The 72,089-nt window shown below is 37.9% G+C and overlaps 1 protein-coding gene across 3 annotated transcripts; it reads right to left on the bottom strand.

Moving 5' to 3' along the window:
- Nucleotides 1-816: 816 nt before the first annotated feature.
- Nucleotides 817-41,606, bottom strand: PCMTD1 (protein-L-isoaspartate (D-aspartate) O-methyltransferase domain containing 1). Of its 3 annotated transcripts, none has more exons than XM_015855560.1 (7): nucleotides 41,395-41,606; nucleotides 22,731-23,160; nucleotides 19,855-19,957; nucleotides 8,092-8,263; nucleotides 7,542-7,562; nucleotides 6,385-6,508; nucleotides 817-3,475 (listed from the first exon to the last, which is right to left on the bottom strand). In XM_015855560.1, exons 2-7 carry the CDS (start codon nucleotides 23,035-23,037, stop codon nucleotides 3,105-3,107), a joined length of 1,098 nt encoding a protein of 365 aa, XP_015711046.1. In that variant the 5' UTR covers nucleotides 23,038-23,160; nucleotides 41,395-41,606; the 3' UTR covers nucleotides 817-3,104. The 3 variants fall into 3 exon arrangements, with proteins under 3 accessions (XP_015711046.1, XP_015711047.1, XP_015711048.1); XM_015855561.2 differs by lacking the exon at nucleotides 41,395-41,606 and adding an exon at nucleotides 40,649-41,037; XM_015855562.1 differs by lacking the exon at nucleotides 7,542-7,562.
- Between the last annotated feature and the right edge of the window lie 30,483 nt (nucleotides 41,607-72,089).

Here is a 72,089-nt window from a genome sequence, read left to right on the forward strand (position 1 = left end):
AGGAGACATTTAGCAAGTTAAAACTACTTTAAATGTGAACTGAGCACATATGTTTAAAATTCCCCATTTGTTTTGAAACTGACCAGTAGATATCCACTAATAATTTAGATGTAAGGTAGATGTGTATGTTAAACAAACAAAATACATGCACACACACAAAAACAGATTAAGTTACCAGCACCTAAACAAACAAAAGAGACAGTACCTAGTAGAACAAATTTTTGATATGGTTTTGTTCAGTTTTACCTACACAAGGGATTACTAACTTCAGGTATTCAAAAACGCTGTGTTGATCTCAATACCTCCTTCAGACCAAGGAGTTTAAACCCTCAAGTTCCAATTTGTTACAGCCTTAATTATAGTGATTACAACTACAGCACTGCTAGTCAGGTTAGCATACCTACATTTATTCCCTACGCTAATAACTTAAGGCCACATCAAGATAGAGCTTCAGTAATAAGAACCCGTAGCTTGTTCACCACCCTCGTTATTCTTATCTCAAAGTTTGTCCTAATTTATTTTGACCTAAGTATTAGCTCTGTTCAGGGTTAAACCAATCCCAATATTTAGAAATCAGAGTAAAACAAACTCTTTTTATAAGTGCTCTGGAAGTACTGCTGGGCCCTGAATAGTTTTTCTGTGTCAAGAATATCTCATCTTTTAACCTCTACAACAATTCAAAATGTAGCCAAGCACTATTCTTCCAATATTTCTGAGACTCAATGATCATCTTTATTATGAAATCAGTGTCCAAATTATGAATAAGCTGATATGTGAAATTCCAAATAACTTAAAACTTCCACAGAAACACAGGAATTCAAGCAAGCAGAAACCACCAGAAAAACCTTTTTATTGCAACAACGTCCCCATCAAGTGAGATGGCAAAAATTAAGTTTTATTACATTTTGCTTTTCTACCTTTTTATGTAAATATAAATTCAAGAGTGTAAAATAAATCCACATATAAAAACACAGAAGAAACATTCTCTTTCAGTGAATGCAAAAAGACTTACATACTGAATAATCATGACAAATCATCCGTTGTCCATTTCTCCAAGTACACAGGAGTGAAAGAATGCAGTTTATTCTCCAAAAGCATCCTGTATAGAGTCCTTAAAGTATATAAGCGATATTCAATAATCTCAAATTCTTGAGTTTATTGATGTATATTCCAAGAAAAGGAGAGAATAAAACATCTCAAACTTCAGATGATTTAAACTCCATCTAAAATAACCTACTTAAAACAAGATTATGCTCAATTCTTATAGCTGAAGCATCACAACTACTTTATTAGAATCATTATTTTGGAAAATTATTCCTTAGTAGTTCTTCCTGCCTTTAGGATGAAGTCAGAGCATTTATTTCAAATAGTATTGTTTACTTATACTGTAAATATATTGCGGAAAATAACTCCACATGCTGGTACAGCAGGCCTTCATGAAGTTCCATTTAAACATTACTATCATGTACCTTAACAAAAAAAACAACCAGGGACTGCAGCATGAAATGCACAATAAAGGGTCATTGTCATAGGGTTATGCATCTTCTGTCTCAGCTTATATATCTGGAAGTCAATACTTGACTGTTAGTTTGAATTAATATTGGCTGGTTATAAATACTTGGACTAGGAACTTTACTGTTTTAGAAAAGTTGGTTAGATTGTCTGTTATTTCACACACAGAAAAATTATCAGTATTAAAAATGTATTGTGCAGGATATTTCTTCATAAGGAATGTTTTTCACTGGGTCCAGGCAGATTGTTCCAATGACTGTGGCTTTTAATGCACATCATGTCAAGTTCTTAATAAACAGTGTTTTGCCTCATGGTTACATTACAACAAAGAATTATGAAATTAAGATGTTAAGAACATACAAAGAAAAAAAAATCAGAACTGCAAATAACTTCACAACTAGAAGAGGAAAAATTGTAAAACAATTTAAATCAGCACTATTGTGGATCCCCACAGCTGCACTGCTACTCATAGGTTTCCAAAAGATGCATACGATTTTATGAATAGTTCTGTGCTAAGAGCCATGCTCAGAAACAAAATATAGGCTAGCACAAGTCTACCTTCTTGGAGATGCATGTTAAGTATAAAACCTATTTACTAAAGTGCACTTGCCAAACAAATTCTAACTTTTACTATAATAACTATTTCAATAAGCAATACAAACTAAATTTTGTTGAAGTTCTACTTCTACTTAAAAGCAGTAAATACAGATGACAAATCTAAAGTACAGTCTTGTACTACAAAACATTATGTCTCAATGCCATGAGCTGCAGAAATAAACAAAAAAAGTACTGTCCTAAACATCTCACAAATGAGGAAGCGCCTCTAGTTAGAAATACTGAAAGCATACAATGGAGTTAAGTATAAGCAGAGCTGAAGTAAGCATTGCTTTCCTTTTCATTCAATATGATGTTTCTTTAAGGCTCTGAGATAAGCTGTTACTTCTCTCAAGATCTTTTGGCAAAAGGTAAATGCAGAAGTAGTAGGGTCACCTGACATTTCAGAACTTGCACTTTCATATTTCATTAAAGCCAGCTAATTCAGTGTCTGTATACATTTATTGCACTTGTGTTGTTGGAATACATTTATACCAACATAATAATAATGATTGCAACAAAGCCATAGTAAAATTAACTTTTTAAAGGGTCTGGTACTGACATTAGAGGATAAGTATCTGCGTGTTTAAAATGTTCCCCTAATAATAAATACAGACAAACTGCTCAAGTCAGATGCATGTGTTTAACAATTAGTTAGCAGATATAAAATTTCACTCATCCTTTTATCAATACAGATCTGTTAGGGATCAAAAAGACATACCATGCAAAATACTGGTAGTGCTGCATAATGGAATATATCTTTCTTTCAGAGTTAAAACAGCATTTTCAAAATTTAAAGAAAAATAGATTTTTAAAAAGGGATTTTACTGTTGAATGCAAGTCTTCCTTGTAGCAAAGATAAAGATAAGTTATGATTTATCGCTGTACTTCAGTCTTGATGAAAGACTAATAATAATTCGTCCACCTATTTCTTAATAAATGCTACATTTTCAAGAATAAGGGAACTATCAGTAGGCATTACTTCTACTTAAAACAAGTTACTTCTCTCTGTAATAGGTCAAGTACGCTTTTAAAGATTCAGGTAATGGTAGACTCATAATTTTCTCTCTCAATAGATTTCGAGGAGGCTCTTCTGGCTTCAAGGCCTCACTGTGATCTTTCTCCTCCTCCTCTTTGTTATCATCTTCCATTTTTTCATCTTCTTCACTATCTAGAGGCTGAGGAATGAGCTGATTACCAACAAACACGTAGGTGTTAATTCTGCGTCTACGACATCGCCTGCGTTTCCGTTTAGGAGGAGCCTTCTGAGCAATGCCTTTAGCTTTCATCTCCTCATTTATGAAGTTTCTAAGGGTGCGTCTGATATATATTCGAGCTAGGTCCTGAAGATTCCTCACAGCACATGGAGCTAAAAGGAAAGAGAGTTATACTCATTAAGCAAAATTTCCCTCTAACAAAAACATTAGCTGCAAGACAGTGAGATTTGTGTTTAAGAACACAAGATTTATGTTGGACATTAGAAAAGACTTTTCCAAGAGTGGCCAGGTGCTGGAATAGGCTACACAGGGAGGTGGGAGATTAACCGTCACTGGAAGCGTTCAAGAAACATTTAGACGTTGTACTGAGGCACGTGGTTTAGTGGGAAATACTGGTGATTCTATAAGTCTACATCAGCAAGACCTGCTGCTTGTTCAACTTGAGTCTCATTTTTGTTCCTACGTAAAATAGAATAAAATTTATGGATACTACTGGAAAGGAGAATTCAATGAAGAAAGAAATTTTACAAAAACACTGCCAATACAGATTCAGTATAAAAACATTTAATGAACTTCCAACTAAATATTTTTTGTACACAAACTTAAACTCCATGCTAGTTAAAATTTGAGACCAAGAAGATGCTTAATACTGGCAATACTGAATGCAGTTGTAGCCAACAGTAAAAAGACAACGAGCAGAGGAAAGAAGCATTATCTTACTGATTTCATTTCACAGAACAACTTCAATTTCCTAATGCATTCATAATTAGATAGCAGTGGCAAGGTAGTAGCATATTTGTATTTTTTTCCTTCTTCCTCTTCTAACTAAACAGTCATTTAAAGAGTATTCTATTAAGCTACTTACAAGAAACACTTCTACTATGCTGCAGCTGACTTCTAAATGCTACTGGTCTATGTTGTTTTCTTCTGTAATATGAGAATGGTAATAGAGAACTCTAAAATTCTCTAAATGATCTAGAGTCCAAAGTCCACAAGTCCGTAGGACGCAATGAGATCCATCCACAGGTTCTGAGGAAACTGGCAGATGAAGTTGCCATCCATCACATTTGAAAGGTCATGACAGTCTGGTAAAGATCCCACTGACTGCAAAAGGGGAAACATAACCTCCATTTACAAGAGGGGAAAAAATAAGAACCAGGGAACTGTAGGCCAGTCAGTCTCACCTCTGAACCTGGCAAGAACATGGAGTTGATCCTCCTGAAGGCCCTACTAAAGCACATGGAAAAGACGACAAGGTAGTTGTCAGTAACCAACACAGCTTCTCTAAGGGTAAGTCAAGCTTGATAAGCTTGGCAGCCTTTTATGATGGAGTCACAGCATCACTGGATAGAGGAAGAGCAACTGACATCTTCCTAGGCTTGTGCAAACCATCTGGCACTGTCCTGCATGACATCCTGGTTGCCAAATTGGAGAAAAAATGGATTTGATGGATGGACCACTCATAGGATAAGGGAATTGGCTGGATGGTTGCACTAAGAGTTCCCATCAGTGGTTCAAGGTCCAACTGGAGACCAGTGACTAATGCCGTCCCTCAGTGATTAGTTTTAGGACTGGTGTTATTTAACATCTCTGTAGTCAACACAGACCATAAAATCAAGGGCAACCTCAGCAAGTTTGCAGACCACATCAAGCTGAGTGGTGCAGCTGACATAGTGGAGAGAAGACCTGCTTCCTCAGCAGGCTTGAGAGGTGGATTCAGGCCAATCTCATGAAGTTCAAAAGGCTAAGAGCAAGGTCCTGCATCTGGGTTAGGGCAATCTCAAGCACAGATAAGGGTAGGCAGAGAATGGCTAGAGAACATCGCTGAAGAGAATGATCTAGGAGTGTCAATTGATTAAAGATTCAACATAAGCCAGCAGTGCAGACTTGCAGCCGAGAAGGCCAACTGTATCCTTCACTGCATCAAGAAATGTGTGATCAGCAGGTCGAGGAAGATGATTCTGCCCCTCTACTCTGCTTCCTTGAGAGCCCACCTGGAGTACTGCATCCAGATCTGAAGCTGCCAATATAAGAAAGACATGGATTTGTTGGAGCAAGTCCAGAGGAAGGCCACGAAGATTATCAGAGCTGGAGCACTTCCCCTCTGAGGAGGGGTTGAGAGAGCTAAGGCCCTTCATCCTAGACAAGAGAAGGCTCCACGGAGACCTTACAGTAGCCTTCCAGAACCTGAAGGAGGCATGTGGCAACAGGACAAGGGGAGACGGTTTTAAACGAGACGAGCACAGATTTGTAGCAGATACTGGGGAGAAATCCTTCACTGTTAAGAGTGGTGAGACACTGGAACAAATTGCCCACAGAGGCTGTGAGTGCCCCCTCCCCTCCCTGGAAGCATTCAAGGCCAGGTTGGATATGACTTCAAGCAACTTGTTCTAGAGGAAGGTGTATATCCTATAGCAGAAGGATTGAAACCCTCTCTTCTACATAAACCATTCTATGTTTCTACAATTTTTAGCAAGGAACTGTTCTTTCATGCTATCATCTTATCCTGACAACAGCTGTGCTTTCAGAGACTAAATACCTTTCCTAATCTAACTGAAAAGTTTTGTGACAAGAACACCCACATCAGTGACTATAAACAACAGTGAGAATCACCTTAACAGCTTCAAACTTAAGGGCAACTCAGCTATTAAGATTCTGCAGTACCACAGCTGCAGTGTAAACAAGTTCCTCCCATTTCCAGAGGGAGGAGAAAAGAGGATTTTTTTTCCCACTGTGAACCCGAACACCAGTACTTTTGATAAACCTAGTATTACCTCAGTCTGTTAGATCTCTCTCATTAGAAAAGAAACCAAATCCAAAAGGAAAAGGAGTCTGGAAAAGCAAGCTGGAAACAATGCATCATTTTAATCTGAGATACTGATTGTGCAGCAATACAGCATGGCCAGCAGCACAAACTATCAGTGAACTGCCACTATGTGAAGTTCTGTGTCCCTATTCTGTCAAACATATGTAAAGGATAGCCTCTCCACTTCTACAGTAACACAAACAAGCACCATTACAACCCACTGAACCACAGGGAGCCAGTAGAAGTAACACTTACGCAGTCCCACAGTATCATGTTTGCCATTGTCATTTCTGTTTGGTTGCACTAGCGGGGCAAATGAAACAGCAAGGATATTTTTACTTTCCCATGTGTTCTGTCCCGTCCTCAAGATTTGGGTTAGCTGCATAAGAACAACAACAACAAGTTAATGGTTATGTTTTTATCATACTCAATACTGTACAGACTGGTGTTCAAACAGTGAAATTTTCATCTGCTTCACAATTAATTTATAAGAGGTTATTCTCCAAATAACCAGTACTTCTATATTCCCAGAAATATTTTTCTGTCACTAGAGTACTGAAGAAGACTAATCTGAAGTGGGGAGATACGTAACTGGAAAATAAAGTCCTAATGTAATTTTTATGCTTCCCCCTCCAACTTTTCTGAAGAATGCTTAGGGTTTGGAAGCAACTTCTAATGTCCAACCTCCTGACTGAACATGACTAACTCAAAAGCTAAATCTAGCAACTCAGAACTTCTTTCTGATAAAGTAACAAACAAAAATCTCCTAGGACTGAGATTCCACAACCTCTCTAGACAAACTGCTAGAGTGTTTAACTCATTACACAGTATTCAACTCATTATGAAAAACTGTTTATCTCTAACAAGGCAGAATACTCTTTTGCTACTAATCTGCAACATTTTTCTTACAATTTCCTGTGCATCTGCAAAAATTAATCTGAAATGTAAAATTAAAAAAAAAAATTAAAGCTGAAATGTAAACGCCACAGGAATAAGACATTCTGTAGCTGAGTGTGTTTTCTTCAGTTGATTTTGTTAGGTTTTTTTTTGCCCCCCTCCTTCCCAGCTTAGAGGAACCCATCTACTAGCCTCTCCTTATGTTCTACGGTTTCCACTACCCTGGCCATCTGTATCTAACGGTGTTTTAGTTCTGCTTTCAAATCTAGACCATCTCAATTTGATGGTATCTTCATGCAATAAATACTTTCTCTACTATTTAAAAAACTTAATGACACAGACCACATTTAAATTACTTGGATATTCTGAGAGACATTGTGAGTTATTATTGGAAGGTAACTAGAAAGCTTACCAGCAAACAATTTAGCAATTATCTACATTCAAGAGGATATCTACATAAGTTAGTTTTCTGTTCTCTGGTTTCCCATTAGCAAAACGGGGAGAATAATACTTACCTTTGTAAAGCCTTTTGAGATCTAAGGATGAAAAGTGATAACAGTGTGAAGTATTATTAAAGTAATACACCTGTCTGGAAAATGTCTAATCTAACACAAAAAACTAATACTGAAAATTGCTGGAAACATGCCCTTTTTTCTTCAACTTTTTCATCTCTCTTACCATTAATTACAAACATAAAATCAATTCTCTTATTCCAGAGAGCGTTTTGTTGTGTTAAAATATTAACTGAACATGTGTGGCAAGGATTTCAAGGCAGCACTAGGACTAGAATGGTATACTTAAAATACTTAAGAATGGAGTTATAACTCCACTGAAGACAAAACAGTTTTATCACAGATTAACAGGATACTGTAACTTTCCCACCATTTAAAGGAAAACAATTTCAAGACTGTATTGCAAAAACACCTGCTGAATTGCAGTAGTACACCGAGTAAAGACAACAACAGTTAACGTTCAACTTAGTCAATTATACATGTTAAAACGTTTCTTCAATTATGTATTTCTCATGTAGCATATGACAGTAAGGGGAAATTGTCATTAAGTCACCTGATCTTCTATAGGCATTACTAAAATGCCTCCGACTTTCAATAAAATTTTCATGTAGTTTTCATGGTCTTTCTGGACTCCAGCTCCACAGTAAATCCGGTCATACTGATGACTGTCTGAGGCTATTTCTAAACAGTTACCAACCACAAACGCAGGTTCACAGAACTCAAATCTAAGGAGAAGAAAACAAAAAAGAGAAGACAATTCAAAATAAAATCTTTTTTTTTTTTTTTTTTGAGAAAAGCCAGTCCAGTTAAAGACAAAAGTATGTAGCATCTTCCCTTATGTAAAGAGAAAAGATTAGCACACATTTTAACAATCAGCATTAAACACCGCAATATTAAACAGAAAGCAATGTTCTGTTTGTACTCAATGAAGGACCAAATAACAATTCTTTAAAAGTCAGTGAGTGCATCATGTAAAAACAAAAAAAAAAACCAAAACCATCAGGCTTCATAACAGTAAGCGATCAGACTTGCAATGTGTCTCTAGACAAGGCATACAGTCAAGTCCCTTTAAAACAGACATGTTAATCAACACTTGTTGAATGTTTAGGTGGCTGAATATTGTATAAATATGGAAATAGTCCAATTTCCAATACCTTCCCCCTCACTTTTATTTTCCACTTTAAGAGCAATCCGTTTTCATCACAAATAAATTCAATGGAAAAGTTTTGACCACAAAGTAAGGAAAAAAAGATTAATTCTGAGAAAAACCTGTTCTGATTTTCTTCAGCAAATGTAAGTCACATAACTGCTTCTAAGTTGACTTAAGTATAAAGCAAAAGTTGCGAGAACTAAGTTCTCCTGACACTGCACAAAACAGCAAAAGGTGCACACAGTAGAGCTGTATTTGTTCTCCACTACAAAGATATTTTCTGAAATTTTTCACATCTTCGCAGCAAGTCTCTGACTAAGATGTTCATGCCATCATAACGTAATTTACATCTTTACACTGAAAAAGTAAAAAAAAAAAACCACAAAATTTCCCCTCAGACACCAAAAAAATCAGTCAGTATATTCCTTCTTCCCCAACCACTTCAAGAGGCGATGTTACACGGTTGCTCACAGAAAGGATTTATGGTTCTCTTCGAGAAATTTTAAAATCTAACACTTTGTCTTTACAGAAGACAAAGACACTGGCAGTACCAAATTTAATGTCTCTCAACTTCATCTCAAAATTAGTAACTTGTTCCTTCTAAATATTTCTTCAAATGCACAGAGACATTTTATGAGCTTTACAGTTTACACTCAAAAACCATTTCCATTTGGCTTGCAGTAGGTCATCCCACTACAACACCTGACAATATTCAAATAATCACCCCAGTTACACTGAAGCCTGGCAGATCTCACTGCCTATAAGGTTTACCTGACTGTATCTACACTACCATTCACAAATTAGTCTTTCATGAAGCTATGCTTTTGCTTAAAAAGCTTCATTTTCAAGATAGAGTGAATGACCTTGAAAATAATTCAATACATTGACTAGTCAAATATAGACCCCCAGAATCCCATACCAACTACTGCAACTGCCTTATATGCTCAGTGTTGCTGACAGCCCATGCTATTGTTTCCTCATCCAAGTCCGATGGAAGAAGTGAAAGCTACAATCAACTCTGACAGATTAAAAAGAAAAAAAAAAAGAAAGGTGGCAGGTGGGTAGTGCAGCCAACTGCATACAAACAGGCAGCAAAAATAAACCGTGGCTGAAGTAATTTCAAAAGAAAAGAGAAATACATAGGGATGCATTAGACAAGGTTAAATGCTCAGAAGAACAGGAAACCCAAAGCACTGATCACTTCATCAGTGAAGTGATCTCAAATGCATGCAGGATCATATATTTTTAAACATTTAGTGAAAAATCAGACAGTTCAACATACAGTTTTAATTTCAGGTTGTCTACAGCTGAAGTAAAGCATCAAACTAATTTAACTTGAAAATTTAGGCAAAGTACCTTTGTGGGCTTCAAAAGTATAATAAAAAACAGAGGTGAGGAAAAGGCACTTCTGAGATGCAATTTTAGATAGCAATATAATCACTGGTTCTAAGTTATATACTTAGAACATCAGAGGACAGACTAGTTGCATAGCCTGACAACTTTAACAACATTGTTACTCAAAACACTCCTCCAAAATGTTACGACCAGATATACTCTCAGAATGCTTCTACTGGAAGCAACCAATCACCTTAAAACAGTTATTAAATCCTTAAAACCAATCCTCTTAAAATAGAAAGAATTTCCCAAGAAAGCAAAGACAAAACAAAGTAACAAAACATTTCCCAGCAAAACATACACTATATACAGAGACCTACAAATACAGTAGAAGCTGTAAAGAATTTCTCATTTAGCTCCGCAGCTTGCAGACAGAAGTACACAAGAACAACACTTTAGAAGTTTCCCATTACACCTATAAGAACCAAGACAGACTAAGTACTAGAGACTAAGTCTGCTGCCTATTGGTGCATTAAACTATGGCAGGACTATGTTAGTACAAATTTGTGGAAACATGAGGCTTATTACAAAGACAGACAGTGGTTAGGCCTACTACTTCTAACATGACCTTCACTCCAGTAGCTCCAGCTAGTTTAAAACCTATTTCTCAGAGCTTACTGAAAGACTGATTTCCCACATTAGCCCTAACTAAAGTACATGTGATTCAAAAAGACATCTTTTTAGTTCAGGTCAGATGGAAAACAAGAGACACAACTCACTTGGCAACGCAATGATAAAACCTACAGTACTACATTGGCTGCCCATTTATACCATATAGTTCTAGAACTGCCATACACAACATCTTTCCACCCAGAAGGGTAGAAGAACATGGGAGGAAAAGATTTTAAGCTGTATCTAGTTAAAGTAACGCTCGAGTTCAAAAGCCAGTGCCAGTTCATTCAAGCTGCCTGCAGAATTATCTGCTTTGTGCTTTATGATATGAACAGTGTCAAAATACAAGACATAAAAATGCATGTGAGTTTATTTAATTTAGAGCAATATGGAATTCTCAAATTTAGTTAAGTTGTACAACAAAACTTAGTTCTTCTGCACTGCAAGAAAACCTTCATCATTGAAGAAATGGAGACTCCTTCCTCACTCCCCAAATCTTAAACCAACCCTATTAAACACAAAATGATACACACATCTCAGAATCATGAAACTAACAAATGTATGTACCATTTGGGGGTAATCTATGTTATCTAGTAATTTGTAATTACCTTCCAAAAGACTAAAATATAAGTTAGAGAATTTGTGTCACTGACTTTCCCAAACTATCTCCAAGATGAGCAAGGTTAAGCTCTACTTCAATGAAGTATAAGCCTCCCCACCATCTGATGAGGGACTGACCTTAAAGTTTAACACAAGTTTTAGCAAATACAAGGGAATATCTACCAACAGCATAATAAGCATATTAGTTTTAAAGTAAGAAAATGGCATCAATCACAGTTTTACAATGGAACTTAATCTCAAAACCAAATTTCTTCAATCCCATATGATACTATATCCAGCAGGGTAATTTCAATACTATTACCTGCAGGATATGAAAATAGATCAGATATTCAACTTCCTCTTGTGCTACATTGAGTTATTTTTATTATAGTAATGAATTGGTTGAAAAGGAATGGTTTAAGTGCCTTAACTTGCAGTAATGGCAAACACAAGCTACGAATCAAGGTGTTATAATATTTCATTTAGTTACCAATTTGAAATGTAACTATGAAAACAACTTAAGAAACAGAAGGTGTTATTTACATTTTGTTGATCACTATTAAATAGCCAGGGTGGTCCAAAAATTATATCTGGAAAACAAGATAAACAAGATGTTCCCTCCCCCCCCCCCCCGCCCCCTCCCAGTGAATTAAAAAACAAACAAACAAAAAAAACCCAACACCACCTGGTACTAAAGAACTAGAATAATCTATAGATATTTTAATAATATCTGGTTCTTCAGTTGAATCTGGTATTTTACTTTCAAGAAAGCAGCCAAAAGAAAAGAAATTAAGAGTTTCTACTACAGATAACATAGCACCTGTGTTCCTGTGTATGAATGTACATCTGCCATTGGATAAATTTAATTTCATACAAAAGTTGTTTAGCAGTAGACAAAGATAGTAAAGCAGTTTCAAGCACCTGAAGTGTGTTGACTTCTGTCCTTTCCTCCCTTGCATTTCTGTAACTCAAGGATGGGCATTTCATGTCCATCCCCCAACACTGAAATTTTATAAATTCAATATAGGCACAGCACTCTTCTTTCAGGTAAGTATCAAAAATTACTTGTAAGATTTAAAGAGTGTTTTTGTCTTTACCACAGCACATTAAGAAAATGATTAAGGAATAGTTCATTACTACATGCATTCTTTTAAGAATCTCCACAGGTATGAACACAAAGAAACACTATTATTGGGATAAAATGAGCTTTCGTTAAAAAAAACAAAAAACCAAAAAAAAAAAACCAAAAAAAGCATTTTCTAGCAAAGAACTAAGATTGAAATTATTTGCTCTTGTATCCATATCCACCAATCTAGTATTCATGTGGTAACAAAATATGTAAATCCTAGTAATCCTAGGTTTTTTTTTTCCCCCCTGAAGTAATTCATTGGTAGCTCCTACCATATAACCTACCCAGACGATCCAACTTCCAGTTATTTCCAGCTCTGAAGACATACAGCATCCTTCAAGGGCTAAGCTCTCCTGCCTAGAAAGCCTTCATTAACGTAGTATATTATTAATCCTGACATATTTTCAAACTAGAGGTAAGGAGCTGTGTTTTGTTTTAAGTAGGAGATATACTTGATTCCTTAGAAAGGAACAAGTTTAATAAAATTGGGCTTAAAGTATTAGTAATAGTCTTGTGCAGGTTGGAAGGGACCTTAGAGATCATCGAGTCCAACCCCCGAGATTTGAGCCTCTGTGCTGCAGAGCGGCACTTCTACCACTTGCGCCACAGGAGGGATTCGAACCCCGGGCCCTCGTGTTGCAAGGCGGCATTCCTACCACTTGCGCCACCGGAGCACAAAAAGTGACATATTTTGAATGAAAAACAACTTCTAACATCCACAGATTTGTGTTTAAGGGGAACAGTAAAATGTGTTATAAGATGCTTATAAAAAAAAATACAACCTGAACTGCTGACATTTGTCTTTACCTAAGAGAAGGAAGCAGTTCTTAAAGTCAGCATATCTCCAGCTACATTTTACACTTCTTAACCACCAAAATTAATACAAGAATACCCGCTAGTAACACACTTCTGCCTATTATACTACACTCCCATCTCTGCTTGGTTCTCAGTTCTCACAGAAAGAAAGGCCATTTTAATATAAATTTAGGATGTCGGTTTGCCATCCACAATCACTTCCTTGTGTTCAATCAACTCAAATCCAAACCAAAGGGAATGAATGTCATCAAGCTGCTCCCCTCTAGTAGTACAGAAGGCTTTTTAATAAAATGGAATACACAATAACCCCCTCAGGAGCTTCAAAAAGGGAAAAATAAAATAAACTATAATGCATATTTTTATTACAGGGTTAGGGGGCAAGTGGATCAAGATACATTAATTTAAACTTACAGACTACTCTTCAACTTTAATAAGATTGCCCAGTTACTACAGAAAGCCATTTTAATTATGCTTATACTATATTGGAACAATTTTTCCACAGAAAATTTGTGTTCTAGTACATATTTGCCAACAGTAGGGAATCAAAGAGTTCACAGAGTTGACTTTAAATCAAACTTCTCCCAAACCCATTATTTTCAGCTGAAAGATGTCTTAGGATGGGTATAGATCTTCCAAACCACTTTCAACATCACAAAATACATCTTTTTTATTCTAAAACATACCCACAGAAACTGAAAAATAAGTATCTCCTGTGATTATCCTCAGAGAACGAAGAGCTACAAATAATCTAGGAAGCGCCAACCCGTATTCATTTATATTCAAGATGTAATACTCAGGCTCCTTCTGCACAGAACGATTTCTTAATCTTACTCTGAATATATGTAAAGCCAGAGAGAAACTTTTAAGAAACTTCTAGATCATGTAATCCATTTCAATTTTTAAACTGACATAAGCCTTATACTCTGAAAACCACAGGTGAAGGTGACTTTTTGTAATATGCCAGGCCACAGCAATGCACAAAATTCACAGAACGGCTTGTTAGCAGTTTTCACAGAAGTACACTAAATCAAGTTTTCGCAGACGTACTCTAGATCAAATAATGACGAGATTTAAAGGTGCTTCTTATACTGTAGAGCACTGAAATAAATTTTCACATCTCCTCAATAAATATTTCCCATGTTCTGTGCTGGTGGTGATCTTTGTTTAGGATCCTATTGCTAAGAACTACATTAGATAATAAGAGAATAATTTTTAAAGCATTAATTCTTTCAGTTTAAAAATGGAACAACAGAATGACAAGAGAGCACGTTCTTTTCCTTTTTTTTATTTTTTTTTATTTTTCTCTATTTTTATTCTGCTTTGTTTATGCATTTCTTAAAGCTCTTAACAAGTCTGGCTCATGTATAAATGCATTCTCATGGCTTGCTAGAATGCTTCACTGAAAAGTTACAAACATTTTATTTATTGGGACTTTCTGCATGTGTTCTATGAACATTAGAATAAACAAAAACAAAAGCATAAAAACTTCTAGAACAAAGCAGCTGTTACTATCTACAGTGGCAGCTTTTAAGTCCCTTACATACCATTACAATAATGGTATTTTTTATTAGGATTAGAAAAATAGCCAGAAGTAGTGCTGGCAAAATTTCTATGCAGTAATTTTATCCTGATTATTTTTCTCATCCAGGCAATGTTGTAGGCCAGTGGGAAATGCGTTCCAGCTTCACTTCTGTTTGTTATCTCAGTTTTAGAATAAAATTGCTTTGGTGCTTCTTTGGGCCAGTTCAGCTATCCTGCTTGTTTGTAATTTCTAATAGTCATCAGCTTCAATGAAGCATATAAAAAAACACTGCTCTTATTTATAAAGAAAAGTTTGAATGCCTGTCCTTAAAAATATTCATGACTAACCTTACTCTCTCTTCAGCACTGGTTAACAAACTTAAACTTCATTGTAAAGTACATCTAAAATCCTGATTATGAAAGTAGCACACTAAAGGAATGTATATATATTTTTTAAATCAATTCCACAGTGAACTTTAAGAAACCTGCAATCCTAGGAGAAAAAGGAGGTGAAAAAAAAAATGTTTCAACACCTCAGTCTGTCATCAGGACCCCAGTAAATTCATGGATGCAAGTCTCAGAAACAACTTATTGTTTCTGTAAACAGAGTACTTGCTTTGTTTTTTTAAATAAAACTAGTATTTCTGTTTCAGTAAAGATGTCATTGTATTCTCAGGGTTTTTGTGAAGCTACAGATTTGATTTGGTAGCAATAATGCATTGCCGTTTTTCTCAACTACTTTAACATATCAAATGCTCTAAATACTATCAAGAATTGCAGCAATTGGAGATTTCCAAAGAAAGGTAGCGTCCACCATGGAATTTGCTTTATTTCTAAAAGATATTCTGTATGTGTTTAGAGAGAGCAAAAATATAGATTGCTCCAACTCTCAAACACTTTGAAAACAGTTTTACTTTCTTCCTAGGAAGCAGCAGACTTGATTGCTACTTTTGGAGCCTCCGGGCTTATGACATTTACGTATATTACTTCTCTTTACTACCTCTAACTGAAAAAGAGACATCTCAAAAGCCAATTTTCTTTTTGATAACATTAACTTCCAGTGTCAAGGAACCCCACTGAACTTTTTACTGTCACACATTTTTCTAGCTAGAGCAATAAGAAAAAAAAGCACAATATTTCCACTACCCAAATCTAAGACCAAGTTAAAAGTAAAGGCCACAAATGTGTTTGAGACAGGTTGCTTTTCCTTCACAGATTTTTATTGCTATAATTACCTAACTGCACAGGAAAGAATGCAGTTTTTCTTTGAGCATATAAAAGGAACTTTCAACTTCGACTCTGCTTTTATGAAGGTGTGCTTGCAGCATTCAACCAGGAGCCCTAAATTTCAACAAAGACAAATAAATACTTCTTTGGAAGATTAAGCTACTTTTCAATGCCAGTAATTTTATTACAGGACTTCAGAAAGAAGTTTAATCCAAAACAGTTACACCAGAAGTAGTACTAGGGTACTTGTAACTTACCATTGAAGTGGTTTCTTTTGATCTTGAGAAGGTTTGGTGATTCTTTCACATCAGGGACTTCAGCTTACCCAGGTTTGGTTTTTGATAGGGTGCTAGAAGATGGGCAACCTAGCTTTGCCCTGTGGCTCTCTCTCCAAGCTGGATATTCTAGGTCTAGAAGTTGACTGGGAGCAGAAAAGACAACACATTCCCCTTCAATAAAAACAGGTGAAGTGGGGCCTGGTACTTGCACAACGTGTTTCAGATAGCCTTCTTAAGGAATGATTTTTTTTTTCCCCCTTAAACGGCATGCATTCCCTCCTCAAGGTTTTAAGCGCAAAAGAGCGCCTTACACGTACTTTCAACACTAAGTATTTTGTTTAATCTACACCTAAAATCTTTCACACCTCAACCGTAACAATACTTCCAGATGATAGCAAATCTCCTTTACTTCTACTAGAAACATACACCAAATAAAACCAAGGCAGTATTTTACAACTCCATCTCAATTTAGACAAAAAAATACTTTTAATAGATTGGTGGGATATGGATACAGACACAAGTGCTTACTGAAATTAACTGCCTTTCTGAAACAGCTGTACAAAAAGCTCTTCTTATTAACAGCACAACAGACAACTGGTAGAAGGATAAACTGCCCCTTAAACAGAGAGTATCTCAAATCCTTTATTACTATGTGTTACTTCTACACTGCTAACAGACTTTAATCAAGTACCTACCTCAATCATTAAAAAGAAACCCACGTGTAGTTGAAATGTAATTACATTTCTATCAGGAACCATAAAACAGCATTATTATATCACACAATGCTGTATCATTCCCCACTGGAAAGTGTCATCAAAACACCTTGCTTCATCAGGAAAAAAGTAAATCATAACGCAGCTCCATGTTGCAAGTCAGATGCAAAGATAAACTACTGCTTCAAGTGAAAGAACACCACAAATAAAATTAAAACATTTATTTAAGATCCAAGCTGAAGATTTTAAAGGATCTACATTTAGGGTTAAGCCCCTCTTTCACTTTTGTTTCAGAAAGAGACTTCAGATCAGACTGCAAAATATTATCCACTTAAAAACACAGGAAAGAAGGAAGAGTTTCACAGAAATCCCATCTGCATAACTCAATTACATGTGCTCTCTGCGCTCTTTCTATACCCCATGAGTCTCCTTAGACACTGATCACAAATGTAAGATATTTTTCCTCAAAAATGCATACATCCATTGAGAAAATTAGCTTCATTCATACCAGTCTGTCAGTTAAAATCAGATTTCAAATAGCATGTATGTCTTCAAGGTATACACCAGCGTTCAACAGGAGGCAGACACTGCACATTTCATGAGTTATTTCTATGGATGATCTTACCTCCATGTACTAAGCAAAACAAAGCAGAAGTTCAGAATCAAAAGTCCACAACTTTCAGTAAGTATATTTCTTTTACAATTTACAAATTCAGGAAAAATTCCTGAAATAACAATCCAAAGTAGCTTTACTGGCACATTTAAGATGCAGATTAAAAGTGAAGATATACTGTATATATTTGATATAAATATATACAGAAAATATTATATGTAAACATAAATGACCCAGTCAATCACAGAAAAAAACATTCCATTTTCAATAACTGTATTAAAATACACAGTTAACCAAAATTAACTACGCAGACAAGGAGATACAAAACCTTCCACTAAACCAAAAACCCAAGCAGTCAATCAGTATTATGTCAACAGCAGTTCAATTATTACCATGTAGATTTATATAAGAAAAAATTCAGACATGTTTTTTTAGGTTGGTGAGGACGATGATTACGTAGCCAGTGCTTTGTATTTTTTCTGTTGTATATTATTAAAGAGTAAGTGCCAAGTGATGTACATGTAAATAAGTGAAAGCATAAATTAAAATTATATTTACTCATCTTTTTTCTCCTCCTCCTCAGTGGAGTAACACTATATAACTAAAAACCAATTTAGCTATCATTGTACATAACACATCATTTAGAATATAGTCTCCAGAGTCAATCTCTAGATTAGCAGAAAATATATTTCCTCTGCTTTGAGAATACTTACATCTTGTATTAAACAAACTCACTTCCTTCAAACAGTACATGTGCACAAATTCAGTTATGCCAAGTTTCACAAATTTAGGATTAGTTTCAATACACACACACACACACACACACACACAGAGGTTCTTGCAAAATTTTTAAGTACAAACCACACTTTTATGGTATTTATTAGCATAACTTAATCAGATCGATTCTGTTTAACAACAAAGTGCTTCTTTGCTTTCCCCTCCAATTTAATTTCTCCTCATCTATGTAGGTAAAGGTGTTAATTACCAAAGTGGCAAGGCTTCTCAGTCCAAGTCAACATTTTGTATGTCAGAATACATACACAGGAATACAGGTACAAATAGGAATTCATTATCTGGCAGTTGTATCTTACATAATAGAGCAATTAAGGTAGTATTAATAATGATTATGAATGACCACAGTTCTCACTTCTAAATGGAAGTATTAACATCAGCTAACAGTAAAAGTCTGTATTAATTCAAGTCAATGGTTATAGTATGTACATACTGAAACATGACACAGTTTTAGTTCTGTGTCCCTCCAACATTCTGCCAATTGAATAACTAAAATCACCTAGTTAATGCTAAAAGTATGGAATTGAATACAATTAATTACAGGCAGCACTAGGATGATTCTTTACACTCCAAGGAGAAGAGCCTTCCTTTATATGAAAGCAGAAAAAGGATGGTCTGTCGTCTGATGAAAGCTCTAGAAGTTTGGTGTAAGGAAAATACTGGACGGAGTTCCAACTAAGAAAATCAAAAGCACAGCAGTTCTTAAAAGCTATCACAAAAGCAAGAGGATAAAAAGAATATTTGCTTCTCCCCTCTGAGCAAGAGAAGATGGGTAAGGAATTTCCAGCAGCTACCTTATAATTACTGCTAGAGAAATTACTGTCTATTAAGAGTTTTTACAGAGAACAGACCTATCGAGCTAGAGTACTCTTTTCCATTTTGAAAGGGCAGAGAGGCCCAAGTTCTACATTCTTATGGACAACTTATAAACAAATGAAAAACGCTGTTTAGTTAAGTCCAACCAGTAAGGTTCAAAACACTTTAACCCTGAAGTGAATCAGGAAGAACAGGTGGTACCTGAGCACAGATGAAGATTCCCAAGTCCACCTCTTCAGATAATAAACATAAATGCCATCAGATATCAATAGCAGTAAATTAGAAGTTAACTGCATCCAGTTATGAAATAAGAACTGACTTAACAGATATAAATTGCCTTATAAAAGATAACTGTATAGTACATGTCACTTATATATGCATTATATATGCATATACATACAGTATACACACATGTGCATGTGAACACGTTCCCAAAATGCAGTAAGAATACTGTCACATTTCAGTCTTCTTTCCTGTGCCTCAACTTACCTCATGAACTCGACTGACAAACTGGAAGTTTTATGTTGCAGTGACAAATACCATTTACCATGTGTGATGCCACTCTTCTACTCTCCTCTCTAAACTTGTGAGCAATGATGTTGTCAGTTTAAAACAAAGTTGCTGCAAAGTGAACTTAACAAATCAGATACTTACTTATCAAAGCTATCACTATATTTTATGAAGCTCTCCAATTTTTCCTTGGCATATTCTACCACATCTGAATGAAGCTCTATTCCGTGATTTATCCCAAAAGGTCCTGTAAATAAAAACAGCAGTTTCTTTAATCACAGCTCAATCATGTAGAATACTGTACTTTTGCCTGTAAAAGTACTAACATCACATAAACACTGAAGTCTTCAAACACACTAGGCAAACATATTTTGGTATCTACATTATGGATGGTTAAGAGGAAACAAAGCAAGGTAAAACATCATTTGCAGAAGTCTTGTTCCTGTTTTACTCAGATAACACTTCCACCCAGAACATGGCAACTGGCTACATTACGTTAATTCACCACAATACCACTACAACTACAGCATTGATTGATTCTGAGGTAAGTAGATAGTTCAACAGGTATACTTCCAACTTGTAAAAACATGTACATCCTGTTGACAGTCATATCTAATTAAATATATCAACCACCATGTTAAAAGAAACATTCCTCTTCTGCTATCTTACATGGTGTTTATTCAATGGTTCCTTGCAAAATAATAGCCTACCACATTCCCAACCAGCATAGGTGCAGTTCTGTAACATGAAGCAGCATGCTTTCTTCTATTAAAATTCCCATTCCTTGAGTCACATAACTTAAAGTAAAAAAAATGCATTGATGTATCCTGTTCTAAAATTACTCATACTCCTTGATCAATTTTGGAAGAAGAAAAAAAAAAAAAAAAAAAGAACTAAGGAACTGTAAACACTCTGACAGTTTTGAGTTAAATCTTCGAATACAACATACTGTCCTGTTGCAGTATATCATAATACCCGTAAATTGAACAGAAATAAGAGTAGATTCTATTATTTCATCAGTACTTTTGCAGATGCCAAGGAGTCACTCATTTTAAAAAACAGAAACCAACTTTTCTGTTACTTTTCAGAGTGAACTGATCACACAGAAAAGAAGGCTGAAAGACTTGATCCAGGTTTATAAATACCTGATGTTTTTGGGCCATAGTGGTGAGGCTGGTCTCTTTTCAGTAGTGCGTGGGGATAGGACTAGGGGTAATGGGATGAAACTTCAGCATAGGAAGTTCCGCACGAATGTGCGCAAGAACTTCTTTACAGTGAGGGTGACGGAGCACTGGAACAGGCTGCCCAGGGAGGTGGTGGAGTCTCCTTCTCTGGAGATATTCAAGACCCACCTGGACGCCTACCTGTGTGACGTGGTGTAGGGAGCCTGCTTTGGCAGGGGGGTTGGACTCGATGATCTCTAGAGGTCCCTTCCAACCTCTACAATACTGTGATTCTGTAACCTCTTTAGAACTTTTTCCCCACACATCATTATATTTACCAGTACAGTGTATACCACTTCCAAATCACTTGCTAATTTAATCTCATTTTGATACTGGCAGTATGGCAAAAACATACCCACAACATTGTCAAATTGGAAGATACCCAGCTACTGTCAAAGAACACATGGTTCCCTGTTACTATTCACACTGCATACTGAAACCTGTTTAAAAACAGGTGGGTTTTTAGATATACATACACAAGATCTGCTCCAAAAGTAACACCTCCCATTTTATTATGTTGACCCCCAGTGCCAGCAGCAGATATTAGTGATATGTCAGAGACTGAACCTTCCAACCAACACTGTTTTGTTGCTGCAAGACAGATGGCAGCAGAGGGGCAGTCGGACATGGAAGTGCATATGGAGCAAAGGTGCATCACTGAACTCCTTCATGTGGAAAAAAAATGCACCCACTGGCATTCACTGATGCTTGCTGAATGTTTATGGAGACCAAACAGTGGATGTGACCACAGTGAGGTGGTGGGTGGTGACAGAAGGTCATCTGTTGGTGTAGATTTTGAGAGTACTGCATGCAAACTCCTCTTCATCACTGGCAAAAATGCATAGCTAACAGTGATGAACACACTGAAAAAAAACTGTTTTGCAGCTGAGAATTTGCTCTATCAAACAGCCTGATTGTGCTCTTTGTATCTGTTGTAGTTTCCATGGAAATGAAAAGGATTATTACTTTCAGAGCAACATATGTATTTATCAGAAGCATAATTCTGCTTCTACTCCTTTACTCTATGGTTTAAAATAAACACTAATATAAGAAAGAATTACTATACATAATTTGTGTTCTTATCAATGGGAACAGAAAATAAGAAAATGAAGCACTATGGAAACACTGGAAGCCTGCTTCTGAACGTAGCTGAAGAGCTACTGCTCCAGGCTTCTCAGCACTACAAAGATGTTTCAGTACCTGAGCTAGAAATGTGGAACAGCTGTAGCTTAAGTGTGACCCTTAAGGGGCTGAGAGCCCATCTAATAACCAAAGAGAAGTCTTATCTTTTTTTTTTTCTTTTTTTTTTTTTTTTAAACCCCACATGTAATATTCTGAAAGACAAGAATTCTGCTTGATAGGGTTTAGCGAAAGAGCATTCAACAGGTAACCATAAGCCATTCAAAATAGGTCAAGTACATGAAAACACAAGTGCAGTATACATGATCCAGTTTCTTAGACATCACAGTTCAGGAAGAATACTGAAAAAACAAAGCTTCACACAGAGCAGAGAAATGAATGAACTATTACATGGTTACTCTTAGGCAGAGAGCTGAACTCAATAGTCCAACCTATTCTATTAAACAGAAACACTGTGAAATGCCAGTGGACAGAAGCATATGTAGATAACAGCTTATCTACAGCTTGTAGATAACACAAAATACTGTTAAAACATATCTCAAAAATCCAGTTTTATGTGTATCATTATTATTAAAGAAGTGCAAGTTCTACAAGGCTTGTATAATCTTCTAAAAATATGCAGTAGCAATGTATTAAAATAAATATTTTCAAAGTTACCTAATATTAATCCCACCATTGTACTCAAATATCCGGTTCCACTACCCAGATTTAGAAAAGATAATCCAGGTTGAAGCTTCAGAGCTTCCATGACTTCAGAATAAATGCAAGGTGCTGACAAGTGTATATTTCCATGCTTCCAAGCCAAGTCTTTGTAAGCACTGTCCCTGTATCCTTCCAAATAATAATCGCCACGATCAATTGCTCTGAAGGCTTGCTCCACACTCTCAGTACGGATATACTGAGCTTCTTTCAAGTTATCAATTAAGTCATCATTGTCTTCTCCAGCACTCACAGCTCCTCCCATGCTGAATTTCTATGGTGATTCAATTAGTTTGCGAAAGACATCAGGAGGAGAGTTTTCCCAAAAGCATTTAGTATGCAACAGATCCTTCGTTGTTCTTTCAAAAGCACATCACACAAATGAATCCTGAGGGGAAAAAAAAATGAAAAAAAAATTATATAAATTTATATAACTTGAGTTTCTACAGAATAAATCAACAGTCATTAGAGGCTGATGAAACACTGTTATCATTGGATCACTTCAAGAAGAGCTATTATAGTCTGGACACAGTACTTGATCAAAAAAACATCTGCCCTTCAGATTCATGTCAACATAATCCAGCATTTTCCAGCTTAACTTTAATATTTCACTGTGTGTCTAATTAGCAAGCAGTACAGCAAGACAGTTTATATGGAATGCAAAAACACAGTATTAAGAGACTCTCACCCATTATTACACTTGTGGGGTCAACCATCTTTGGACTAGGTCTGTACAAGGTTGGAGAACTAAATACCAAAGAGCAGATGAAGCATATGCAAACTTAGTCGAACTTTAAAGGAACTGAGCTAACACGTTCAGAAACCAACCATGCAGTGGAAGAAAAAGCCAGGCAGTTGGTAACAACCATGAGATGCATTTCAGATATTCACTTGGGAGCTGAATCAGAATACAAATGTAGAAAACTGCACTGTTCTGGATTTGGCAACTGTGAACCATCCTGAAATCCTCCCAGTGGATCTAAAGGAACTAAACAGATGCTATTTCTTTAAGCACCTAAAACCTTTTATTAGCTTGCTTAATTTTAAGTGACTGGAAATTTTTATGAATTCCGCATAGAACACTCACTTTAAAGTAATTCCTTCAGAATGGTATTTTATCTGCAGTTACAATACTAACCACTGAATTCTGAAATTCGAAATGTTAACATCTGGATTTGTTACATAAACACCAGTGAAATGGGAACTGAATATTAGAAAGAAAAACATGGTTTTAATCCACCAGTTCTAGATAAATAGTTTACCCCAAATGCACTAGTTACTAATACTACTTACAATGCCATCTCAACCAAAATAACAAGAAAAATATAAAGAATCTTAGTCCTTCTGTTAATTTACTTCCCTCCTTTCCTTCCCCTAGTTTTATTTGTTGAACAATACATCAAACATAATATACAACTCAAGTATGAACACAAGTTGTTTCTTCCTGTATTTGAGAGACTCTTCTCAAGAAGAAGAAAAATACTGTCTTTCAATATAAAAGGTAGACTCGTCTATTTCCAAAAGTATCATTCCAAAGGCATAATGACAAGTAGCATGTTAAAGAAAACATGTGAAGAGGAACATAAGCATATCAAGCAAGTAGAGGTATGAAATTATCTCCAGCCAGTTTTAGGAGGATTTGTGAAAGGTACTGGTCATAAACCTGTAATAAGGAAATAACAGCCTACTCTGACCCAAAGGGCTCACTGAAAACTCCCAGAGGGAAACAGTCTCCAGAGATGTTTCCTTCACAACTACCAGACCTGAAAAGAGGTCAGGGAAGAGTGGACCTCAGTTCCACCCCTTCCAGTACACAGGTGAATTGCACATACCTGTGCTCCCATAGGTAGCCATCCCTCTTAAACAGGTGCTCAGTCACTAGTTCAGGCCATGACCTAGCAGTTCCCTTATTATAAGCAACCATTACACCTTCCTTGCTTCACTTCAGCATGCTACAAATATGGTACAGGATATATACTTGTTTGACAAGTCTGGGTAGACTGTCCTGGCTGAGTCTTCTCCCAGCTTCTCCCTAACAGGACAGTGTGAACAACAGGGAAGATCTTGTCTCTTTATAAGCACTGCTCAACAACAAAAAAAAACAGTATCATCAACCCACAAAGCAGCACCAAATGAGCTCCCATGAAGAACATTAACTTTATCCCAGCCAAAAATGACATAAATAGTTCTAGTCACTATTAATTTTAACAACAGCTCTTGCCATCCTTCCATTCTACAAGATTCTTGATTGCCTCGAGAGATGCAGTTAGAAAGATTTTTAACTAAAAAGCAAAAACTTGATCATTATGTTTAAAGATTAACACAGTTGCTAAAGTTAGGAAACATCACTTCAGGCCCTACCTGCTGAATGCATTCACTACCTCACGCCAGCAGATGGAGAACTTCACCAACTCTGTATTCCACTGATGAGTAAGCAAAACAAAACCGCGCTGAAGAAAAAAAAGTCCTTCCTCTCAAAGTAAAGCTTTATAGTTTCTATGAGATATTTTCTGTTTCACGTGAAATTAGCAAACATTTTCTGTGGTAAATTTTAAGATAGTCACTATAGTAAAGCAAAATTAATTTATTTAGGTATTGTCTAATTTTATGTTCTAGGGATTATCAGATAGTGAAATCAGTGGCTGCAGTGACACTTTCAAGTGATGGCTTGCATCGAAAACACAGCAAGTCTTCTCATGAAAAATGAATTATTGTGCAGTAGAGAAATACTTTAAGTCATAAGCACTTCCTTCCAATACTTGTTCATATGCTTTTATAAGCTTTTGCCTTATGAAAGTAAAATTACTTGCTACCAACAGAGACAAGAGACATGCAGAGTCACATATTTTCTTTTCTTTTGAATACAGAAAAGAAACCATCCCACACAAGTTATTTTGGTAGAGGATGGAGGGGAAAAAAAAAGGCAAGTTAGTCCAAGTGCTGTCCTTTTGACAGCTGACCCAGGATCAAAACAAGCACAGTAGAACATGCCCTGGTAAAAACATTCTATGTAGCTTCACTCCACAAAGCATATAGAAAGCATTCTATGGAGCTTACAGATACTTAAACTGCAACACCTGCCAAGGCAGAGCATAACTAGCATTCTAATTATTATTTTAAATAGACACAGAAATCACAAAAGAGAAAGCTGCCTAAAATTAACGAAATGCACTTTTAGCCTTAGAAAACCCTGGAATACAACATCCAAAGGAAGCTGGAGTTTAAGAAATAGAATGTCAGTGAAGTTTTAAGAAATTCATTCACTGATTAAACCAACTAAAAATTTGTTTTTCACTCTACATTATTTACATTTCTTTTATTTATTTATTTATATTTTTACAAGTTTACCTTAGCATTTCTCATATCCACAATAAAAATGAAAGGGCAACAGCTTTCAGCTTCTATAAAAGGCCATATAACTCATCACAATACTTCTGACTTGCATCTAACTTGCCTGTAATCAATTTTACTGGAATTCCTCATCTTAAGTATTTGCTAGTTTGGTTGGTTGGTTTGGGTTTTTTTGTTAATGTTTTCTGGAGGCAAGGGCTGGCACAGTAAGTGAATCAATGTTCGTGGACTGTGTGAATGTCAGAAATGTTGGCGAGTTTATTTTAACCGTAACTTGAGTGTATTTTAATTGTTTTACATGCCACACACTCTTATCTGAGAAGTCAGTAACTGGATACAAGGTCTGTCAAGTTTCATGTGCCAACTCTTAATCAAATTTTGAACACAGAATCATAGAATTACCCAGGTTGGAAAAGACCTTGAAGATCATCAAGTCCAACCACAGCCTAACCATAGTACCCTAACTCTAACAACCCTCTGCTAAATGATATCTCTGAGTACCACATCCAAACACCTCTTAAACACCTCAGAAGCTTTACAAATATATTTACATTTAAGTTAATTCCTCAGGTCAGCAAGGTCCACACACTTGTCTTAGACTGAATACCAACTAGCAAAGTTATTTAATTACTTTGATAGACAAAATCTTGCCTTTTCCAGATCCATACAATATCAAACGTATAGCATTCTGTAATACTGACATGTCCTTTAGCCCATGCTGACTGTTATCCATCTTCAAAGGAAGAAAACCAAAACAAAGTATACTAAATGTTATCTGTATTTTCAAGTCTGCTCCTCAGAACTAATGCATTCTGAGAAAATGCTACTGTCATTAACATATCAACTCCAAAATTCCCTCATTACGCTGAATTTGGACTGCAATGCATTCCTGACAGTTCAAAGGGGGCATACCAAGTTTCCTGGTGAGCATTCCCTCTTCTGGGGGAACAGCACACAAAAGAGGTAAAAACAAGCCACAAATATACTAATAAAATTAGATGCAGGAACCTGCTGTTAAGTTTCCTGAAAAGTGTTTCCCCTGCAAGACATGACACAAGGGACTGAAAAAAAAAGAAATCTAGTCCATTTTACAGTTTGTTTCCTCATGGCAGAAGTTACCAACCTTAATCTCATCAGCAGATGCTTAAAATTTGCTGGGCAACCAACCAAGTATTAAATCTGCTTCAGCTAGAGTCAGTTATAGTAGTGAACAAAACTGATAGTGAAATGTGATCATATTTTGCCTGTTCTTGTGCTCTCCAATGACTCTACAAGAAAAATGGAATCCTTTGCATTTACCTTACTCTGTTCTACCAAGTATTGTAAAAGTGCCATAAGCAAGGACAATTCAACTCCATACCATAGAGGAATTACAACACTGCCTTCCTTCATCATGCAAAGACCGGAGGAGAACAGAATATGAACTGTGTGCTAGAAGCAGCTGTAATAGAGGACTAAAAAAAAGAAAAACAGAATTGATAGCCTGATACAAAGCCTGAAGTCTTCATATACAGTTTTAGAATTTCCATACTCACATCTTCTTGTTAAAACGCAATTAGAAGCAAAGTCTAGATGTTCTGGGAAGAATGACTGCTACTTGAAGTGCCCTCTTCCACAGCTATTGTTTTCTCACTTCAAGTAGGTTAGAAAGGAAGAAAATGATTGTTTTTAGGGTATGGTAGCATATCATTGGTGACTTAAGGGAAACTATTTAGAAACACCATTAATAATTTTTTCATCTAGTAGACTCATCTCACTCAAGAGTATTCCCTCCTAATCTGTCCATGTAGCTAATTTCAGTAAGTTTAAGTTCAACAGAAACAAATACAAAAACAAGTATGGTCAGTCCTCCAATTAACACACCACTCACAGCATACTTCAAGGTTCTTCACAATACAGCAATGGAAAAAGGAACAGACCACAGGATTAAAGCTAAGCCAAATGAATGTAAACAGCTATGACTACTGACTTAACCTGAATTGCATTGACCTACTTGGGCAGAAAACATTTGTCAAGTCTGATGTAAGCTTAAACTCTGATCCTGCTGATCAGGCCTTCAACAGATGTTTATACAAGATTCCAGGTGTGCCCTTACTTTCACTTTCTTCCTCCTTCTCCAGTAACCAGAAAAAAAAGTGCAGTACTGTTTATGGTATTTGGAGCATTCAGAAGATGTGCTGAGGCTCATGGCTCCATGAATGTATGAGCAGTGATAAACACCATCAGTGCAGATTTCACGGTAAAGTTACTTCCACCTTCAGAGTTACACAAGGTGGTATAATTTCTGGACCATCTTTGCCACACATTCAGTGGATTTCTTTCCTTTTTTCTCCCACTCTTGACTTTCATAATTTCTTCTCAGCTCCTGCAAACTATTTTTTTTTTTTTATTAAAATAACAAAAACAAACAAAAAACTTGAATTTTGTTGATTTTCTATCTAGAAATTTCTCTCCTTCCTTTGGGCTGGGACACTTCTTTTTTCAATGCTTTCTTCTAAACTGGCTTTGTACCTCACCTGAAGTTTGATCTACCCTCTTCAAACAATGACAAGATTAAACGAGCATTTTCTACACCGCAAGTTCTATATGCCAGGCCTATTTTCAAATTTGCTGATTAAGACTTGAAAATTCATTCCTCCGTATAGCAAAGCAAAATCCAAATATTTCCTGAGTGGAACTTTGAATCTGCAGTTGACCACCATAATCCAACTCAGTCCCCTTTCCTGCTCAAAATCTAGATGACAAAAAAGAACCTTCCTCATGCTTCAGAATTGTCTTCTTAAAACAGTTTCCCAACTGTGACACCACAAACTTGCTCTGAATGCCTACTTCAAAAGAAATGAATTCAGCATTTCCACCTGAGAAATTCAACAACATAGTCTGTAGTACCAGAATCCCTGAGTGCAGGCTAGTTCCTGAAATTTGAAGGTGTAGTTCTATACCAGAAGAATCCTAAAGTAGCTCTATATTTCCTCAGAGAGGCAGCCCTCAACTGTGCTCTCTATTTCAGGCTATGCTTATGACAGTTGACACTACAGTTAGAGACCTTGCTCCCATTTACACATCCTAGAACATCCTCCAAGCCCCTAGATGACCTTTCTTAACTATATCCCACAGAAAGACAGGAAAGCTGTCTCACTTCCCTAGTGATGGACTAGAACAGCACAACACGCTTTTCCACAATATATGGATAAGTAGCACATCATCAAAACAAATTTGCCACCCTGACACTTACCATTAGCGAAGTCATACAGTATCAGTCATACATCAGTTGTTACAGTCATACAATAATCTAACAAAACATGGAGAAGTTAAGTGCATACGTTAATGAGGGATATGGGTTGATCCTGCTGTTTGCATGATGCTGCATAAAGTGATCTCATCTCTGTGGAGCATAAAATGTCCCAGTGACCTGTCAAAGTCCCACTGGAGTATCTCAAACAAAATGATGCCAGCTTAACTCAATGCCCCAGTGTAATACAGAAAAGCCCCGATCCTTCCATCCAGCAACCCCGCAACAACTCACTCATAGTGCAACCTCTTTGAAAGATCCTGAGAAGGATGCCTACAGCTCTGCCTGCTACCAGGTTACAATTATTTTAAGTCTGTCAAGTAAAAACTGGAAGACTGCTGCTTTGTCATACAAACATACTCCAGAAGATCTGACAGACTCACAGAAACAGCAGGTACTGGATAATGTTGTCTTCTTCACCAGCAAGACTAAATCATGAGGGGACTTCAGAAGACATATATGCATTCTTAGTGTATATAGATGCCTGACAACGTCCTTGAGTTTGTATTCATTCACCTGTTTTTTTGTTTTGTTGCTTTTCTTTCCCCAGAAGAAAAACTGACATATTTACAGAAATTGGCAAGATACAGGCTGCAAAACTCATCACCACAATAAACAGCTCTGCTCAACAATATTTAACAGAGAATACTCCTTGCAAACAGGTTTATAAAAGCGGAAACAGTCCAACATTAAATGTTTTCATAGCAAGTGTTTCTCTTCATGAAAGGAAACTCCTCATTTAGTTTGTGGTGATGACCAGAAGGTAGCAAACTAGACACCGCAAAGTAAAATGATACTCCTTCTCCGCTGTAAAGTAGTCAACTAGAGAGAGAGGGAGAGAGAGGAGTGTACATCTTTTAAAATAAATTACAAAGTAGGTTTCGTACACAAACTGAAACCGTCTCCTGAACTAACACAAATGCAGTTTCTGGAGCTACAGTCTTAAGTGGATCAAGTCACAGTTCACGTAATTTTCAGTAGGATAAATGTAGCTTATGACAGAAAATTCACTACTTAGCAGCTAGTGCTAAAGTTCAAAAGCATATTGTGAATAAACATTTCCAGTTGTTTAAATAACTCACTTCCAGCAGCAACAGAACAACACAGGCCCGTTGCCTTTAGCAAAAGAAAATAGAAATGAGGTCAAGAGTAAAAATAGAAGATGGTTACATTCCTGACACTTGAAACCTCATCTCAAAGCTACGTATTTACAGCACTCTCAAAAAAATCAAATAAAAATCAGCAACTGAACTCGAAGCACACTACAAAACATTTGTATTTTGTGGTCTTTAGACATCATTCCAAATGCATCACAATAGCACGCAATAACAACACCATAAACAATTCAGTACCATACTATCAAAATGTCTACTTCCACAGCTTAAGAACATCAAGTTTTATTTACTATGTACTCCTCCATAAGACTTTGCATAAAGAATTTCAAGCCTTGATCCTGTTTATTCTTAAAATGGTCCAGTACAACACAGCAGTATATTTTAAGAAGCTACTTTACTGCTTGGGCCTGTAATCTTGGCCTACTCTTGTATCCTGACTTTCATCATCAGTATTTCATTGCTGCCAGCTTCCAGAAGCACCACATTGGATCCACCCATTTTCTGAAATAGAACTAGTTTGCATGCATTCTGATTCACATGTCAATAGCAATTACATAAAGTCTCAACCTTGACCATAACAAATCCATGTTGTTTTTTTTTTTTTTAAGATGCCTAATGCCTACTTTATATAGAGATCAACTACCCCCATGTGGTTCTTATTAAATCACTCATTTACTGCAATGTTCAAGATCACAGAATCACAGAATGACTCGGGTTGGAAGGGACCTCAAGGATCATGTAGTTCCAACTCCCCTTCCTGGCAGGGCCACCAAACATACACATTTACTACATCAGGTTGCCCAGGGCCCCGTCCAACCTGGTCTTGAACACCTCCAAGGACGGGGCATCCACAACCTCCCTGGGCAGCCTGTTCCAGGGCCTAACCACTCTCCTAGTGAAGAACTTCCCCGTAACATCCAACCTAAATCTTCCCTCTTTTAACTTAAAACCATTTCCCCGTGTCCTGCTATTGTCAGCCCTTTCGAAGAGTTTACTCCCCTCCTGGGAGTAAGTTCCCTTCAGGTATTGAAAGGCTGCAATGAGGTCACCCCGCAACCTTCGCTTCTCTAGGCTGAAAGATCTATAAATAAAAGTATGAACTAAATGTATATTAAAAACCTACCCAAAAAAAGTCCCAATGCAAATGCAAGAGCTATCCAGGAAGACAAAACAAAACAGAGCTCCTTATTTTACACACTGAATTTAGAGCACTGGTACCATCAATGAAGTCCATTAGAAAAACCGCTCCACAAAGTTTCATAAAATTGTTCTAGTATTCTCCCTGTTCCCATTTAAAGCACAAAGCCACGAACAAGAACAAAAACACACTGGGAGCTGAAGTATGATTTCTGTAACAATGTAACTTCAATTCACCCCTATATGGCAGGGTTGCCACTTCTACCCAGCCATCGCTGGGTCACTCCAGAGCACCTTAAAGACAGATAGGTGGTACTGCTTACGGGGCCTCACATTTATTGAGGAAGACAGGGGAATAGTATGTGGGGATTGCACCACACCTGTTATGGAATGTTTAGGGGAGGAACAAGAAGGATTAAGGGGCTTGGGGAGGAACCAGCATGGGAATACAGAGAGCTAAGGTGACAGAACGGACAAGTCACGTGTGAACAGGTTGCTGGCTGGTGCATCTACCTTTACTCCCCCAGTCACCACTATCTGTCGTTTCTTCACTTTTTTCCCCTCTTTATTCTGTGTACAGGGCTCTATTCTGCACACACAGAAGTCTCAACAGGAACAACTGGGGCCCATGTGGTAGCAGGTCATAGGAAACCGTGTCCCTGGTGCCAGCAAAGGAGGGGGTGAGTACTTGCAGGTCAGGTCACGAGGAGCACCAAAATGGACTGGCCCACAGGCACATTAGGACCATGGGTAGAGGTCAGTGTCTGAGCAAGGTAACTGGAGGAGTCAGTTGCTGGAGGGAATGATCTGAGCCCAGTGCTGGAGAACCTGGGGTGTCACGGGTAGGCAGCTGCTGATAGGTATGTGCATACAAAGAGACAACTTGAGAATAAGCAGACCCAATGGCCCATTAAAGACAGAACAGGTGTCTGACCCCAGTAACTGAGAGAACCACACTGTACAAATACATCCATTTCCCACTAGCATTCAGCTTAACCATCCAGAAACAGCAACAGGTAGAGCAGTTGGTGCTGCCTGTACTTGCACTAGAGCTGTGTTTTCTGCCAGTGTTAACGTGTATGTGCAACTACATATTCATGTACCCATGAAGGGGCTGCCTTCTGAGAATACACACTTAGTCTCACTCATGGCCCTCACTAGGCCATGAGTTAAATTAAGGCTGAAGTGACAGACATATCCAGTCCTTAACTTATCCAGGCTGGATTCTGAATCTTTAATTGCAAATAATGCCTGAAAGCTTCTTGTTTAAAGGTGGTAATTCAAATACAATTCTTACATTCACATATGTAATCTGCCCATGTCTACTCACTTGAATTTTCTCAAAATGATGGTGTCACTAGCAGACAAATTAAACCCCAAACTGTTTTGGTAATAGAAGATGCTTTGTCCCCTTTAACATCCCAAGTTGTGTAAGTCTAGAAGAAACTGATTTCTGTTCTTCCAAAGGCAACTGACAAGGGAGAATCAGACAATGGGAATCATTTTACAACTTATTTGTTGTACTGTTCTTTTGTATACCCTCTTATACTACTGTTTTAATCCACATAGCCTAAGATATTGACAAGCTTCCACAGCAAAGACCACAAAAATAAAAGTTCACAGAAATCTAAACTACTAAGAATTCAAACTTGACCGAGTTGACAGTGACCCAAACTGCAAATAAAGCTCATCAAGTAGTCAGTACTTTTGAAACATTCTACAAATAATTATCTGTCCTTCACAAATATTCTGACCTACTTGTGATCTCTCAACAATTTCAGGCACACCTGATTTTCACGGCTTTTAAACATTATAATCATCGAACAAAATCCCCCACAGGACTTCCTTGAGAACCAACAAATGTAAGCACATTTTTAACATGGAAATGTTTATGCATTATAGTTTTATTTTGTCTCCAGATAGGAAGAGGAGGCTCAGGGGAGACCTTATAGCTCTCTATATCTTCCTGAAGGGAGGTTGTAGTGAGCTGGGGGTTGGCCTCTTCTCTCGTGTAATCAGTGATAGAACTAGAGGGAATGGTTTTAAGCTGCGCCAGGGGAGATTCAGGCTGGACATTAGGAAGTATTACTTCTCAGAAAGGGTAGTCAGGCATTGGAATGCACTGCCCAGGGAGGTGGTGGAGTCACCGACCATGGGAGTGTTCAAGAAACGTTTGGATGTTGTGTTGAGGAATACGATTTAGCCAGGAAGTATTGGTAATGGTTGGACTAGATGATCTTCTAGGTCTTTTCCAACCTTGATAATACTGTGATTCTGTGATACTGTGAATGAAGTACTATTGAAAACATGGCTGCAAAGTTAGAACTCAACTACAGAACTACCAGCAGTTGAATTCTGAAGGGCTTGGGACTTTTACTTTTTGACTCAGTGACCATTACAAGGTACTTATACAAATATTCTGCAAGATAAGAAAGTTCAGAACCATTTATCGTTGTTTGATGTAGCAGCTACACACATCTGGGACATGTTCACCCCCTGTCCTACCCTAATTGTTACAGACAAAAGTACCTGACAGAAGTGTAGTTTACAGATATAACACAAGAGGTTGCTACAGTCACATAATCTGCCTTAGTTACATCATGAACAAGCCCAGTTTATCAAAGCCGAATCCTACATCGACTTTCCTGAGAACTCAGCTACTCCAGTACACATCTTAGAATCTCAGAAAACTAGGCTGTAATGAGTCTTAGTTACAATTAACGGAGGTAAATAAGAGATTTAAAGCCTATGGGATTTGTAATGCTGCAAACCATCAGCTCTACAGAAATTATTAAAAAAAAAACTAGGTAAATGGCCTGCCTCCACCTTCCCGTTTCACTGATCTGACTGCAATAACACCAAATTTAGAGTCTGTAGAAGAACACAGCAATGCTTAAAAAAACAGACAGTAAGTGACTACACTGAATGAAAACAGAACCACATTTCATTCTCAAAAGGGTAAAGAGGACGACAGTTTTGAAAATAAACAGCAGGGTCACATGCTGCAGCACAAGAGCCAGCAAATCCCACCTGCCAGAATCCAATATCAACAACAAGAGCAAACAAGAAAACTATGAGCCCCAAGATTTTCCAAAATAAATCAATTCCTTCTGATACTGATAGCCTGATAGAAATAATCATAACATTCCTGACTAATCAAAGGTATTAGCACTGCAAGAATATTAGCCTTTTGCTCTGCTGCTCTCATTAGTGGATTAAGGAGTTCACTCTTTCAGCAACTTACATTTCCATACATTTTAGCCATACCTACAATTAAAAAGTTGTGTTGAAAATATCATTACTAAGACTCCAACACCCCGCATCCAAACATTTGTCAAGAAAACCCTGTGGTAATTCCTGAATATCTGCTGAAAATATTAGTACAGAAATAGCACAAATTCCCAGAGTAGTAACCACTTCTCATTTTCTCCTAACCACAATTCTAATTCTTTCAATGTTAAAACAACTGTTTATAGGAACCAAACTTTACATTTGAAGCAGGGACACCACAGACATGTCAGTCTCTGTATGTAACTTACCCACTACTCCCACTATTTCCAATGATTTCAGCATTTTACATATAGAAAAGATATATTGATGCGCTTAACTCGTGTTGGAGAAGCAGCTTTTGTGGTGTTTTTTATTTAAAAAACTATGAATAAATAATGAAGAGATCATCTGTGAGACATTCTCTTTGAAATTTAGATCCCTTTCACTTCTGAAGACAGAAGTTGATGTTAAGTGCTATTTGTTCTGCTTTCAGATTTGTACTAATACCCATATTTGCAATAGTAACAGTCATTCAAATGCATGAATTCCGTATCTACTGTACTACTGCATACCATCTCTCATTACAGCTTAAGCTGCTATTATACATATAAAAACCCTGATTCAACTGTTCCTCTCACCTCTAAAGCTATTAATAGTTGTAGACAATAGCTGAAAAAGCATCCCAATGGCAGTCAGATGGCACCTGCTGGAACATTACCTGCTATCACTAAGTTGTTGTTGCTCATCCTGAACATCATTTTTGCAATTGCTTAATTCACTGTTAGAAATATGCACCTATCATTAAAGACAATAATAAGCCAGTTGCTAAAAAAAAAAATACGAGGACCAAAAAAAATCCTTAATCACATGATTAAAAAGCAATTCCATTTAGAAACTACACAAATAAAAGTTTTCGCAATACCAACAAATTGTTGATGCTTGAGATGTGATTTAGGTGCTTGAACACAGACCTCTAGAGTAATTCCAGATGCTCCTCCTAACTATGGGCTACTTGGTCTATGATACTGCCAACAGTCACTGTTAAGTAATAATGGACATTTCTCCCCTATGATTCCTGCCCTTGCTGTGTGATTTAAGACCCCTAAGAAGAAATCCAATGGCATACATATGCAACATGTACCCCTCAAAAGGAACATGGCAGTTGGGCCTGGAAAAAGAATCAGGTATGTGTACTCTAAAGTGTCATAGGCCAAAGGCTTGGCAAGAAAAGAGACCTAAATAAAGAACCCAGAGGAACTCCAGGTTCTATGAACAGGACTAAATACAGTCATTACACTGCCCTACAACTGGTTAGTTGTGTGTTTGTATTCATTAAAATATGTAAAAACAATCTTCAGTAAAGCACGCCTAACATTAAGGCCATCTGGATTTATCCTCTTATTACTTTCTCTTCCCCCTCCCCTTACCCCCTTATTATTTTTTGGAATTTCAGAAAAATGTAGGCCTTCAGTAGACACTGCCATACCTAAAAGCTCCGTGCTGACTACTCAAGTAATGATACTGAACAGCTATTTAAAGCTGTTAAAGGGTAAGCATCTTTCCGTATCTGCAACATGAAACTACTTTCATTACAAGCTTTCAGGCATTCCATTTTGCTAACAAACCACTCGCTCTCTAAAACCAAGTTCAGCTCTAAAATAATAATTCCATTTGTCAATCCAGAAACACTGCAAATCTAATTAAGCATTTGGTTTGCAGCATTACACTAAGCAAATACTACCTTTAGAAAACTTGGGGCACAGAGCAATACTTAAGAAACTATAACCTTCAATATTTAAAGTCACTTAAACAACATTCCAAATACCTCAAACTTCCTGCAACTCATACAACACAATGTTCTCCATTTTGAACTAGAGTTTAACATCCTCTCTTCACTAAATACTACACTAAACAAAGATGAACTCCAATATCAGCTTTCATTAAGTGTATTTCTAAGTAGTGGGCTCCAAGCTCTTTCTCTGCCCCAAGGCAGCCCTCTAACTGGAGCAGCTTATTCCCGTTCATGGCCACCTCCCCTACCCAGAACTCCCCCATCCGAGAACACACCAGAACAATGTGCAGAGTTACCATGGTGACTTCTTGATGTCACCTCTGAACTATTCTAGGGCTGCAGGGTGTTGGTGTTTTGCTTTCATTTTTATAAACTGTCTTATGGTTACTTCTAAAATACTGCCTCCCTCCACACAGTGATAGGTGATTTCTATTTTCATGTATCAATTTAAAGGACTGATAACAGTCCCTGATAAGTCACCCATCTATTGCAGCTGGATTATGGTGGTTAATCCAGACAAAGGTACCTTCACTTTCAGGCCACTTTTTCTTGTTACTTTCAACACTTCCAACACGCTTCTCACCAGAAGTGATATACAACTTGCTGTTCAGATTATTATGAATCCAAAACACAGTTGTTGGGATTTCAGGCTCCTTGTGACAACATCACATCACTGCCAACTTTGCAGTAGCAAGCTTAACTCTGAAACCAATTGGCATGATGTACCAGGAGGCCAAAAGGGAAATAAAACTAACACTACTGTTCTGAACAGAAGCCAGCTAATTGTTCAATCGCTGGCAGGGGGTAAGATGTTTAACATCCTGAACTGCTAGAAATCGTCCTTTCTTCAAGGCTCAGGAAGTCCAGCCCAATTTTCTTAATTACAGTAACAGCAACTGCTTTAACACCTCACATTCAGCAGGCCTGAAGCCTCTAAATAACATACTGAACACACAAATAAGCCCAACAAGAATTGGAGCACAGTAGGTATTTCCAGATGATTTAATGTAATTGTATCCATATTATTTTGCAAGAACTACTTCACTGCCTAGAACTCCACAGAAGAGCAGGGAAGAAATGGGATCACACTTCTACAAAGCAGACACATTAGAGTTCTCCTTCAGAAAAACCCATATATTGCTTAGAAAAGATGAGGTACACTGATCTACTTAGGAGGCTCCTGACTCTACTGGAAGACTTCTAGGGTGCCTTTAAGAAGGACACACATCTAACTGTTCGTCTGCAAAACAAGATGGCAAGCATTCTTCCCACCTCTGAATTTACACTTTAAGTAGGTAAAATAAAGTAGACAATAATCAATTGTGCTTGTATCTAAAACTACCAAGTGTAGTAGATTTCAAGCCACTTTTCTTACACAGAGATAATTAATGATTAACTAGAGAATTGTTTACAAGTCCTGTTCTTCTGTTTCACAGTGTAAAACAGTACATCTGTGAAGTTCCTACTGACAATGAGAACAACATAGGAAATAACAGTTATACATAAGGATGTTTGTCTTCCAAAACCAACTGTATTCTCAGTTGTTCCTCAGCATGCACTGAATATTCCCATCAATTTCAGAATTATTTTCTATGTGTTTGTTTTTGGGGGAGTCTTAAAACAACCAGCATAAATGTGTTTCTATGCAGCCTTCCAGAAAGTTGTCCATGTTGAATTTTGAGAGTGCCACTGGAAGGGAAAAAAAATGCATTACTAATCATGTTTTGCAATAGGAACTTGAAATTTGGTCCTTTTATTGTTGTTCTTTGAAGTTTGTCTAAAAGAGTTACTACAAGCAACATGCCCTTTAGTGACTTTCACCTCCATCAAAGCCTATGCTAAGCTTATCTTCAGGCTTCAGAATTCACAGAATCACAGAATGACCCGGGTTGGAAGGGAACTCAAGGATCATGTAGTTCCAACCCCCCTGCCTGGCAGGGCCACCAAACATACACCTTTACCAAATCAGGTTGCCCAGGGCCCCGTCCAACCTGGCCTTGAACACCTCCAAGGACGGGGCATCCACAACCTCCCTGGGCAGCCTGTTCCAGGGCCTAACCACTCTCCTAGTGAAGAACTTCCCCCTAACATCCAACCTAAATTCACTTTAATTCAATGCTATAGCTCCCCAAATTTATAAAAACACAACCAGATGGCTGCTCTGGCGCAGCCCAGCAGAAGCATGGAGAACTACAATGCATGTTTGGTAGTGAGGTTCTATTATTAGACTCTTTGGAGGCAGAAGCCTCTACAAAAAGAGCAGCTGCAGCTTGGGGTAGTCATCAACAAGGAAACATTAGACTAAGGACTAAGGAGTAAGAATGACCAATTTGGCAAGATCAGGGCTATAAAAATGGCAAGGCAACTAATAAAATTCAGTATTTCAAAGTTATAATGGACTGTTCAAATATCTAGAGCAAGTCACAATAACAACAGAAGTTTGAGGATGGATGAAAAAATCTACATAAAAAAGCAATTAAGAGAACGAAAGATTAAGAGTTTGCTGTGAAGACCTGATACAATACAGGGAAGAAGAGACACAACCTGCACAAACCCAGAGATAACATTTGGCTGTCCTGAGTGCAAGTTCAGTATTATCCACTTCTGCAATTTCATTACATTCTCCTCACTGCAGAGCTCCCAACAACATCTAATTGTTTCTCCTTGCATTTCTGAGGCAAACCCCTGTTGTCAAACACATCTGGCTATATGCCCATCTGAAGCTCTCATAGCTTTCTGAACACGGCCAAGTAACTTATGTTCCTACCATATTAGAAGAACGTTACATGATCTTTATTCACCCAAAGTCAGTTAAGACACTGATAGATCTTTGACTCATTTGTCCACCTACACACCCAAAACACTTCTCAAACTTCTCCAACAAATGAGGCAGGAGTTCTGCTGAAAACAGCTCAATTTATACAAGCTTGACTCATTCCAGAGATGGTCTGCTTAGTACCCAGAATAAAGTATGGGGGGGGGGGGAAGGGCAAGCACCACTTATTGTCATTCCTTTGCAGGAATAATGAATTACAGTTAAACGGTACTCTCCCAAAACACTCTTGTTATCTACTAACTTTTAGCATAGATTTTTACACCTTGGAAAGCACTTTATGACATAAAGCACAAGAAGTGGTATCTTCATTAATCTGTTTGAGTGCTCACTGCCCTAATCTGAGCATCTTCTCTGCACGCCTGAAAAGTTTACTGCTCATTACCAGAAGCAGCCTTATTTCCTTGCTTAAGTGTGCAGCTTAGTTGTGCTTAACCGGTCAAATGGAAAGAACACCCACTAAGGACAGCAGTTGTGCCAGGTACTGAGTACTGCTGGGACACAAGCACATTCAACACAGTGCAGCAGATCCACCTCTTCTCTCACTTAGACTGCCCAAAAACGTTTTCCTCCCTTAGGATGAATCCCGTTCACCACTGGAAGCATTTCGTTTCGTTGTGGATGCCCCATCCTTGGAGGTGTTCAAGACCAGGTTGGACGGGGCCCTGGGCAACCTGATCTAGTAAAGGTGTATGTTTGGTGGCCCTGCCAAGCAGGGGGGATGGAACTATATGATCCTTGAGGTCCCTTCCAACCCGGGTCATTCTGTGATTCTGTTTTTCCCCCACTCCTTCTAAAGTCTGGGCCGCACAACGCAGGCCTCGGCTACCAACTGCGTATCAGATAGACGTCAAGATCCCTTCCTCCACTTTCCCTGCACGGCCGCGCCGTGACATAGGACGGTGGGACGAGGGGGAGGAGGCAAACCCGGCGGCAAGGGGACGTGCCCCGAGCCACCTCCCCCGTGCAAACAGCATTGAAAGGGGGTGGCCGCCCGGCATCAAATCCCGCTCCTCCCCCCGCCCGACCGGAGCGAGAGATGTAAACAGAGCCGGGAGCTGCCCCGGCGGGGATCGGCCCCATTACCTTTGCTCTCGGTCGCAGCACCGAGCGCTGCCCGCCGGAGCTCACGGGGCGAAAGGCGGCGTTGCTGCTCTTGATACGCTTTATTTATGTAAACAACGCGTTTCTCCCCTCCACCGCCACAGCACCGCCCCTTCGAAGGGAGGGAGCGACCTCCCCTCGCCCGTGCGGCCGCTCTCGAAGGGACTCAAGGCGCCGGGCCGCGTTTTCCTCCTTCTAAAACGCCTCTGCTCCAGGCGCAACGCCCACAGCTCGCCGAGTAAAGTGCTCCGAGGCTCGGGAGGAAAACAAAAAGTCACCTCCCGTCCTCACCGCGTTTCCTTCAAGTCACAAATGAGGAAAAGCAAAAGGAAAACACACAGCGGGGAGGAGCCAGAGCGCGGGGACAACGCTCCTCTCAGCCCCGCACCGCACAAACAAGGGGAGGCAGCGGGGCGGGGAGGGGGAATAGCGTTAATAGCGTTAATAGCGTTCTCCCAGCCGTTACAGGCGGCAGCGAACCCCGGGCCCGTCCGGGCCGCACGAAAACAACCTCCCCCCCCTACCCCCCCCCCGGCCCAACCCCCACGCGCCTGCGTGCCAACGGACAATGGGAGCCGCAGTCGCGGACGGGGGGGGGGGGCTGCGTTACTCCCCCACCCCAAACCGTCCCAACTCCGCCATAGCGACCCTGCAGGACGGCCACCAGCCAGGAGCCCCCTGCCGCTGCTGCTGCCGCCTCCTCCTCCTGTCGAGCGCGGGGCACTCACCCGGTGTGCGGCAGACACAACGCTCGGAACAGAAGGGAGGTGGAGAAGAGCTCCAGTCGCAACAGCGCACGGAAAGAAGCGAGGCCGGCAGGCCACGCAGCGCAGGGCTCGGCCGGCTGCGGCCGCTGTTTGTGTTGGTGTAAGGAGCCGCAAGGGGAGGAGGGGCCCCAACAGCTGAGAGGATGTAAACACAAGGTCACGTGACGCCACCGTCGCACCGCCGCGCCGGCTTTAAAGGGGGAAGGGGGGAGCAGCAGCGCTTCGCTCTCTGATTGGTCACACTCTACGCGTCCGAAAGCCAATGGGAGAAGGGTGTTTAACTGCTGTCGTCATCAGTCGCTAGGGGATGTGGAGATACCGTAGGGCCCGATGGCCTTTTCACAGAATCACAGAATCACAGAATTATCAAGGTTGGAAAAGACCTAGAAGATCATCTAGTCCAACCATTAGCAATACTTCCTGGCTAAATCATATTCCTCAGTGCCACATCCAAGTGTTTCTTGAACACTCCCATGGTCGGTGACTCCACCACCTCCCTGGGCAGTGCATTCCAATGCCTGACTACTCTTCCCAAAAACTAATACTTCCTAATGTCCAGCCTGAATCTCCCCTGGCACAGCTTAAAACCATTCCCTGTAGTTCTATCACTGATTACAAGAGAGAAGAGGCCAACCCCCAGCTCACTACAACCTCCCTTCAGGAAGTTACAGAGAGCTATAAGGTCTCCCCTGAGCCTCCTCTTCTCCAGGCTGAACATTCCCAGCTCCCTCAGCCTCTCCTCATAAGGCCTGTGCTCCAGACCCCTCACCAGCTTCATAGACGTTACAATTAAAGTAGCAACTTTGGTAACTTAGTGACATTTAAAACACTTTAATCTGGAGTGGTTTAAGCATTACAGAATGCATCCGGCAGGCATAAGGGTTTGAGTTTTAGCCAAAGTTTGAATGCTGGTGGAACAGGATTTCTAAGTGAAAGCCCCGAGAAATGAATTACATAAAAACGTAGCTGGTAAGCAGCCCGGAATGAATGTCACTTGATGGGGGGGAGGGAGACAGGAATGCTGATGCCTGCAGCATACAGTGGCTGTAGATAGCAGCAGTTTAAGGTGGAGGTAATTGGACACATATACTGGGGAGAGTTTCTGCTAAGACTGAGAAATAATTGTGCCTTTTTTTCAGTTGGACTGAGGGGTTCGAATAGCCATGTTGTTACTGCTGTAACTGATGGGCTCTTGCATGAGGGAGATGGGAGAAGAAAGAGACAAATTACATTTTTGCATTGAAATATGACTTGCCTATTGTGCATGAAGATTTCCTGCTTTTCATTCCTCCTTCCATTATCTTCTTGTGTATAACCAATATCTTACTTGTCAGACAAAGTGCACTTAATCAGTATTCATTCAGGACTGAAGTTATGCCCATATTTTGTTCATTTGTTTTTAAATAAATTTTCTAATAACCTTTTTTCTTGTAAATTATCATGGCATAAACTCATATTGTTTTCTTTCTATATACAGTGAGCATAAACATTGGATTAGGAAGGTCATTCTGCCCTCTCAAAGCTCAAGGAAAGATTCTGTATTCAAGCCTAACAGAATATTCTACTCAAGCATGAATGATTCTACTAACTCCTGTCACCCATCTTCAAAACAGAAGTGAGGCACTTATTTTCTGTAGCAGTATATAACTTGAATCTGGATGGAAACTGAATTTAAATTTGGGATGTGCATTAACTGGACATCCTTTCTTTTCATTTGAATGTAAGTTAAAATTCATAAAAACACATGTCAGCTTAAATAATATATGACAGGCCACGTCAAAGTTCTTTCTAAATTAACTGAGTTCAAAGCCCATGTAAAGCACTTCTTAATTTAAGAACATCTTTATTAAAAAATTGGGTTGTTTAAGCTAATGTGCCCCTCAAACTTCTATAATCATTGCAATTGGATTAAGCTGGGTTTTTGTTTGTTTGTTTGTTGTTTTTACTTGTTTGTGCAAATTCATGCATTGCTTATTCTTTCAGGATTTTATATTATGTTTGGGTTTTTTTTTCTTATGATACAAATAAAATTTGAAGTAGGTGAACAACTCTAGTTTGTCTTTATTCAGTGCTGCTGGTGAAGGTTAAAGCATTTTTATGACTAGTAGAAATATATGTACTTTAGACTTCCCTTTTTATAGATAAATTTGAAATTTGCCACTAGTAACCATTAAATACAGAAGTGTAATTGATACTACACTGTGAAAATCTGATGTACATGGCAATTGATAGTGGAAACTATTCCAAATAAAGATTGCCACGTGTATTGAGTAATTAGGTATACTGAAAGCTGCATTTCCACAGGAAAAAAAGTTTCTCTTCTACATGCTGGCCTTCATAAAAGTGACAATAGCTTAAAAATATAATGGTACAAATAGCATCCCTTGAATGTAGTCCTGTTGGCATGAAAGTAATAAATAATATGTAGTTTACAATGCTTTTATTTTTGTGCATATTGCAGGTCATAAAACTCATTTATATATCATTGCATTTAATGTGGCTCACCTTGAGTCAGTTTCAACTTTGTGATCCATGGGTCTGAATAATAGTTTTTAAATACTTTCATACAGGCCTTATGAGGAGAGGCTGAGGGAGCTAGGATTGTTCAGCCTGGAGAAGAGGAGGCTCAGGGGAGACATTATTGCTCTCTATAACTTCTGAAGAGAGGTTGTAGTGAGCTGTGGGTTGGCCTCTTCTCTCGTGTAATCAGTGATAGAACTAAAGGGAATGGTTTTAAGCTGCGCAAGGGAAGATTCAGGCTGGACATTAGGAAATATTACTTCCCCTAAAGGGTATTCAGGCATTGGAATGCACTGCCCAGGGAGGTGGTGGAGTCACTGATCATGGGAGTGTTCAAGAAACGTCTGGATGTTGTGTTGAGGAATATGATTTAGCCGGGAAGTATTGGTGATGGTTGGACTAGATGATCTTCTAGGTCTTTTCCAACCTTGATAAGTCTGTGATTCTGTGATATACACCAGGGATTATGTAAAAAATGAGTATTCTTTTTGAAATGTTATTTTCAGAGATATTCAATAACAAAAAAGGCCTATAAAGATTGATTTTGTAAAAATATTAAAAATATTTTTTATGTTCTGCAGTATAGACAAATTTCAATAAAGTTTTAACATTATAATGTTCTATTGGATTTCTTAAGTATTATTCATACCAAGTAAGGATTTCTTTCTTCCCTTGCTTAGCCACAGAAAGGCTATAAAAAGAAAAGGATATTAAAAAAAAAAAATCCCTACATCTAAGCTATGTTTCCATTCAGTTATTTCACATTATGATGCAAGTATTTGACACAGATTTTTAGGCAGTGTTGAAAACTTACAAATCATTGGCATTTTGGAAGAGGGATTTTTCATTCTAGCTGTTACATTTGCACTAGCTTTTAGAATCGTAGAATCATTAGAGTTGGAAGGCACCTCTGAAGGCCATCTTGTCCAAATCCCCTGCAATGAACAGGGACACCACGACTAGATCAGGTTGCCCAGGGCCTCATCCAGCCTCATCTTGAAAGTCTCCAGGATAAGGGTATCAACCACAACACTCAGTAAACTATTCCAGTGCCTCACCACCCTCACTGTAAAATATTTATTCCTAAATAAATAATATCTAAATATTATTTATCTAAATATCTAACCTAAATCTACCTTCTTTGAGCTTTTCTTCTAGATGAGTGAATAAGAAAGAGTACGAAAGTAGAAACAAATGCCAAAGCATTTTAATTATGGATATTTACTGTTGGAAGAAGTAATGGATTGTGGCCTTGAAATCTAAACAATTAAAGTCTCTTTTTAATGAAAAGTTACTCATGCCTGAGGTTTCAACTAATACTTTATGAAGGGCATAGGACTAAGTTAGGGAAAAAAAAAAAAAAAATAGGATGTAGTTACTGTTGGGCCATCATGAGTTCTGAAAAACACACATAAGAAGTATCCCCAAAAGAGTAATAAAATAAAATAAAATAAAATGAGTGAATGTGAAATATGAGTTTCATTTAAGATACTATGGGAATGCAGCCAGATAACCTGTTCTATAAAGCTATATTTCTGTTTAAAGTTTTGTCCCTGGGTACCCTCTATGTGTTCAGATGAACTGACTTGAGCGACATGATTTTATATTGATTCATATATTAACATGAACAAACAAACATTAAAAAATTGACAAAACTGAAAGTTATTTTTGAACAAGGGAAATATTAAGATTTTCTATTCCATCAAATATCTTCAGTTGCTAGTGGTCCAATTGAATGAAATAATTATGAAACATACAGCATTACCAACTCTTGGAAATCTAATGTTTTTGTTTCTTTTGTCCTTTATCTGATTGAAAACATCCATCATCTGCTATTATACCAGTGAAGCAGGGAAAAAAAAAATAAAAAAAAGACTTTAAAGTGATGGCAGGACCACCCTTTTCGCTTAAGGGTAGTTGCAGTCTCTGTTCATTTTATTTTGCTGATGTAGTACAGACATTAGAAACAGAAAATGTTGCAGCTGAGGAACTCTGTGAACAAATAGTTTCAGGACCAGCAACCAGTAGGATGAGAAGAGGTCACTGATTTTCGAATTCACACTTAGTGGAATGTTTAGATTGATCTGAAGATCAGAAGTTGCTGTTTTGCTTCTACTCCACAAAATAAGAAGTGTCTTTATACCACAAACTACGCTGAAAGCTGTTGTATTTTTTATGTTTAACTCTTTTAACTTTATCAAGTGTAACATCCTGTTTCTTATTTGTTCTATGTGTTACTATTTTCTTCTCAAGTTTCCACAACCTTGCTAGACTTCCTTCCTTCAATCTAATCTTATTCTGCTTTTTGTTTCATCTTTAATTATAAAGCACTTTGAAACTATAGTTGCTCTCCTATGTCTCTTTTCGTATGCCTTATCCTGATATTCATGCTTTAATAGAGTATGTGCATTCAGCTCTCCTTTTTTTCCCCCTTTTGTTATATCGCTTTATTTCTTTTATTGTTGTGGATTTTCATTCTTGAGAAGCCTTGATTTTACAGTTGTGGAGCACACAGAGCATGTGCTGTGTAAGTAGCAGTTACACTTTTCAGATTCACTGTTTTCTATGGTTCGTATTATTTCTGGGAAGAAGATACAGTGAGCACATACCTCAGAGAGTATCATGTGTTGTCACTGGTATAGCCCATTTCAGGAAGAGTGCTCTGAAGTTCAGACAAGCTGCAGTATCTTTCTCTGTCTCAAACATTTAGTCTTCCTGTTGCCAGACAAACCTCAGCACAAATAAAACTTCATGACACAAATATGGGTATTAAGAAGCAGGCATTCTTTATTATGGCCCTGGGTGCCCAGGGAAAATTTCCTTCTTAATGTGCACCCCAACAGAACAAAGGTACATCCCTTATATATGGTATGGGTACGCTATGCCTAAGTGCTTGGAGAGATGTGTGCAGTTGTCATGAGGTCTGGATCTCACCTCTCTGGTTCACATGTGTGGTTACTTAACAGTGGAGTCTCTTTTTGCAGTTTAGTTAGATATGCTAATTTTTAGGATGCTCCTAAAAGAAAAGATTAACTACACTGACAACATCCCCTACAATATATATATATATATATATATATATATAGTATATTGCCTCAAAGCCAAAAATACTTCACTCTTGAGAAAATTGCAAATAAAACAGAAGGAAAAGTAATGAAATCACTTCTGGAAAACAGTTTACCTTTAATGTTTGGCCTGCTGATTGTACTTTTCAAAATGTATCAGGTATTAATTCTTTTCTCCTAGATATTGCAGTGTCCCTTTTGTTGCTCTTGTATATATCCCAACAGCTATCATGCCATTTCCAATGATTTGCTATAAGTAGTGCTCCAGTTCCCAGGGAGCTCCCACAAAGTGCCAAAGCCAAGTTGTATCCATTCACCTGTGTAAGCAGCACCAACCCCCTGATAGTAAGGCTATAAGGAAACTGTTTCCCTAGTCCCATATCACATGCAACTAGGTTACCTCCAGTTACACACCTAGGAAAACATCAAGCAGGCTCTGTAGGCTAGTGATTTGTTCCTCTGAAGCAGGAATGCAGCTATACCGCTTTCTTGTTTGACCTGGCTCTGGAAGTAGTTTAGTCACATTTGTAGGGTGCCACATTTGCAGATGAAGCTTGATAGATCTTACCTGTAAGACTGCTGAAATCTAATTTTGCAGACTGTAGTGTCTCTTCCTCTTTGGTCTGCTGTGGTTCGGGTACACAAACCCAGGATAACAGTCTTAGATACAAGTAGTTGTATGTTGTTCATATTTATGATCAGAATGTCCCAAAGGCTCTAGATCTAGTTGTCTGAAAAAGATTTTTTTTTAATTATTCTTTTCTTTCTTAAGTAAATAGTCATTTACTACAGACCATGTCAATGTGACAGGATATATTGAGTGACCTAACCAGTCTTAAAGACTTGTCACTTTTACTCTCAATACTAGTCACACTGTCCCTTTCCTGCCCAATTTGGTGAGGTAGTTGGTACTGTAACCTTGCCAAGGCATTTGTACTTTCTTTAGAAACTGAGATTGTCATGGCTGTAGATTCTGAAATATGCTCTTCTCAGACACATTAAGCTTTTGAACACTTGCACTTTCTGTGGATCATGATTGTGCTCCTCTAAAGCAAACAGAATCAGTTCAAAATAAAATGTGTTGGGTTTGGAGTCACATACATTTATTTGGGATCTCTGAAATCTATCATGCATCCCAAATTTCATGCCTCATGTAAGCCATCACAACTGTCACCTAAGGAAACATGATAGCAGAAAAGTTTTGGGTTTTTTTTGTTTGTTTGTTTTCCCACAGCCCTGAGTAAGCAGGAATAGCAGTTATATTTACCCCAAATGATACATCTGGATGGAAGAGTGCAAGATGTTTTTTTTTCACTTGTCATGGGGTCCTCTGATGGACTGGTGTTTGTATTCTCAGGTCCTCTGGAACAGTCATGTTGGGAGCACTCCTGGGACCACACCCAGAAGCAAAGGATGGCTCATAGCCAGGAGTATTATTTCAGCTGCCAGAACATAAGTTATTCTCGGTTCATATTTTTAAACATTGAAAACACAGGCTAGAAATATGCATATTTTTAAGCTGAAAAATGAATATGTCTGAAATGAATTGGAATCTGTTGCCTTAGTCATTGGCCTCAAGATATTTCTCTTATGATCTACTTACTATATGACCTTCTTTCAGGTTACTTTTCTAATTTACTGCTCATGCCTTCATCTTCTTCTGTTAGAAACAAATTTGAGATCATAGTAATGGAAGGGTTCCAGTGGCTTGGAATCACTGATAATTACGTAACCAAATTATCTTCATAAACATAGCACATTGATTCAGACAACAGCTGACACACTATAAAGTTCAGTTACACAATCAGATGTTAAAAAATAAAAATATTTGTTACCAAGACTAGTGTTTGTCTCCTATCTCATCAGTAGGTATTTTACAAATGGGGCTCTTTTAGCTATTTGAGAAAATAATTGTGAACACCTACTTCAATTACAACTTTTTTTTTTTTCCATGACCCCAGTGGGAAAAGATGCATCTTCTTTCAGCATTCCTTTAGCGTTTGGTACCTTGTCTCAGAAGTATATTAGTACACAACATGAATATTTCTGCAGCATGTGTCACCTCTGTCCTATTCATGGATTGTAAACTGCAAGCCCAAGACATTCTCCAAGAAAATATGTTGATTTTAATCTAGCTGTGACAGTGAGTCAACAACAGAATTTTGTTATTCTTTGCTTAAATCAAGAGGGTGTTTTGCTAAATTTATGGTGTTATTTTTTTATAAGCAATTCAGCCCTTCAAACTGAGAAAATGATATGCCATCATGACTAATACTTTGAATCCAGTTTATGAGCTTCACTTAAGTGAGTCAGTTAGAAGTAAGTTACTATATTTTTCGTCTTAACGAAAATACATATATATATATATATATTTATATGTATATATATATATATATTTTAATAACTCGATTTTATTCTGAACTTAACAGATGCTGGTAGTTTTCCTGTATTTTTGTCTGATTTTATTAAATATGGAACAATACATAATTCCATGAATAATCAACCAGTCTACATGCAATAATTTAAGAGTCTTTCAATTCCTACCATTTACTGAAGAGTATCTATTAGATATTCTACTTTTAAGTAGGAAAGATGAGAAAAGTGGTCTGCATATTTTTAATACATCAAAAAATCCACATCTCTAGTTTCAATTCTAAAACTTCTATAAGCAACCCAGTGATAGCAAGATAAAAGCAAAGCAACAAGCCAGAGCCAAGGTGAAGCCAGGGGAATCCAAACAACAATACACAGATGGAGGTGGTAGCATTGAGCAACATGAGTTTAAATAGATCTCCTGGCACCATGGACAGAGATGTGAGTGGAGGTCCCAGGTAGGGTTCCTCCGGCAGGCCAAGGCCAATTGCAGCACTCAGCCCTATTACCATACTTTTCAAAGTATCAAGCCTAAACAGAACTCTTCCACAACTTAATTTGTCAGGCAGCACTTTTCAGTGCACTTTTTAGTGCAACATGTATGAAACAGATTAACATTGTTCAGTCACGTTAATGGTCCTCCAAACAAAAATCTGATTGTTTCGTATGTTCTGTTGTGGTGACAAGTAAATTTGTGAATTTGTGCTTTTTTTTTTTTCCCATTTGTTTTATTTGGCCTAACACATGGATCTTAATGTGAAAGATAAGGAGAAGTAAGCAAACCTGCATTTTTGCTAAGTCTTGAGTTCAGCTGTATGCAGTAAGGGAAAGATGCTAGCTAACAGTGAAAGATCCTGTTGAAGCCAATTCTTACATGTAACAACAGGAATGAACATTTTGTACTCCTGAAGGTCTGAATAAGCAGGTTAAGTCTCCACCCTTTAAATCATGTGGAAGATTGTTTCATCCTGATTCCTGACAGTTCTCAATATTCTACCAAAGAAGTTAAAAACTAAATAATCAAATATTTGGCAATAAAGCAATTATAAATCTTCATAAGGATTGAAAGTCCTTAAATGCCTCTTTAACTGTTCATACAATTACATGAAAAGTAAAGCTTCATTGAAGAAAACACTGGTATGAGAGAGGAAGATTTGCTTGATTGGCTTTTTGGATAATGTGAGAATCTATCTGATAAAGGCTGCAGCTTCTTGTCAATTGAAACAGCAGCCTGGAATGAATGGGACTACATCTTAGGCTAAGGTTATGTCTACATAATACTTCTGTGTGTTGAGCCTTTCAGTTGCAAGAAAGTCTTCAGTATAGCTTGAGAACAGTATAATAAAAGTATTCTATTAATATGCTATACACAATAGCAACTGCTGAATCTGATCCTGAAACAACTGAAATTTCAGTATATTAAAAATATTTTATGCACTAAGTTTGCTTCTCTATGACTTACTATTGAATCAAGAAAAAAGGCAAGAATAGCTCAGACCTCTTTTTCCTTCCCCAAGAAATGTGCTTTTAAAAACTCAGTGGATGATATTCTTGGTTTCACATTGCCTTCTAAGTAGTTGTTAACTGCAGAGGCCTCCTGACCTATCACTCTTGTTCCCTAGAAGGCTTATGCTGCAGAAGCTCTATAACTTCCCTTTTTATAAAATGTAACTCATACTTTTTCTCCATATGTTTAAATTCACCTGAATAAAACCACTTTTATTTATGTAACATAATAGCAAACTGAACCTGTAATGAGCACAAGGGCCTAGAATAAAAGCAGCCAGACGGTTTCAGGTCTCTGAAGTACTAGAAACCACTTCAATCTCACCACTGTATAACTAAGCATGTAGTTAAAAATATAATGGCAAGCAAAATTATTTGGGATCTAACTTTGTTCATGTAGTTCTTTTATATACATCTGTATTAGTTCTGCAAGGTGACATCATTGCAGCCTTCTAGTACCTAAAGGGAGGGAGCCTATGAATAGGAGGGGAGCCAACTCTTTACAAGGGTAGATAATGGCAATACAAGGGGAAATGGTTTTAAGTTGAGGGAAGCAGGGAATATTTAGATTGGATATGAGGGGAAAATTTTTTGCCAAGAGAGTGGTGAGGTACTGGAACAGGCTGCCCAGAGAGGCCGTGGATGCCTCATCCCTGCAGGTGTTCAAGGCCAGGTTGGACAGCCTGGTCAAGGTTTAGATATGGAAGTTGTTGGCCCTGCCTGTAGCAGGGGCATTGGACCTTGATGATCCTTGAGGTCCCTTCCAACCCAAGCCATTCTATGATTCTATGATTAAAAGTGAAACTATACACATGTATAAAAAGTAGCTAAAAAAATATAATGAAAGAACAAAACCAACCATCCCCCCCAAAACCCACACAACTAAAGCTATTTAATTACACTCTGCTTTGTTCAAGCACATCTTCCAAGATCAAAAAATATTTAAGTCTACTGCATTCATATATTTTATAATAGTCTTCTACCTTCCAAAACATCACCAGTTTCTTTAGAGGATGATTTAGGAACACTTTTTTATTACAAATAAACAAAGAAATAAATATATGAAAGGAATTGAAGAATTACAGTCATTTCCCGAATCTCAGCTGAGAAGAGGAAATGGTAGAAATATCTTATCTTTTAGAAACAGAATTTAGTAATCTACAATGAAAGATGTTTCATGAAGATCTTAAAGCAATTCTGAATAATTTTTATGCTTTCTTGAATTCCAGCTTCCATTTTCTTCTTGTCTGTTATTGCACAGAAGCAGTTTTAGACATTGCTCAATTCAGCTTTATCCCAGATCCTTAATAATTTCTGTGAAATTTCTTGTGCAGAACTTCTGGACCCTCTAGATCTTGAGTGTCAGGGTAGCTTCAATTCCTTGTATAGTGTACCGGTGCATTGCTGTTACATGATCACCTAGGTAAGTGACCCCAGAGCTTTTTATGGCTTTTCCTTTGCTACTCTCTTGATTATAATTGATGTTAATAAAGTCAAGGCATTCCCTTCCCGACTTTCTAGCCTGTAGCCAGGAAGAATCATTAGAGAAAGTAACAGTTGCTCTTCTTTCTCCTAGTGATCAAGATGTAAGAACAATCTGACAGAACTTCTGCTTAAATAATTTACTGATTCCCTTCAAGCATTAGAATTCAGTTCTTTTATCACAGGTTAATCATTTTTTCTGCAACAGAAACCAGGTACATGGTTGTAGTGTTTGTGTGGCTATGTTGAACTAGTTCAGCTGTTTCAGAGGAGGAAAGCCATACATCTCAATCAGAATCTAGATTTCAAATCACAGTCACACTGAGAACCCAGGCTGCAGTAAGCACTTGGATTTGTGACTCTGAGCTGCAGGGACTGCAGTGTTTACCATACAGATGAAGTACATTCCTCATTCAACATGGAAAGCTGAAGACCCAGCAATCAAGTAATGCTAATTGCCTTCTTAGGAAGGCAACTATTTACTTTCCAAGGATGCTATAATAAAAATCTGACTTACAACCAGTTTGAAATTTCAAGCTTGCTCAACATCACTGCATCTGAAGACATCAAAACCATCATTATATATTTTTATTATTTCATCTCATCCATGTATCTCAGCTATCAGTGTTGTCTTTTAATAGATCAAATGGCTTCTGACCTTCTGATGTCAGTGTGGTAATCTTTATGCTGACAGCTCTTCTGATTTTTTAAGAACTGCTTTTAGAAACTTGGTCTTTAGCACAAAGATAGGAGGAAGATATGTCACATTAGTCATAATTGTTACTAATTTTCAGTGGAACCTTGGATAAATCTTGAAATTGAATCATATTAAACAAACAAAAAAAGCCTTTGAAATACCTTGCTTATGTCAGCAAAATAGTAAGGAAAGTTTATTAAAATGCTGCAGAGAGATTTGTGTTTAGTTGGTGTCATTAGCTGGCATCCTACTGCTGTTATTCTTCCAACTGGGACATTAACGCCAGGGAGTCTGATTCCTTTCACCTATTTTTAGATGACTTTTCTTCACAGTGTAAATACCAGAGCAGTACCATAATGCTAGCAAAGACCAAAAGCTCCCAAGCCTGTCTGGAAAGTATGTAAACTCAAAATGTTATATGAATTTGGGTAGAGATTCTTCTTCTATTCAACAGAAGATAGGGTCTGAATTTCTAAAAGGTCCTGGATCTGCCAGACATCTCACATAAGCAAACACCTTCATCTGTACAGAAAATAAAGGACCATGGCATTCATTAATTCTATCAAATTCTGATATGTTTAGTGCCAATGATTCTAATAGAAGTTGAAGGATAATTTTAATACAATTAAATAAGAGAGAAGTAATGATACTTCTCATTCCCACAGCTTTTCAAAGTAAAGATAATTATCTTCCCTGGTCTCTGTAGAATAGGTATGTATCATTATCCATACTTTACAGAGAGTACAGTGAGGATCAGCAAGGTTAAACAAATTTCTCAGAATTAGAAAAAAAAATAAGAAACCAAGAATAGTACTCTAATTTCTTGTCACCTTGTTCAGTTCTGTTTTCACAAGATCAGCCTTCATTAAGTTGTCATCTGAAGCAGCTTTTAACTGATTATACCATGAAGAAACTAAATGACAGGCATCCAAAATTCATTTAGGAGACAGAGTATGTGAAAATCATTGCACTGAAAGTGAGCTTTGTCAGATATATGCAGCCTGAACTCCCTGATGGGCTGCTTTGTTCGATGAAAACTGCCTGTGAATTTTCTCTGAAACTGGAGTGCTCACTGAAACAAAAACCAAAGTTATATTATATAGCAGAAACGACCAGCTTGTACCATGCCTAGATCTTCTCTTAGCATGAGGAGTTTTCTGCTACTCTAGAGAGCCCCAAATACTGTTGATTTCCTCTAATAATTTTTGTTCCATGAGCCTTCATTTTTATCAAAGGTGGTAGAATGATCTGTAGTTCAGGACACACAGTGTGAGAGCCCTTAGCTTTACTCTTGACCCTCTTTTACCTTTTTAAGGGCTGTTGGGCAAAACAGGCATACCTGCCATTTTTGTCCATACTTACCAGATTTTGAGGAAGACTTCAACTAGAAAACATTAAGAGCAAAACTGTCTCCTGACAAAACCACATGACAGCTATCCAGCTCAGGCAATTTTAAAATCTCAAACATCAATACAAACTGAGTAATGGAAGGACTGAGAGCTGCCCTGAAGAAGCAAAGGTGGACAAAAAGCTGGATACAAACCAGCAGTGTGTTTGTGCTGCCCAGATGGGCAAACACATCCTGAGCTGCACCAGAAAAGGAGTGGCCAGCAGGGCTAGGGAGGGTAATTGCCCCACCTTTCTCTGCACTTGTGAGGTCCCTCTTGAACAATGCATCTAGATCATGGCCTCCAGCACAGAAAGGGCATGGAGCTCTTGGAATGGGTCCAGAGGAGGGTCACAAAGGTAATCAAAGGGATGGAGGGTCTCTCCAACAAAGACAGGCTAATGAGTCTAGGGTTGTTTAGCTTAGAGAAGAGAAAGCTCTGAGGAGACCTCATTGTGGCCTTCCAGTACCTAAAGGGAGCTTACAGAAAAGTTGAAAAGAGCAGTGTTGCAATAGGACAAGGGGGAATGATTTCAAACTAAAACACAGGAGGTTTAGATTATGCACCGGGAAGAAATTTTTTACTCAGAGGATGGTGAGGAACTGACACAGGTCGCTGAGAGAAGCTTTAGATGTCTCATTACTGAAGGTTTTCAAGGTCAGTTTGGATAGGCTCATAAACAAACCTATCAAGTGGGAGGTGATCCTGCCCACAACACAGAGAAGTTCTTTAAGATCGCTTCTAACCCAAACTATCTGATGAAAAGTAAAGTCATGTTTTGTTTAGTTTTTTCCTGTGAAAAAGAGATACTTTGCTATTAAACTGTAAGGAGTGCATATTGAATGCAGTGCCTGAAGAAAATAAGAAAAAATTATAATCCTGACATTTCTGTTTAGACTTGTCTGTAGCGGGCTGACATTTGGATGAGTTCAAAAACTGTCTTCATGAGTTTTTTTACAAATTTCATCTACAGCAAAATTTAGCTGCTTTCACTGAGCAGCACTGCCAGGAAAGTGTCAGAATTCTTCTCAGTAAATCTGTTTCTACAAATTTGTCCCAGGTAGAAAAAAAGAACAACAACACAAAACACTTTGCAAAGAATATGAGTCTTCTGACTAAAGGTGGAAAAAAAAAAAAAAAAAGAAAAAAAAAAGAAAAGAAAAAAGAAAAAAAGTCAGTACATTTTCTTCTCCCACCATGACAATGATCGTGCAAAACAAGTTATTCCTTCAAGACCCTGATGAGACATACTGCTGACGCGCAGACCCCAACCTACTCAGGTATGCAAGCAAGCAGAGCTGCCTGCAGTGGGAGCTCTAAGGAGCAGACTGCAAAAAAAAAAACAAAAAAAACCAACCAAACAAAAAAAAAACCCAAAACAGTAGAACAATTCTGATAGGACCTGAGAATCTTACAGCAGCAATAAGAATTTCTCGTTTGTTTTTTTTTTGTCTGAGAGGCTCTATCCGGGTACTTCAGTTCTAGGGCTGTACAGAAGTGCTTTGCTGACAGTGCTGACTCCAGATGATAGACTACTGACAGCATATCTCATTTGCCTGAGGTCTTAACCCTCTAATGATACAGTCTGGTACTGTAAGGACTACTCAATGCTTCCTCAGTAAACACACAGACAATGCTTGAAAGGTCTCCAAGATGCAGTCAGAGAGTTCAAAGTAAATAGTACTCTGCAAATACATAAAGGAATTGCAATACTGGGTTTCTCTCTCACCTTTCTTCTCCCCTCTTCTGCTGCTTTAGAAAAGGATTGTCTATAACATAATGCCATTAGTTTTCTTCCTCAGATATCTTCTAAGAGAAAGGTCAGGTAATACCCTAAGGGAAGGATTTTGGTATGATTTCTTTTATATTTAATGTTCAGGAGAGGCAGCTCACTTGTTAGGTAGGTGTTTTATTTTGAAGTGGAAAAAACAACAACAACAACAAAAAACACAAAAAAAAACCCCACAATAAATGGAAGGCATTCCACAAAGGACTTGAAAACAAATTTATCACTTCGCACATTAGGTTATCTAGAGATGAGATTTTCAGCACAGCTTTGAGGACAAATGGCATGTCTATGATCAAAGAAGTTTTTGCAGATTAGCTGAATATTAAGCATGTAAATGCACTCGACCTCTAACAGGAATGTAATGGGTAAGAACAATTAAAGTATCCTTCTGAATTACTGGATAGATTCTAAGTAGGAACTTTCTAGTGTTAAGAATAGCACTTTTCACCTCCCACCCTTTTAAAAACAAAACAAAAACAACCAAAAAAAAACAGCCTTCTCATCTGGGAAAACAATTACATTGTTAAATGAAACCTCTTTGGAAAGACACTTCTTTTGAAAGGGGAACATTTGTTGAGGAATACCAAGCCTTTGGAAGCTGGAGACAACACTGATTGTGGCAAAGCTTTCTCCATCACTCAGAAATCTGACATCCTTGGCAACAAGCTGGCCAAACTGCATGAATCTAATGTTTGCATTGCTTACATCCCTGTGCTAGCAGCTGTTATCATGCTATTAGCCTTCTGTAGTCCTCATGTAACCTCTTGAAACTTATATGGGCTCCATGCTCTAAGTCTACCTGCCAAATATTTAAAAAAGAATAATCATTACCTCTCACTTTCTTTTCATTTTCCACCTGGGGGTGAAAATAGCTTGATTAGTTTGGGTGATGACAGGAAGCTGGAGGTATTCCAATCGTGATTTTTCAGTCTGAAGGATTTATTTCCTTTCATTTCATTTATTTCCATTATGGTGGTAATGAGAGGTAATGAGGTTATGAAGGTCTGATTTCAAAGGACACAATTCTGAAATGATGGCTTTTGCCTAGGTACACTATAGCTTTAAAATGGTGATTTTGATGAAGTTGCATAAACTAGGCTATAATCCACTTTCTTCCCCTAGAGACAGGGTGGCTCAGCAGAGAAGACATAGTGATATTTTTTCTCCCCACTAAAGCACACAAGAACAGATCTGCTGAGTAGGAAGTGCTATTTTTACATAATCACTTTTCAACCTAGAGCCTCACTCCAGGCGTTTTGAAGAGAACAAACTGCGCATGCTGGTAGTCACTTCTCTGGCCGCAGAACAGTGCAGTGTAGGTCACTTATTAACATAATAGCATCCTCTTCAACCATTCTGCTCTCAACTAACTCAAGTCTTTCCCTACAAGTGCTCTTAACATTTCTGGGGCTTTTCATCTAGAAAGTCTCTGCTTACACAGAGAGAGCTTATAGTTATTGAAAAGAGATTTTTGTATCATCACCATCTTAAAAAAAAAATAGTGGAATACTATTTGTGTTTTCAATATACGTATATTTTTTAAATATAGGAGAAAGCTAGGATACATTGCTATAGCTTCTGAACATCTAATTTATTCTCACAATCAGCCCACTGAGATAAAGAAATGCTGTTATCCTCATCCTCGTTATTCAGGTGAGAAGTCTTTCGCTGAAAGATACCTAGTACCCACCTAAAGGAGCTAAAGCCAACTTTCATATCTCAATAGAGCACCTTAAGAATAGTTCAAATGTTAATAAAGAAGCAAGCATCATTAAAGAAATCTGTCCCAAGTGATGCTGAGGCAGATCTCTGCAGATCAAACTTAAAGGCTCCTTCCTCTTCATCTCCTTGGCTCCCTCCAGCTGCTGATGTGGACTCTGCAGTTCCTCCTATTGGCAGTAGTTCTGGTATTAGTTTAGGTCTCCCAATGTGGATTATGCTCAACATTTCTTTTGTTCAGGCCTTCCTATAGTCTGGGCTGGCTTCTAGCAACTCTACTACAGCTGTTGTCCACCACAAAGAAATAGAGATGTTAAAAACAAGAAAAGCACTTCCAACCAAGAAAAACACTCATAAATCACAGACTTGTGAATGATGTAGTAACGATCACTATTCGAAACTTTTGAGGAAGGCCAATCTTTAGCTATAGAGCATAGCTTTTCCATTATGTTTCTTACTAGTTAGTATATGGATGCCTTTTTATCATACATATTTGTTCTTATGTATAATTGATGCAGAACTCTTTACCTAAGAAGCATGAGGCTAATTAACTTTTTTGAAACTGGTCTACAATGTGTTGTGATATGTAGTTGACTTCCAGAAAAAAGTAAAGAGGTGCCATAAAGGCAATAGGAGATATAAAGTACTTTTAAGGCTTCCCATCATCTCTTCCTTGCAAGATGAAGCACAAGTTTTGTTTATTTTCAGACCTCAGTTTAAATATCCACAAAAGCTTTTACAGCAAGACAGTGTGTGACTGCAGAGGGCTCATATCTATAGGTTAGCTTTGAGCCTATCTCTCGGTTACTGACAGTGCATATCAGTCAATAAACATTAGTCAGCTTAAACTCAAAGCACACTTTCTTTTGTCTCAATACTGAAAGTTAATATCATTTTAGGTTTAGCTGGACAAGGACTTTTCTCATTTAAGTGTTTTACTGAGTTCTGAAGCCAGCAGAAGGAAAGAAAAGCTAAATTATGAGTGCCACATGTATACACACATCTGGGCACTCATCTTTTTGGAAAGACATTTTTCATGTGGTCCTTCAAAGCAAAAGGAGGGAAATAAAATAACTTTAGGACTGGAATTAAATGCAAACTTCTAAACAAGATAGATTTCCAATATACACTTCATAGTAAACTATTGATTTACTATGGAAGTATTCATTTAAGGAAGCAAGGCCACACTGGATGAACAGGCAAGTTAATACACCTTTATCAGTAGCACCATTCTGGGAATCACCTTGAAAAAAATCACCCATAGGAATTGCAATAAATATCCAAGCAATGATTTTAATCACTGCACATACTGATCTTACAATCAGGTAAATAAGTATTGTGCTACGTTCATTTTGAGGTTTAATGTTATGTACACATCAACAAGCTTAAAGAGCTGGAATCCTTTATGTAATAAACAGATCAATGGCTGCAGTATTCTTTACATCCTTGTGTAAACAATGCAGTCCACTGAATAAGTATTCTTAGTTCTCATGATTCTCATGAATCTGCACATTAGCTTATTTCTTGTCTTACCAAAGCTGCTGATGAAACATTTTTTAAGTGTTAGTTAAGTACTTTCCTAGGAAGAAATGTATTATAGTATGCAGTTCACTTAGCAAGCTTTAATACATTTCAGATATACAGATGTTCTATTTTTTTTCCTGCAAGGTTGAACTGAGAATATATTTTTTTCCTTCATGTATGTGTTCAAAAAGAGTATTTCATTTAAATTAATATTACAGCTAAGTGTATATTAGATTTGGTGATACACAATAATGCATTAATACATTAGTGTTTGGATTCTCCTCTTGTACTTCTTGCCCTGAGGACCTGAAAACCCTCCAGAAGAGAAATGTCAACATACTAAGAAATGCAAGATTTCATTTGGCAGAAAAGCATTTGTAAGAAAACTTCTTTCCAAGAGTAAATATGAAAAGGCAAGATGACATCATATTTTTTCCCCCACGAGAATGTTGCTTTCGTGTTTGAAGTCAAGGGGTCGTACAAGTGTTATTAAAAACCTCAGTCTTTGTAAAAAAAAAATAAATAAATAAATAAATAAAATTAAATCCAAGATTGAGCCAACTGCAGTGAAAAGCTGTGCCGAACTGTAATTTGTACTTTTTGATTTGTGTTTCTCCCCAGTTATTGCCTTTCAGTTCTCATGACTGTCCGAAGTTTTGCTTAAATTACAAAAAACCTTCAATTTATAGATACAAAATTAGAGGCCATCTACCTGTTAAAGTCTTAGAAATCAGTAATAGTAAGTATAGTATAGTATTGAATATACTTGTGAAAGACTATATTTATTTCTCTATGGCACTTTTCTTCTTTTTTTCAGTGGCAGATGAGCTCCCAGCCCTGCCTAGGTTTTTTTGACTAATGTTGTTCAATGGCTACCACCTCAGCTGCTGGAAATCAGTGCTTTTTTGTGCTAACAGAGCAAAATCCATACAGACACAGGGAGAAAGTGTCAGCTAAGAGTAGGGGAAATGAAAACAAAAACTGTTCAATGAGTAGGTTAAGAAACAGCTTTTGTTCAGATTCTTCTGCTCTGAAACAAAAACACAATTTCAGTTCTGATAGCAGAGTTTCATCATTGTTTACAAGCAAAAAATAACACATTGACTGTTGTTCCCAGTGCAGGAAGTACAGAGATGAGGAAACGCTTGGGAAATAGGTCAGATTCTGTGATTGGGAAACTTCAGTTTGTATTAAGCTTCTGCTTACCTTGCTAAAAATTTGCGATGCCCTAAGAAGGTCAGAAGAATTTTCCTTTCTTCCGCGACCGCTTATTGCAATCTGAGTTTCCCCGAGGCGCACAGTGCCCTCTGCTGGTGAACAGCTCGCATACCAAGCCGGATCGCAAGACGCAAAACTAAGTTATAAAACACAAGGACTTCTTAATTTTTTGATTATGTAACTCTATCAGTGCTTTGAATACCTGGTATATTTACGTAAACAGAGATGCTATGAATCTTTCTTTATCTTGGCAGGGTCGCTAACTAGACCAGGCTGCCCTGAGCCACATCCAGCCTGGCCTTGAATGCATGCAGGGATGGGGCATCCACAGCCTATTCTTTTCTTTGAGAACTAGGAATTAGGAGGCAGTTATGAAAAAGGAAAGAAAGAGTATATGAAGTGGTGGCTGGAAATGTGCTTCAAGCTGCAAATAAGGATGCCATCTTGGCCATTTTATTCCTATGATGTTCCAAAAAACAAGGATTTGCACTCTCCATCAACAGCAACAGGACAATAGAGGTATACTTGATGAGTATATTTCTAAGTTTTCTTGACCCAAGTTTTTTTAAACTCAGTATTTATGTATAGTTTTGTAACTTTTTTAAACACAGCCACTTTCCTATGTCAGACTGTCAGTCTTAAAATGTGCTAACCTTTAAATTCAAGAGGAGGCAAAATTTTAAGCAAGATGTGGCACAAACAAACAAACAATTATTGTGCCACACTTACTACTTATAAGATTCCAGGAAGAAAGAAAATAACAGATACACAAAGCTTTTTAAAAATTCATACACACTATTTTGTCCTTCTTCATCTGTATTTAAATACTACTGCTGCTGAAAGGTGTTGAGATTATCCACTGTAAACCGATTTAGACATTAAAGAAATTTTTTGCCTTCAGTCAGATTGCTAGTGACAGTGTTGTGGGTTGCAAAGGGCTGATTGTGAAATCGGGTGAAAAACAATAATTCAGAATATTTGTTTGAACATGACAGAGCGGACTGGAGGCTCATCATAAATACCAGCTCTGTTTAAATAAACATAAAGGGGGGAACAGATTTCTGTTGGTTTTATTCCTGGTGGAGGAAGGCACATGTATTAAAAAATATAAATAAAAATTCTTGCTTGTTAAAGGTCAAAAGTGCTTCCTCCCATAAACTATTTGTACTGAAAGTTATGAAAGAAAAAAAGCAAAGCAAAAAAGCAATACTCCAGTTGTATCAGCTTTTACACCCCTTTGACAGAAAAGCACTCTACATTTAAACAAAAATCTTATTTCATGTTACAGCTGTTTTATTAATGTGAAATGCGCTCATGCCTTTAAGGTCTTTCAAATAAATTTCTGTAGAAGCTCAGTTTTGGCAGCTAACCTGAGATGTGCTAATTAGATAAGAAAGCTAATTCCATTTCTATGTGCCTGCCCGTACTTAAGGCAGCTCTCTTCCAGAACAGTCCATGCAGATAGCATTCCTTACACAACACTTGTTCAGTTATGAGTATTGCTTGCATTGTTTTTGTCTGTTTGGTTGTTTTCTGAGGGGAGGCAAGTTCATTCTGACTGCTCTGAACTGAGTAAAAGAAAGATGAGACAATGAACCATTTCAGAACCAGTACCAGCAAGCTCTCAGCACCCTTATACTGTCACACATTCCCTACACATGGCAGTTGGATAGTTATTTCTCTTGTTGAAGGCTAGCACAGTAACACTGGACTACACTTTCTTCCTACTAAAAACAACTGGTGTTTATGTAGGAGTATATATAGATAAAGCACAGACTTGATGAATGATCCATTTAGTGTGGTCTAAAACCAGGAACACTAATTATTTATGGGAATAAGACAAGAGGATCTAGAAATTCCCATCTGCAGATATCAGCAGAAACTACCAAGAGAGGTATTAAAAGGCATTCAGTATTATCTACTACATGTGAGGCCCCAGAAACTGAAGGCATGTCCTCCGGAGTGATGCAGCTGCTATTTGGAATGGCAGTCTGAACAGGACCTGAAAAATCAATAGGCTACTTTTGTCAAAGGGCAAAACAATGACAGGTTAACTCTAGTAAATCCAATTGTCAATATCATTCCTAATTAACACTAATAAGTCCAGGAACATATTGGGGAAAAAAATTCATGTTGCACAGTACAATTCTAGTGAGCAATTGCTTTCTAGATGATATTTTGTGGCTTACCAACTTCTGGGGAACAGGTAGTTTATTTTTCAGAGAGGCTCTTGGCATTTATCTGACATCCTGCCCCTGAGTAATTTTACTGACAATAGACATTAAAGTTAAACCTGCACTTGCTCAGTGTTGACATTTCACTTTCCATTGTATGCTTCTTAGAACCCAAATCACCCAACGTGCATTTGGGAGTGAACTAGCTTTCAGAGATCAGACTGTATCTTAGAGCAGGTTAAGGTCAAACAGCTTAAAAATAATATTAATGGATAGCAGGACAAAACAGAATCATATACTGCATTACACACAGTGAATTGTTTTTCAGTCACAAAATCTGTAGCCTAGGAAAACAGTGTTCCTTTTGTCAATTTAATACATTTATTACTATCTGTCCTCCCTATAAAGCAGGGAAACAGCTTCTGACAGTTCTCTACAACACCAGAATACCAATAGCCATATAAAGAAAAAGGGCTGACTCACCCAGCTGGTGATGAGAATCTCTAGTCACAGAATGCTCCTCAGAAAGGAATCTTCATCCCAAAGACATTCCATCTCTACAGGATAGACCTTAAATGAGGCCAGGGGGAATGTGGACCCAGTGTTCAGCCCTTCTGGTCAGGTAGGAAACATAGGTAAATTGTTTGCACCTGTGCTTCCTGGGCCAGCCATACACCTTCACCAGGTGCTCAATCATCAGTTCAGGCTATGGCTGGACAGTTTCCTTACACTACTCAAGTCCTATCCTTTGCCCAACCCCTGTTTTCTCTTCTACAACTAACTGACAGGGGAAATGATGTCCTTTGGTTAATGGACTTTTAGCTCATTTTGACAGATATGGAAAATACCAATACCTTAATTGAGGAGTCAGTGATCTGTGAGGGAATATATTTTGGCTAGTGTCAAGCGTTTAAATTTTGTAGCACACATAAACCAGTTCCCCACTCCCACAACACCTTAAACTACCACAGTGAATGTGCACTCCTTGGCCCTCAGTTTGTCCCCCTGGGCTGATGTTTGCCTTTCAGACACTAATTACACTGACTCCCAGCTGGTGACAGTGGAGGAGGAAGATGAATCATTTGGATTCTACTGCTGTGGACTGACTTATCTCTGACTTATCTTTGAAACAACTGGTGAGTTCACAAAGAGATATAGCCTGCAGCCTCCACTCCAGGCCTCCACCTCCTGTGAGCATCGTCTTTATCAGCACACAGCTCACTGAATCACAAGCAGATTATTGCTAAGATGGTAGAAGATGCATTAATCACTAAAAATTTTGCCTGTTGCAGTTCATCATGTTGAAATACTTTGTTAGTCTCTTGTAGTAGCTTGTGAGCAGTCTTACATGACAAATAACAAAAGCAGAACTGCAAAACTTATAGTTCAACTTGTGTTCCTTGGTTGTTTCCTGTCTCTGTGTAAACAGCACATGCAGATGAACATATGGCTCGGGCAGGGTGAGGCTGGAAGGTGAGAGAATACCCAAGAGAGCAAAGGGCTTCCTACATTAGAGGCGGCTGAGCCTTGGGTAAATACTCCTAAGCATTTACTCATTTACTGACTCCAAGAAAACCTTCTATTTCCTTTTATATCAAAACACTTGCCTTTTATTTTTATTTATTATTTATTTAATCATTTATAGTTCAAAGGGAAAAAAAAAATGAAATAGATATAGTATGTAATTGACTATTACCCATCAGTAATTTATTTTTTTCATAAATTCAGACTGACTGATTGTCCTGGAAATTCCCGTTTTATTAAACCATCCATGCCCTGCCCAATCTTCCCCAACATCCCAGAAGTTCCAGCAGCGATATCTTGAGTTGTCTCAGGAATTATGTTCAGCCATCCTTTCACATCGTTAATGCTATGGACAAGGGGACAGTGAGCAATAATACTGAGGCTCTGACAGAAGAAAATATTTATGGGTGTTTCCTCAGCCAGAGCAGCATGCCATAGATAATACATTAGATGACCACTAGGTGGCAATTTAGCTGCCCTGTTTAAAATGTTTAATATATTCCGTCTTTATTTACTGCGTTACACTCTAGCTTGATGAATGGCAAATAGGACAGAGTTCTGGAAGATCTATATGCTCTGTTCCTGACAAATGTATTGAAGTCTCTATGTTTGCTGTACTGTTACTGGATGTTCATTACATTCAGAAGGCACCTCAACGCCTTACTGAACATCTCTGACCTGGTGTCAGGACAAGGAATTCTTCATTTTCACAGAAAATAAGACTTATTCTAACTTGTAATGCATATTTTGTGGTGCAGGCTATATATGACTTGAAATTCTCTATCCTGGTAAGCGGCTGACTCTGTCTGCAGCCATAGCTATATGGTTGTGAGATAGCTATCTATCTGCTTACACTGAATGTGAATTCATATAGAAGCACAGCTAAGGTGACAAGGGAGCTGCTGTGGCCTTTACCTATATTTACTAAAAGAGTCTATGGTGATAACACACACCTCCCACCTTCTTCTACTAACTGAAGATCAGAAAAACAACATGAATCATTTTCCTAGAAATTCCAAACAAAGCACCTTGCAAACAAACAACTATTTTACAGTTGTCTGAGATAATCATATTGCCACAGAAACTCCTTCACATCTATAAGATTTGTGACTGGCATGTAAAAAGAGAGAGAGAAAGAGAGAGGAAGTGAGACATTCGAGTAAACGCGTATGCAAAAGTACAGCTTTCTACATTAAAAATGTTATATCATTCATACCAAAAATACTCAGTCCATATAGCAAAGCAGAAACAGACTGCATAGAAGAATTATGTTTTGGTTGCATAATGCTTCACCTTTGGGTTAATGCTCATCTTTAGTTCCTCACTTCAGCGTATAAGATTTTTTAAATGACTGAACCCAGAACTTCTGTGAGAAGTATTTTTAGTAGCGCCCACGGTTTGTGATTCAATAAGGAGAAATACAAAATATTCTTTTTAGTGATCTCAAGTGACACACACTAAAAGCAATGAGCTTTTGATGTGCTAACATTTGTTGCCATTAAAAAAATTAATTAATTAATTATAAAAAAAAAAGCAGTAGCATATTGTAAAATTTCAGCCTTCAGATGCTAAAAATAAGAGAAAATGGAATAAAAGAATTGCTTGAAGTCAGAAATCAACAACACAATATGCAGTACTTCTGTAGCTTCAAAGCAGGCTGACTCAGAAGCTAATGTTTTGGTAGAAAAGGTCAAGAAGAAAATGGTTTATGATTCTCGGTGATCTTTATACTAAGTGACTCTTTGGTCTCCAGTTACATAGCTGCTACTTGATGGAAGAAGCTCAACCAGTCTGCAAATAGAAAGCACATACTGCAAACACACACAGCCTACAATTGCAGGGGGTAAAGAGGGGGTGAGAGAAGAAATAAAATGGATGGAAAGTAATGAAGGCTTTTGTGGAAACTGACTCAATCCAGAAGAAAAATAGAGCAGAAAGATATTGCAGCATAACAGAGTAAGAGAAATAAAATTTATCAATAACTATAAGTATGAATAATGGATTGATACTGCCACAGCATTTCTTTCTTCTGGGACCTCTTTCAGTTGTGTCTTACATTTTTAAAGGAAAAATGATGGGGATTCTCACTTAAGATAAGAATAAAGTGGGTACAAGGCAAAGAGGGAAACGTAGGTGCTTTCAAACCAGCCTGTAATAAAGAAAAAATTATTTACTCTTTCATCCGTTTTTTGAGAATTGCAGTTCTTTTTGTTCATACTAATGAATATGAATATAAAGAAATCAGTGGGGAAAAATATCATTTATTGGTGTTAAGAGGGTTAGAATAAATGTGAATATGTGAGAATTTAAGATTTCCAAGTCCCATTTTTTAACAACTCAAGATCCTTCCACTGTAAGTGAAGACTGAGTTCACGACCACCTGAGTAACCTGATCATCCACAAGTCTACAGGTCTTGAAGAGATACATCCCAGAGTCCTGAGGGAATTTGCTGATGTTGTTGCCAAGCCAATATCAATGATATTTTAAAAGTCTTACCAGTCAGGTGAAATCCTTGGTGTTTGTAAAAACAGCAACATCACACCCATTTTTAAGAAGGGTAAAAAAGGATGTCCCTGGGAACTACCAACCTGTCAGTCTCACCTCTGTGCCAGGGAAGATGATAGAGTAGGTCTTCTTGGAAGTTATGCTAAGGCATATGGAAGAGAAGGAGGTGATACAGGAGAACCAGCATGGCTTTACCAAGGGCAAATCTTGATTGACCAAATTAGTGGCCTTCAATGATGGTGTAACTACATCAAAGGAAAAGGGAAGAGCCACTGATGTCACCTATCTGGACTTCAGTGAGGCCTTTGACATGGCACTCCACAAAACCCTTCTCCCTAAATTGGATTGATACGGATTTGATGAGTGGTGAATGAAGAATTGGTTGCAGGATCGAATCCAGAGAGTGGTGGTCAATGTCCCCCAGGCATCAGTGCTGGGACCAATACTCTAATATCTTTATCAATGATAACGACACTGGGGTTGAGTGCACACTTAGCAAGTTTACTGTTGACACCAAGCTGTGGGGTGTGGTCCACATGCTTGAGGGATGAGATGCCATCCAGAGAGACCCAGGCAGGCTCAAGCAGTGGTCCCTGGATAACATCACGAGGTTCAACAAAGCAAAGTGCAAGGTCTTACACCAGGGCCATGATGACCCTCGATACCAGTACAGGAGAGAAATAGAGCTGTTGGAGTGTGTCCAGAGGAGGACCACACAGATGATCCAAGGAATGGAACACCTCTCCTATGAGGACAAGCTGAAAGATCTGGGGCTGTTCAACCTGGAGAACAGAAGGCTCCAAGATGACCTGATGACGGCCTTTCAGTCTCTAAAGGGGAGGCTATAAGAAGGAAGGGAACAGACTCTTTAGCGGGGTCTGTTGTGATAAGACGAGGGAACAATGGTTCAAACCGAAAGTGGGAAGATTTAGACCGGATATAAGGAAGAAATTTTTCACATTAAGGCTGGTTGCCCAGAGATGTGGTGGAAGCCCTGTCCCTTGAGTTGGTCAAGGTGAGAATGGATGGGGCTTTGAGCAATCTGATCCAGCTGTGGATATCCCAGATCATTTCAGGGGAGTTGGACGAGATGACCTTTAATTGCTTCTTCCAAGTCTAAGGATTCTATGATCCTATATTCTAGCTTTTGGTCTTTGTGCTTTGAAGCTTTGAGGTACCCGATGATTTGGTATTGTTAAAAGTCCTTCCCCGGCCCTGTGCTTTTTACAGCTAAGGAGAACTGAATCCTACAAATTACCTCCCAGGGTTTTGTTGAACAATAGGTACAGGGTACCTGAACTGAGGCAGTGAAGCTTTCTAACAACGAAAGAGCTTCCTTGGGAAACGCTGTTCCTTCAAGTTAAGCAGTTGCAAATTGCTCATACTGACATAAAAATTAGTTTCAGTTGTTTATTTCCCACTTTCAAGTCATGAATCCTCATGTTCAGCTATAAACCAGTAGAAGTAGGAATCTATTTTCCACAAAAGAAAAAATGTCTTCAAGAAAAGCCTTTAACCTAGAGGTCTTTGAAAAATTAACATTTTTCTTTACTTTCAGGAAACAGTATTTTATCTGCTTGTTTCTTTTTTATCAAATTTTTTTTAAAAAAAACTAAATCATGCCAGATGTTTGCTTTAACAGAAGTTTGATCAGTTTTGTAACAATTTCATTTTTACAAAGTGATCATTTTCCAAATAGTATTTTTTCCCCTTAAGCCAATTCAAGTTGTTACACATGGGTATTTCAATATATATGGCTTTACAATTCCTGTTTTTAACTAATCTTTAAAGCAATTGCTGTGTTATTTGTTCTTTATTATTTGTTCTATTATTTGATGCTGTATTATTTCTTTTCTTTAAGTTAAAAAGAATTACCCAACCAATAATCTCTTCCATTCCCTATCTGAAACTCTCAACAAAAGTCTCTCAATTGCACAAAAATCTAATAATGTACTTAAGACCTAAACTATGAAAAGAAATTAAAGGCTATAGAGTAACTGATATTTTTATCTTTTTTCTCCCCCCAAAATTATACCAGTTGTCTTCCTACTTTATAGCTCTCTTTTATCTTCCAGCAGGGGCACCCACCATCTGACTTATGATCTCTCTGCGGGAAGTCATTGAGTGGCACAATAGAGTTAATGAATTGGTCTTTCACCTCCAAAAACCTGATCTAAATGCTAGTCTGAGATAATGAGCATGATGGAGTTCAGTAATGTCAGCAGAGTATTAACTTCTGTTTAAAGGAAGAACGAGCACTGGCAGGAAAATGGATTTTAAGAGATATTTGGAGCAATTGCACCTGCATGCATTATGGCAACTCTAGCCTTCCTTCATTAGAGTCATATTCACATTATCTCTTTGCTATTTGAATAGAATTTGGCAGGGGTTTATCTGCAGAGCATATCATTTAGCAGGGATCTTTCTAGATATTTAAGTTCCCTACCGCTATAACATCTAAGCAGCACATTTATACTACCTAGCAGTTCAATTCAGGATATCTCTATCATATTCAGAAAGGAACACTTAACTTATCAACAGTAATATTTCTTATCAAATGCATACGTAATGGTAATATATTCTGGAAAAGATGCTGTCACTGAGTTAACTATAGAAGCTTGCAGAACTGACAGTGTTTCTCTTAGTGCAAAGAAGCCAAAAACAGTGTATTTACTAATAATCTCTACCCTTGCTGAAGAAGGATTGCTGGGATGCAGCAGATGCCTTTAGCAGCTACAAGGGTCTCATGATTTTTTGGAGAGATGAGTAAGAGGTCAGCAATACCTTTCCCACCACTTCATAAATGCAAAGGGTTTGTGTATCAGCATGTCCATATGTCCTAGCTGAAGCAACTGCAAGGCACACAATCTTGTACAGCTTCTCCTATTCAAGGAGAATTAATTTTGATCAGGGTCAAATAAAAATACTTTGTGAATTTCTAAGTTTTGTAACTGATTAAAGGAATAAAATTCTTCATCACCTTAAAAAAAAAAAAAAATCCAAGAATATGCAATCCAAGAAGGATACTCGCTCCTAGAATCGCAAACACTACAGGCTGTCAAACCATCTGGACAAATTCTAAAAAATACGCAAGTTTATTGGCATATTTGCATCATCTTTCCTGTTTCTCTTCATTTTTTAGGGCAGATCACTCCTGCGCTCTCATGGGTCATTTTTCTCAGTCAAAAAAGGAAAACACCTACCATTCTTTTCTCAAATTCATATCAGGACGATAACCATGCTGGTCTAACGGTATAGATATTCATCTTAAGGCTGCTTTAAAAAAAATACATGAAAAGGCATGAAAAGATCCCACTTACAAACTTCCACACACTTGCCAAAACAAAGATGGACTAGCTGTCACTCAGTATAGTATTTCTCTGAAAAGCAGCACAGTGATAGATTGCAGTGTCTGTCAGTTTTTCTCGATCTCTACTTCTGACTTTACTTCTAGAAACATCTTAGGAAAGAGCAGATGGCTTGAAATGAGCAATGGGGAAGGCTGCCTATCTCTAGCTGGAACTACATCAAGAAGTCAAACAAAATAAGAAAAAACTAAACTATGAGCCCCAGAAATCATCACCACCACCAAAAATAGGCCTCAGACAAGAAAACCCCTAAAGAAACAGCAACATAAATCACTTTTTACAGTTTATTTAGAGTGAGAATCCAAAGAGCTCCAAAATATACCCCTAGACCTTGATGGCTGGTGCTGCAAGATTTGACTGTTAAATTATGTTCTTTCCCTCCCTTGCACTCCTCTCCCCTACCCCCCTCTTAAATATCAATGTGTAGCTGCTGCAGCTTTGAAGATTTCTGTCCATTCAGTTGAAAATATGGAGTGACAACACTCATTTCCATCTGTGGAATACCAAATAATTTACCCTAAAATCAGCTCTGTATTTGTGCCAAAAGTATGTACACAGAAACAGTGTTAATATTTCAAAGGTTTAGATTTGGTTTTTAAGCAAGTCAACAATAACGTTTTTTATGTTGAAATCAGCAGTCATTTCTGGCATAGTACACCAGTAACATGTTAAAATAGCCTTATGTGAATTGCAGAAACATAAAGATTGGAAAAGACCACTAAGATCTTCTAGTCCTACTATCAACCCATCCCCACCATGCCCACTAAACACACCCAAGGTTCAGATGCATCACACCAAAACAACCTATCACTTCCATACAGCAGATGAGGCCTGGGATGAGGTTTCACGCAGAGATGAGAGAGCACAAGTGCTGAAACACACAATGCCATTCACAGAATCACAGAATCACAGAATTGTAGGGGTTGGAAGGGACCTCTGGAGATCATCGAGTCCAACCCCCCTGCCAAAGCAGGCTCCCTACACCACGTTGCACAGGTAGGCGTCCAGGCGGGTCTTGAATATCTCCAGAGAAGGAGACTCCACAACCTCCCTGGGCAGCCTGTTCCAGTGCATTCAACATGCAGTTAACAGAAAATGATGGTAACATTTATTTCTTCCCCACTTCCTTCATGAATACCTGAAAAGCAATGCCTGAGTAAGGCACTTTACATCCCCAATGCATGCCAGCTCTGCTGCCTGAGCACTTTTCCAGCTCTTCAGTGGTAAAGCAAACAATGTGTCTTGTGTACATAATCTTATTTGTACAAAAGACTAGCAGGCTTCTATTTTTTCTGTGATCATATACATGGTGGGAAATTGACCAGATTAATACTCACCGGAAAAGCTGAGATCTCAGATACACTGATAGGCATTTTAACACACAGTGTAAATCCTGCTTTTGCTTTAACTGACAGTGAAGTGGCTCTGAACCTGCAAATGGAATGAAATATAGGCAGTATTTCTTTAGAATATTAAAAATAAATAGATGATAGATAGATAGATAGATAGATAGATAGATAGATAGATAGATAGATAGATAGATAGATAGATAAAAGAAAAGAAAAAAAGAAACTTGGGCAAGGCAAACAGTACTTATAAAGCATTGCCAGAATGTTTCATATACCCAAAATGAGCCAGAAGACCCTGGAAAATGTATTTTTGTTATTGCTACTATTACCTAATATTAGTATTGCCATATTGTGATTACATGTATTTTGGGGATTGCAATATTTTAAGATATTCAGCATCCAGATTCCAAAATGTTTTAGGCTGAACTGTAATGTGTATTTTTAAATAGGAAGA

This window comes from Coturnix japonica, chromosome 2, assembly GCF_001577835.2.
Source record: "Coturnix japonica isolate 7356 chromosome 2, Coturnix japonica 2.1, whole genome shotgun sequence".
Lineage (NCBI taxonomy): Eukaryota > Metazoa > Chordata > Aves > Galliformes > Phasianidae > Coturnix > Coturnix japonica.

Bases quoted from the DNA above. Each gene is read 5' to 3' on its own strand.
- PCMTD1 (XM_015855560.1), bottom strand. From the start codon at position 23,037: ATGGGAGGAGCTGTGAGTGCTGGAGAAGACAATGATGACTTAATTGAT. The intron at 19,958-22,730 runs GTAACTTTGAAA...TTTTATTTACAG, and splicing joins AATGGTGGGATTAATATTAG to GACCTTTTGGGATAAATCAC. The intron at 6,509-7,541 runs GTAAGTATTATT...GTTCTTATGCAG, and splicing joins TCTCAAAAGGCTTTACAAAG to CTAACCCAAATCTTGAGGAC.